At 42.4% G+C, this 72,089-nt stretch overlaps 1 protein-coding gene across 1 annotated transcript; it reads left to right on the top strand.

Annotated features, from left to right (window-relative positions):
* The first annotated feature begins 27,068 nt into the window (after positions 1-27,068).
* Positions 27,069-51,340, top strand: TNFSF11 (TNF superfamily member 11). Its single transcript, XM_075139835.1, has 5 exons — positions 27,069-27,290; positions 34,814-34,981; positions 42,286-42,331; positions 42,414-42,512; positions 50,074-51,340. Exons 1-5 carry the CDS (start codon positions 27,069-27,071, stop codon positions 50,493-50,495), a joined length of 957 nt encoding a protein of 318 aa, XP_074995936.1. The 3' UTR covers positions 50,496-51,340.
* Positions 51,341-72,089: the final 20,749 nt, after the last annotated feature.

Raw genomic sequence — 72,089 nt, forward strand, 5'->3', positions numbered from 1 at the left:
CAGTCTGGAGCATGCCAAGTTAAATATCTAAAAATAGATAGTATGAATTCTCCTTGTTTAGAGCATCATGTCATAGACGCAGCTAACTGCTGAGAAAACCAAAACCCCATCAAGGCACCTGGGCACCCAGGTCTCAGTACCCAAAGCTCATGCTTGGCTTTGAACCCAGTTTCCCGCTTCTTAGGATACACTCTGGCAGGTAAAGGAGCGGGGAAGCCAACAACCCTTCTGCCTGTCTTTGTGCTGAAAGGACACGGCTTCACCCCCGCCTGGCCGAAACTATGCTGTCCTACAAAACCGTGTCTTTCACCGTACCCCATCCCCTGCCTATGGTGCACCCAAGGCTCAGTAGGATGGGCCAGTCCCTTGCTTGTAGGGACACCCACAAGGTTAGCCATGCAGTTGGTACATCTGATGCCTTTGTCATGGTCAGTGTGAAGCCATCAAGGGACCACAGCACCCTCTTCTGAAGGGAATGGGACCATATTTTTGGAAAAAAAAACCCAAAAAAACAACAACAAAAAAGCTATGTATAATGGTTACAGGTACTCAGAAATTTCTGCCTGCTGTAGGGGAAAAAAGGTGGCAAAAACATATGACAAGGTCCCAAAAGGGACCCGAGTCCCCTGAGTGAACATGCTCAGGTGTGTGTGGGCATCCTCACCCTTTAGAAGGGTAGAGGGCAAGGTATTCCTGGGCCCCCAGGATACTTCCAGAGACATGAAACATCTAGCTACTTGATGACGCCTTCCCTTAACTGAAACGCAGTACTGGGAAGTGGGAAAATGACCTTCTCCAGTGTCATCCCTCCCCTCACAGCAGTTCCCACCCGGCAATGGGCTGCAGCCAGCAGGGCATCTTCACCTGGCAGTGAGCTACTGCCCCCAAAGCCACCGGCTTTTTCTGGCCTTTTCCTCCTGGCAGCAAGCCACCGCTTTCAATGTTCAGGGGGACATGGTAGCCAGACCTCCTCACAGGCAGAGCCTGCTGCCCTCAGCCCCATCCCTGCGGGGTGAAAATGCCCCCTCTGCCTGTGGCAGCCTCTGCTCAGCGCCAGGGCAGAGTTGGGACACGTGTTGAGCCAGCATCCTGGTGGAGGGTCTCTCCAAACGATTTAACTTCTGTGCTACCTGGCTTTGCAACAAATCCCAGCTTTCCACAGGTGCAGAAAGAAGCCTGAAATGTGCTGTTCCTCTTTGCTGCACAACAGTTTGGAACTAGGAGTAGACAGACACCCATCTGATACCCTGGGAGCTGGATCGAGATCCAAAACCTTGCATCTTTTGGTGATTAAAATAATCCTTCTTTATGCTGGAGCAGGACAAATGGTGCATCTGGAATAACAGGAAAATATTTGTTTGTCCTTTTTATTTTTGCTGTGCTAACTAAAATGGTTAAAATAAAAATAGCTCTTATAACAAAAATATATTGTTTAAAAACCTACCAGACCTTTAACTTGTTTTTAAGTTTTATTAAATAAATTTTCCTCACATTATATGTAGATATTTCTTGTTCCATTCATCTGCATTCAGAAGTATCGTGTTATTTTACTTTATCAAAACAAAAAAAAAAGAAGAAAAAAAAAAAAAGAGAATTGAGTCACCTGACATACCTACAGAACATTGGCAAAGTGGTAACATATTCTAAAAATGAAAAGACAACTGTTCCAAAGTCAGCACCTGCTGCTTTGAGTTTGGCATTATTGTTTTTGCTAGTACTTCCATATCTCATGGTTTGTAGAAGCAGATGTTGCCATTTGGGAATGTCTCTAGTTAACAAGACCACTCGTAATCAATCACAGCATTTTTCCAACAGATTTATTCCTTATGGTAAGGTATGCACTTGCACAGAAAATTTACTATGCGCAGGTTCTGAGCTGAATGAGTGTAACACAGTTCCCCAACGCTTCAAGCAATAATAGCAAATGACACAGTTAATGGAGTTCCTCATTAAGGGAATGCAATGACTGATTAACACTTCACTCCTTCACATCTGAGACCAAGACATTCACATTCCCACAGGACATCAGAATATTTTCTTTTATCCTTTCAAAACCGTACAGTCAGAAGGTAATATGGCAGTCTCCCACAGGCTATTCGGCTACGTTGGCAATGTTTTTACAACAGAAGCCGTGCTACGATGACTCAGTCTGCAGTAGTTTTCTGTTCGTACCGTGGGATTATGCTGCTCGTTTTTGCATGGGCAAAGCCAGCCGGAGTACTCAGCTTACTGTTTACAAACAACACACCAAATCAATGTTGGTACAAATGGAAGCTGAATTTGAGGGAGCTCACAATGTCAATCACTGCTGTGGGATTTTAGGACTGCTTGAATGGGCTGCAGACAAAGGTGCTGAGCTTGTCTGGAAAATCCATGACCACACAGACGAAATGAAACCCAGAGAGTTATTTGTGGTTCTTACCACTGTAGCTAAGCGTGGCATGAAATTAATTGCTTAAAAATTGCGCCTTGCCTTAATAATTGCTATTCAGGCATGACATTCATCAGACTAGATTCATGGCCAGATAATGTACTTGGAGATGGCGATGCAGGTGTGTGCCTTGCTCTAAGCCTTCTCCCATAGCCACAGCTCTTACACTGTGGTTTTGTAACAGCTGAAGCTCACGTAAGTTGAAGATTATGTGGTCCAGCTCTCCTTCCCCTGTCCCTGAATGTCCGTTCCCATCCATTTCCACCGCTGTTACTAGTGAGTGTGAACATGTGGCAAGTCAGTTCAGGAAGCTGATATAGCTAAAATCTGTGCCGTCAAAAGAAAACCCCAAATTTATTTGTCTCAGCTGGATACGTCTCATGAACTAGCACACCCTGTGATCACAGAGTTCCCAGCCTGGGACACAGCAGGGAAAGCTGGTGGGGAGTCAGTCCCAGAATGTAATCACAAAAATGAGATGGAGAGGCCCATGAGTGTATTCAATGAGAACAGTTGGGATATGCTGCTTTATTCCTGTTGTGATTCCAACTATTTCCAGTATGGCAAGATGGGCCTGATTTTAGATGTAGGCAGAGAAGACAACTGCCTGGGCCAATTTTCTCCCTACTTTTGTCTCTGATAGAGTCCTGGAAAGGTAGACATGCTGCTAAGGCACGTTGTGCAGCAACTTCTGCTCGTGCTTAACCCCCTACAAGTCATTACTTTATGACTTGTTTCTCCTAAGCAGTAGCACAAGCCACAAACATGGCTATGCAAGACTTTGCCCATCTCTGCCCCTTTATTACCAGTGCTCCTTGCTGTTGGGGTGACCAGACTGTCATGACACTGACCTGGTCCTAGTTTTAGCCTTACTATCAGCTCACAACTCCCCAAACTTGATTTTCCCTACTCTGCTGAAATTAAAGTAAATCTGTGGTCATCCTAAAAAGGAGCATAAAAAGAAGAAAATAAAAATGATCTTAGAATCATAGAATCATAGAATCATTAAGGTTGGAAAAGACCTCAAAGATCATCGAGTCCAACCGTCAACCCAACACCACCATGCCCATTACACCATGTCCCTAAGTGCCTCATCTACACGTCTTTTAAATACTTCCAGGGATGGTGACTCAACCACTTCCCTGGGCAGCCTGTTCCAAGGCCTGACCACTCTTTCAGTAAAGAAATTCTTCCTAATGTCCAATCTAAACCTCCCTTGGCACAACTTGAGGCCATTTCCTCTTGTCCTATCGCTAGTTACTTGGGAGAAGAGACCAACACCCACCTCACTACAACCTCCTTTCAGGCAGTTGTAGAGCGCGATGAGGTCTCCCCTCAGCCTCCTCTTCTCCAGACTAAACAGTCCCAGTTCCCTCAGCCGCTCCTCATAAGACTTGTGCTCCAGGCCCTTCACCAGCTTTGTTGCCCTTCTCTGGACACGCTCCAGCACCTCCATGTCCTTCTTGTAGTGAGGGGCCCAGAACTGAACACAGGATTCGAGGTGTGGCCTCACCAGTGCCGAGTACAGGGGCACGATCACCTCCCTAGTCCTGCTGGCCACACTATTCCTAATACAGGCCAGGATGCCATTGGCCTTCTTGGCCGCCCGGGCACACTGCCGGCTCATGTTCAGCCGGCTGTCAACCAGCACCCCCAGGTCCTTTTCCTCCAGGCAGCTTTCCAGCCACTCTTCCCCAAGCCTGTAGCGTTGCCTGGGGTTGTTGTGGCCGAAGTGCAGGACCCGGCACTTGGCCTTGTTGAACCTCATACAAGTGGTCTCGGCCCATCGATCCAGCCTGTCCAGGTCCCTCTGCAGAGCCTTCCTACCCTCCAGCAGATCAACACTGCCGCCCAACTTGGTGTCGTCTGCAAACTTACTGAGGGAGCACTCGATCCCCTCATCCAGATCATTGATAAAGATATTGAACAAGAACAACCTCAAAACTGAGCCCTGGGGAACACCGCTCATGACCGGCCGCCACCTGGATTTAACTCCATTCACCACAACTCTCTGGGCTCGGCTGTCCAGCCAGTTTTTTACCCAGTGGTAAAAATTCTTGATGAATTAATTCTTAATGAATGCAAGGACATGTGAGACAGTAGTAAGTTGTTTGTCTAGGGATGTGCTAACTTTTTATATCAAATGAGTTTGTTCTTACTGAAGCCATCCATTTCAAATTACTCTTCTCTGTATGGTGGTAGGAAATCCCCACTTTTCCCATTAATCCTAACTTTTGACAGCCATTCTCCTGTTCTTTTTTTAAATGTCATTTTATTCAAGACAACACTGCTCATCCTAAACCTGAAGTTAAAATCAAATGCTCTAAACCAGTTTGCTACCTTTGGCCATGCTTCAGCAGAATTTAATATGGCCTAATTGTAGGACAGGGAATAACTCTTCACTGAGAGGGTGTTTGGTCACTGGAACAGGCTCCCCAGGGAAGTGGTGAGGGCACCAAACCTGTCAGAGTTCAAGGAGCATCTGGACAATGCTCTTAGTCATATGGTTTAGTTTTAGGTAGTCCTGCGAGGAGCAGGGAGTTGGACTGGACGATACTTATGGGTCCCTCCCAACTACAGATATTCTATCATTCTATGAACTCTTGTTCAGGCTTTTGTGGACAAAGTTGGAAAGTAGAAAAAAAACAGACAATCAAGTCGAGTTTTAAATAACTAAGGGATGGCCAGATATTATGCTGATGGGGATCAAATAGTCCCCATGGCCAGAGACAGACTGAGAAAAAGCACTCTGCCAACCTGTACTGACAGGACTGCTGGGCTGGATCAACATTTTTTCTGTTGAAAGGATGCGTTCTTCCCCCCCATTTTGTTACCTGACAACTTTGCAACCTCAGCCCTAGATAAAAAAAGTCAGACTTTGTCCTTTTCTAGCTTCTGCATTCCCATCAAGACTGAAGATTGCATGCCTGGGACTTGGCAATAACAGTATCCACCAAGAGGAGAAGCAATAAACTTATTATGTGTGTCAATAAAGTCAGCAAGTAAGACTTGGAACACACACGGAGCAAAACCGCTGAGTAAGGGAGAGTGACTTTTCCAATTATAACAACACATTAACATGCAGGTCAGAGGTTGAAATATTAAAAAGCAGTTAACGGGTCTCTTGAGAAGCACTGGTAATGCACAGCAGCTCTGCATACTTGCAGACAATGTAAAAAGCCACAACATTATCCCTTAAAACCAAACACTTATGTGCAGAGCTCAATTAGTAAAAGCTGTTCAGGAACTGAAATGTTAGTTCTGCTGGGAGATGCCAGGCCTGGGAGCAGAAGTAACAGTGGTGTGATATCCTCCAGGACGCAAAGGTGCACTGCAAGGCAAGGAGTCTGCTGAAGGCTGAAGTAAAAGCTGCCACAAAGCCATCAGCTGGAGAAAAAATTAATGGTGCTGGCACCTTTTAACACAGATAAACGACCTTTCTCATGACTGACCTTGGGTTTTTTATTGCCACAACTACTTGAAGTAGCAACACTTTGGTCTTGATAATCTTGAACCCAATTTCAAGCATGTTGTGCATCTCCAATTAGAGCTAGATTTTTTCATAGAGAGCTCTACTCCCATTTTGTTATTAAAACTGAGTATCTCTTATGGCTCTTAAGCAATCCATTACTCTCTTCCAACCTACAGACCGTTGGACTGAGTGTCATTGGGAAACACTGTATGTGTCCTTCACAATCTCTAGCTGAAGGGTTCTTATCAAATATATTTTCCAACATGGATGGTTTGGTGTAACGGGTTCCAGGAGCTGTCAAAAGTACCCCAGGCTCCATGCATGACCACCCTGATCTCAGGTGTCCCACCTATCTCACAGCCCCATGCTATGGGTGAGCCCATAGCCAGCTTCTCTGCCCTGTATTGTTTTATGATTTTGACATCTGCCCTATAGGACATATGCTGGTGGACTAAGATTAGTATGGAAGTCCATGATTGTTACCAGCTTATCCGAACTGCTCTACACATAGAGGAAGAGAGAGTTCAAATTTTCTGTGTTGTGCTCTGAAGTTGTTTGAGCAGGAGCTTAATTTCAGTCAGTTTGAACATATACTGAATTTGAGATCACTATTCTCCTGCATCCATGCTTGGCCATGTTAGGGACACATGTGAAATGACAGTCTTCCTGGCTATTCCCTGATTTAGGGGAGAAATTAAGTCCCTGATAAACCATATTTGCTTGCTTGGTATTATACTGCAACTACATCTAAGTCACCGAAGAAGAGACTTTAGTTTGTCTGTAAACTCCATGGCTTTTGCGGTTTTGTTACAACGATTTCATGCCCTGAATTTAAATAAATTGCAAAATAAGGGTCTGTTCCAGAGCCCACCCGAAAGATTGGTGGTCTTCCCAGTGCACTGATCAGGCAATATGAAGGGAATGCAAAACCTACATCTGACCAAAACAATATGTAACCAAAGTTTCTGCATTCTCCTTGCCAATCAAACAAATGCTGAGCCTAGCAATTTTTACAGTCAATATGCTCCATCATCTATATGGTAACTTGGTAGATGCAGTTAGATCAAAGGTTTCCTTTCAGTCCCAAAGCAGAGGATGTTCTACTGTGAAACCATGACAGTTGTTTCTGCTAAGCAAAGTGCCGCCTGCCCCTGTCTGAGATAAAGCTCTGTCTGCTGGAAGGAAAATCTCAGTCACTCTGTGGCTATGTCATCCTTGCTCTGGGTGGAAGCTGTTTTGATGGGTAACATCTGTTATTTTCATTGAAATCTGAAAGACCTGTCTACATGTTTTGGTGTTTTTTTGCTTCCTCGGTATAGGATGTGAGGGAGGGAAAAATAACTTAATTGACCTTTTAGTTGACTGAGATGCAGTGTAAAAAGACTCAAAGAAATGAATATCCTTACAATTATGCATAGTAAGACATTCTTACTCAGTTTTTCTCATGTAAAGAAAACCAAGAAAAACAGAGCTATTATGACTTTACCCACCTACAGACAAAGCCTGAGAAGATCTTATTTCTCAGACCTTTGTCAAATTCTCAGTCTATCTAGTGGGAATTCTTTTCCCTCCCTTAAAAGATAAATACGTTAAGTAGTCTCAAAGGGCAATAGCTTTTCATCTGAGAAAACAAATGTCATCACTCTCTCTTGTTCTCCAATCTTGTCTTCCTTCCGCCGCTCCATCTTTTATCCCTATCCCTCTGGCCACAGGAATACATATTCTCCTTTGCCATTAATCTCTCTTTTCCTGGGATCTTATAATATTTGGGGACAACATACAGAGATAAAAATTGCACTTTAGAAAAATTGGTAGAACTATAACCTATCTTTCTATCTGATTTTAAATAAAATGTAGTAGAAAACATAAAAAGAATGAGAGGCTTGCAGCTATTTAAATAAAGAAGTAAGCCACTGATAATGAAAAAATATTTAAACCTGTCATTGCAGCCTCCTGAATCTGCCAACAAATTCACATTTGACCCTGAACTGCTCAAGGAAAGGAAGGAAAGGAAAGGGAAAAAAGGTGAATTACATTTCAAAAGTGATGTTGAAAATTATGAAAATTCATATTGCAAAAACAAATTTCTGCTCATGGAAATTGTACAGCAGGTAGTTAGTATATTCAGTCCCTGGCATGGGAGCTGGTGCTGGCTTTAAGACTCTGCTATTAGTACCAGAAACCATCTTACAGTCTTTTACACATAAGCATTCCCATCTATTTGATTGCTACCTCTTGCTTTTTGATGACCCATGGCAGGGCTGGATCATGAGTCTTGTGCTGGGGTTTTAGGCCATGAGATCAGCACGTGTTGTTATTGTGTTTTCTGCTGGTAATCCAAATCCCCACCTATGGGGGAAAAAACAAGCTGGTAGGGGCTGGTATTGATTGATGGTCATCCTGTTTCAAGGGTGCAGCCCCAGCCATTTACAATTCATACGTTGTGGCTCTTGTGCATATGGAGACGTTGGTGTATGGCAGATAAAGTCAGAGACATTGGCCAGTTTGCTTGCTTCTGTGCACCATATGAATGGCTCCTCCAGCTCATTTGCAAGCTGACGAGCTTGCCATCTACACAAGCAGATACTGGGGCAACAGCATAAAAGTGTGAAAGTTTCTACTGTAACCAGCTGTGTTGCAAAACTGTGGCAGCGGGTTGTCCTTGACTGCTCCACTGCTGTAGCCACACGAGCACTACGACAGGAATTGCTAATGCTCCTGACGAGCCACACAGCAAAATCTTCATCAGGCTGATAGCCACAGGAGGTTCACCACAGACCTTGGAGCGACAGATAGAACAGGACCTCTAGGAGTTCACAGCCAGGAGATTTTCAGGGATCTCCCATTTCACTATGAAATGGGCTGGGTGCACAGCTGATTCCCAGAGGACCCCACTGGTTTTGGGCTAAAAAAATCCGTGGAAGCACAATTCTGCCCACTTCCATGGGGTCACATAAGACACTTTCACTGTGGGAGCCGGTCTTGAATTGCTTGAGGCTTTAGAGAGAGAGTCTGGCCAGTTCTGCACAACGCTCTATCTTTTGATGCTTTCCCCGAAACATTTGTATCTCCAAATAAGGCTTGCCAGAAAATAAACAAACAAACAAACAAAATAAATAAATAAACAAAACTGTAATGATGAAAATTGTATATGATTCTGATATATACAGGAAGTACTATAATGTATATAACGTTGCATGTTTCCTAACTTCCTTAGCAATCTTTTTGATGCTCTTAACAATTTTGTGTGTCTCCTTCCTAGATCTTTAAAAAAGGAAACTGAGAGGATAGAAGTCCCAGTGCTCAGCAGCATTGTGCAATGTGAATTTGAGGGACTGGAACATTTCGATCCAGCACATGGGCTTCTGCCATTTGAACTAAGGGAGAAATTGAGTTTGTGGGCGATTTAACATAATTGCAGGGAAAATCCCTTTAAAGCCAGATACTAAAACATCTGTAGTGCAGCTGCTAATATATCACTAACCATGTCCAAAATAAATAGTTTTGTCTAAATTTTTTTTTAAAGTTACCCTTAAGTTGGGGTATCCAACATCAAGAATTTCAACCTGGAGAATGAAAGATCTACTGACTCATAAGAAGCTAAATCAGAATGCTATAACAAAAAGTGTTGAGCAAGACTGGAAATAGGTAAAACCACCTTCGGCATCCACCTAGGTGAGAAAACAAACCCAAATACACTTCCAAATTCAGGATTAAGTCACAAGGATGTTGCTTTATGCAAAATCTCAATGAGCCTGTTTATTTTTTCTCTCTTGACTTTTCTCACTTCTGTTCTCTTGAATTCTTTGATATTCATTGCAACATATCTAAAACTAGATTCCAAAGCTGGTGCTGGTGAGGCTGAATCATATTCAGACCTCTTGGTGTAGCTGCCTTACTTCAGTGTTGCAACTACCATAGCTTATGAGTTCAAGAGAGTGAATTGAAGACAATTCAGGCTACCTGTTACCTAAGAAAGCCAAACTATGACCTCACATTCAAGAAACAGAGAGAAGCTGTTGAAGATGCACAGACCCCTACTGCAGGTACCTAACTTGGCATTGACTTCACATCGAGAGCCAAAACATTACAGCCTAGACTTCATGTATTACTCTTTGGATATTTGTCTGTGCTTGCATGGTCTACTGTCGACAAAGCTGATTTCTCCTTGTTGCCTTATAAACCAGCAAGCGCAAGATGTGATTTAGAAGAAAAGCTATGTATGAGCATTTTAGGTAATCAGCTGTCTTCCCGCCAACTCCTCTTTGCCCTCTGGCTTGTGCTTGGAAAATGGGAGCTTTCCTCCACACAATTCCTCCCTGCTGTTAGCTACCTTTAAACTGACTCCTGCAGCTGTATTGCAAGACATGCTGGGTTGTAGGCTCATCGATACCATGCAAATTTACCCTGCAAGTAATTACCTGTTGCTGTGGGAACAGACTAACCTGCATCTGCCACATTGCTTTCACTTTTACTGGACAAGGTTAATGATGAAAATAAGGCTAATCTAGTAAAAGGTTAAGCAATTGATTACAAAACAGGAAATGGAGTTACAAAGAACTAAAACAATAAAACATGATGCTAACATCTTTATTTTAAGTGGTTCCTTCAGGTTTTTCTTTCAGCATTTTGAATTTGGTTACCATTTGGGGTTCAGGAAAGTAATCTTTCCTCAAATTTAAGTAATATTTCCTCATATTGGCAGATGGATATTCGATACTAGCAAAAAAGGTTGGGTTCATTTCTATGATAAATGTCATTATTTTTAACATGGAAAAATAAAGATTTTTAAAAGCAAGCATTTGGTGTCTGACCCTACGTATTCTTGGCCAGATTCATTGACTCTTTTTTTTTTTTTTAATTGGAACTGAATTGGACCTTTAGCTGTACCAGTATTATCTTCAAGACTAACAAAAGGGTGAAGAGCACACACTCATTTCACACTGCAAACTAGCTATACATACAAGATTACAAATATCAGAAGGCACATCCTGCAACAAAGGTATTTTTCTTTTTAGCTTTCAAACTTGTCTGGCTTGAAGAGTTCTAAAATGTCTGCTGGGGACTACCAATTATCTGCACCCTGGTGATTAAAAATGTATCAGAGAATATGAGTTGCCCACTCTTTCTTGTTTGGTTCTTTTATATGTTGACTGTACCTTGCAGAACTACTTTCAGGTTAATTTTAGGCTTAATCCACATCTTCCCCCCAAAAATTCAACCAATAGTGACACCCATACACACCATATAATGCAGCCTCTAAAAACCATACCTGAAACTTAAATTTTAACACAGTTTTAGAGTGAACAACACTTGACCTTTGGGAAACTCTTGCCAGAATGGAGAGCTACACTTGTTTTGTGATAACTAACTCCCCAGGTATTGAGGTCTAATACTGAAAATGGTGTATTGCAAGCAAGCGAAAAGAGCAAATGGAAACTGCACAAACCAATTTGCTGTTTTCACTTATGCTTCAGAGCTCTGAATGTCATCTTGGGTGGAAAATGTCTTAGCAGTTTTCTCTAGCCATCTGAAACCATTCTAATATATTGAAAAATGGCAGTGACATTTCCCCAAGATATTTTTATGTGCAGTACTTGGTCAACCTAAGTGAGAAGAGAAAAAATGGCTCTGATTACAAACAACTGAAACAGTGTCCTCAGTAGAACCGCTCTTTTTTTTCCCCCCAATATATAGATTTTTTTGTAGAAGAATCTTCATTTTCATAAAAATGCTGTATTTTTAATTCAGAAATATATCTCTGAAGTAATATAATCTCTCCTCTCCTCTCCTCTCCTCTCCTCTCCTCTCCTCTCCTCTCCTCTCCTATTTTTTGTTATAAAATGTAGATAAAACAGCAGCCGCAGTTATAATCCATTCAATTGCCATTCTCTGGTCAGGCTGAGCAGAGCCTCCGAGTACAAGCTCTTCAATATCGGCAAAGGCATTTGGACTGGCAGGTAAAGAGTCTAATGACTTTTAAATGGATATTTCCTCTCTCCCCACATGGTGGTGACTGAGCTGCAAACAAACTAGTGCACTTCAGGTGAATTATAAACTTTATGTGCATATAGAAACTGGGAAATAGATCCAAACCAGCCTTGGAGTAGCAGTTTCCACATATGCCAGGTTTTATAATATCTTAGGGGTGTTGCTTTGTGGGAAGTGTGGAAGAATTTTTTACCCAATGCCAGATTGACTAAGGAAAGCTCCTTTTCAAGTTTTGGCTTCTCCTGGAGTAGCTGGAGCAGTGCTGGATATATCAGGATATGCTGTTCATGTTGTCATAGTTAAAAAGGCAACAGATAGCGACACAAGGTGCTATAAATATTCTTCAAGCTATAAAGATCCACACATGTCCCCTAGCATCAAGGTGGATTTAGAGTAAAACATATCCTGGAGAAGCTGGAGGCGTACATGCACCTCTTCTGGTAGAGCAAGATGAATCCACAGTCCCACTGGCATCAGGTGCCAAGTCCCTTATTTCTGAAGACAGAAATGATTTAGGATGAGACCTTGGCTTGCTCTGTAAGAATTACTGTCACTACTTCTCAGGTGCTGTAAGCTAATACATTTCTTGCTGAATTAAAGTACAACCCTTGTGCCTTTTTCTGTGCATATATTCTAAGACAATAAAGGAATAATTTCTACTGTCAAAAAGAGTCTTGAACGATTATCTTCCAAGTGATATTTTATTTTGGACTGGGACCAAGTAGGAATTACTATTATTTGTGCATTTCTCCCATAAAATCAGAGATAGGCTTGGACCTTTACTGAACAAGCCAGAGGATTTATTACATAGCCAGGAAAGCCTGTGATCTAAAACCAGTGGTGCTGCTCATGGATGTATAATTTTTCATGTGTGCTTATGAGTTCCATTCTCAGGGCAGAAAAGCAGCTGTGAGAGGAGTGGGATGAGGACAAAGCTGCTGTGTATCACTTCAGAGTGTGAATTAGTGTCTTGATGCTTTATTAATATTTGTTTACATAGTCTTGATGCATTGTATTGAGGTAGCATTGGCTTGGCTCTCAGTTACATGGGCTGAAAGCAGACTGCAGTACCAAATGGGGTATCTATGGGATTTGGCAGTGGAAACCTCTTTTCATTTCATTTCCCAGCTTTTTGATAGAGTTGAACTGGTCTCCAGACCACCCCCAAGTAACCATGCCTCAATTTCCCTGTCTGTTAGTTGAGTACAATGATACTGATGTGTTTAGAAACGTACTTGGGGATTCATGGGGGAGAGACGAGTGCCGGCTGGGAAATGGGCACCAACATCTTTAGTGTTGTTACTAGCTGTATTACCTTATATACATAATGTCCTGGCACCTGAATGTCTGTAGTGTGAAGTGATCATGGATAGAAAGTGAGGTCAGCAGGAGGGAGAACGTATCCACACCTGTAAAAAAAACAGTTCCGGCACAGAAGTGCCTGAACGTAAGTGATGTGCAGCCTTGTCTGAAAGTAGCAGTGAGAGCTGTGAGGCCAAGTAGCCCACTTTGAAAATCTCAGATGAAAGGTTGTTGCTTGTTTGTTGTTTGTTTTTTTTTTTTCCTTCAGGGATGTGCATGATGACTGGTATTTATTCAGATAATCAGCTTCACAAACAAGATTGGGAATGTGAGCTGGATTTTATCCCGGCCAGCATGTTTTCAAGAGAATCACTAAAGTGATTGTAAGAAAGCACTGGAAACACAATTCCTGGAAGTAATTCCCAGCTGTCATGTTGAATTATAGAGAGACTTAGAGCTGCTAAGTTTTCCACGTCTCTGTTTAATCCTCTGTAAAGTGAGTAAAGTAAAACATATCTCAGAAGGATGTAGTGAGTTACCAAAATGATATTGTGAAAGATTTCCTGTCTCTTCGGAAGAGGTGAGCTGTCTAGTTCAAGATATTAGTGTTCTGCTGTGATGAAGCAATTCTCTCTCCTAGATAAAACAAGGCAAAATCCTGTAACTTGGTGCTTCACTACTGATGACTGACAGCTCACTTTGAGTTCATAATTATAGTCAAAAGCCACATCCATTTCTTCATAATAAGTGTTTGGATTTGTGTAATTGTGATGTAAGAAGAAAATGTTTAGACCACTTCTTTAATTTCTGTAAAGCGGAATAAGAGAATAACATGAGATAATGCTCCGATTTCAAATAAGCACCATCAAAAAAAAATGTTCGTATTTTGCTTTCCTATATGTTACACATTTTCCAGGTTATGTTAGAAATACATATTCACTTCATATGTAACGTATTTGTTATTTTCTGGTTTTCCTCCAAGACATTTTGCCATTATCCTGCCAGGACTGTATGTTGTCTGACCACTTCCCCATTGCAATTAAGGATTGAAACCACTTGCTTACGCACAACGGAGACCATCATACCTAACCCCAAAGGAGGCCAGAAACTCCTAGCACACTGCATTTCCCAGACCAACCAGGAGGCCCAGGGCACAGAAGGACAGCGTGCTATTTGCAACAAGGGCTGGCACACTGACAATCCACATGAGTGGAGCACTTCAAAATAAAGAAAAAAAAAAAAGATGGGGGGGATTTAACGCATCTCACAGAGAGGTACTGCCTGAACTTTCATAATAAAATGAGATAAACTACTTCAAAATCAGTTGTTAAGAACATGCTACCAAAGAGCCAGCTTCAAGGAGTGATGTTTAACCAGAAGCTTTTCTCCAAATCATGCAGTATATATTTGGCAGTTAGTGTGCAGAATCTGAACAGACATCAGAACGTGAAGCTTGCACAAGCGACACAGCCCTCCCCGGGAATTTCACTTTGTCCCTCCTCCCCCTTCCCCACTTTTCCTCCCTTCTTTCTCCGGTGCCAAAGCCAAAGAGGAGGAGGAGAGATGATGCCTTGGGGTGCCGGAGGTGGGGTGTAAAGGAGAAGGAGGCAGTCTCTGACTCTCAGTGGAAATATTTCATCGACTTCAGTGTGTTTTGAATCAGGTCCGTTGTACTCAACAAACTTAAAAGTGACCAGCATGCAATAAAGTAAGATTCAGAATCATACGATTGGGAAGATGAAAGTGATTGCTGAGTCCAGACTACAGTTTTCATGTGTGTGTGTGTGCATGTGTTTGGGGGCTGGGAAAAGCACTAATCAATCATGTTTATCAATCCATTGAGTTAATCTTTAGTTTCTCATAAGGCAAATCTTGTCATATTATAGAGCTGCGGTGACATGTGTGTGAATCTGGTAATCTGCGCTGAAAATAATCTTTGCAGCCATTTGTTCCATCTCTTCCTTGAGGCTGATATTTAAGGACTTTAAAATGAAAATCGGTTGGGATCGCCAGAGAATACAAAAAAGCTGAGCAGGATCAAATTGTACTGGATATCTAAATCCACGTGGCAACATTTTTGAAATGCTCTTACACAGTTATAGCGTGAGGACATGGTGTTTTCTTAGGATGAGGAAACACTGGGAGAGGAAGAAGCCTCTCAAATGACATACTGGCACAGACATGCATACATATCTACAGAGAGCTTAGGTGTGGGGAGTGCTCTGTCTACGTGCATATTTAGTTTGAAAGTGGTTCTGTCAGAAAGATCCAATTCAATAGCTAAGAGGAAAGAAATTACTAGGTTACCTTTTTTTCCCTCTAAACTTTCATATTAGTCTGAAGCGAGCCACGGTTTGAAAATAAGAAGCCGTTCGATTTATTGTGTTCTGGAGCCATTAATTACAGTGTCTCCCATTTCTGTTTATTTGTCTTAGTTCTTCTTGGTGTTGAAAGACTGACCCTCATGGACATAAAAAAGATTATCTAGCTTCATCTGTCTCACCATTCTCTGCGGCTCAAGTCCTTGTGGTAGGGCACTTCCCCAGAATACATGACACAGCCAGATGTAGCAATTGGACACCGGGCTATGAAATAGCACTAATTTCAGATGTCAGCCTTCACACTTCATAAAACAGAGAACATATTACAGTGTAGGTTCAATTCTAGAGCAAATAATACCAAACGTCTATGTGGATGTATTGTAGATTTGAATAATCTGGCAGACTGTATTTTGAAATATTCTCTACATTTCCTCTGTCCCTGCCCTGAGACTGTGGTAAGTAGCACAGAGACCAGCTGTCCAACCTTGTTTTTCTAAGCCATTGACTAAACAGTGAGTTCATGTTCAAGATAACTGTGGGGTACCAGTTCATGAACTTCTTGAACTCTGCTGTCCATAAGTGCAGTGATGGGATTGAAAAACTGCCATTTAATTAATGGTGAGTCTTGTAACTAGAAATGAACCTTGGACCAAGTGGGTTTTTTTCATTAAAAGATGTCTGGAGAGCAAAAATAAGTAAAAGTGCTAAGCTGGCTAAACTGTTGACTTCTTGCCAGGGAAAGACATGGCTTTGTAAAAGAGGGAGGTAGAACCATCACCTGCATATACAGTCCACGGACTTGCAGTGCATGTTGGCTCCAATGCCAGAGCATTTGCATGGAGCAGAATTCCCCCTGTGCTCCTTTCCAGATTCACTTCCCAATTTGCATTTTGCAAATTAACCTGGATGTCTTTCCACCAGTGGTGTCTATTTTACTGCAAGAGTTTGAAACTTCCCCTTTCCTTTGTGGGGTTCAGTTCTGTGCCAATTACAGGCAGAATAGGGATTGGTCTCTGAGGGAAGAAAGCTGCGTAGAGCTTAAAGTTGCCATCTTGTATTGCAGTTTCAGCCTCTAAACCTCTCCATTCATGTTGACAACAATGCCTAGATTTTGAGCCTTTGTCCAATACAAACTCTTTCCTACTATACTTTTTAAAATTGCATGAAACGCAGACTTATTTTATAGATCCACATACTCTGCTCTCCTAAGCTAGAAACCACATAATTCCACTGTGCTTCAAGGTCCATGCACCTTGCACTAGCAGAGCAGCAATAACATACTTTCTTAGTATTAGAAAGCGCTTGACATCCATAAGCAGAAGTCAACACAGAAGAAGGGCTGGAAAAGACCTTCTGAGATAGACCCCTGCTATTGCAAGACTTACAAAATACTTAAGTAATTCCTTTCACAGATAAAGTCAAGTCTGTCTAGCGAGGTTTCTAGAGAGGTTCCCTGCCCCCTCTACTCTAACTGGTAGGTTATTCCAGAACATCACTCCTTAAATGGAGAAAAGAAGAGCAATGAAGCTAGTGAAGGGTCTAGAGAATAAGTCTTATGAGGAGCAGCTGAGGGAACTCGGGTTGTAAGGAGGCTGAGGGGAGATCTTAGCATTCTCTACAACTACTTGAAAGGAGGGGGAGGGGAGGTTTAGATTGTATATCAGGAAAACTTTCTTCACCAAAGCATTGGAACAGGCTGCCCAGGAAAGTGGTTGAGTCACCATCCCTGGAGGTATTTAAAAGACGTGTAGCTGTGGTGCTTAGGAACATGGTTTAGTGGTGGACTTGGTAGTGTTAGGTTAATGGTTGGACTCAATGATCTTAAGGGTCTTTTGCAACCTAAATGATTCTATGATTCTATGAAAGCCGCCTTCTGTTTTCCTGCTTAAATATCTTCCTTGACAGTTTATATTCATTTGTTTGTCTGTAGACCTTTAGTTTAAACAAGGTCGTCTTCCTCTCTCATATCCCTAATGTATTTATGACTAGCAGTTATACCCCTTTAGCCTTGACTTTGAAAGCTCTCCACTCCTCTGATATTCTCATAGCACTTCTCTGTTCTGCTTCCAGTTTGAAATCATCTTTCTTGAATGTGGGTACCAGACTGGGACAGATTGTGCAATTTCACTGGGGCCTTAACCCTGTCCCCTGTGGAAACAGAACTGGAACAAGAGCATTGTATTTGGAGTCTCACCCAACTTCACCAGCTTGCTGATAATTGCCTTTGAGTAAATAAAGCAAATGCAAACATTTCAAACTATAATTAGTAGGAAGTTCTCAACTAGCACAGTATTATTTTCACACTTTGCCTTTATATGAGGCATCAAAGTATTTTATGATATGTAATTAGGATCCAGATCTTCAAAAGTGTGGCAGAATAAACAGCAGTGTTCCCTGTTTCAGTTCATTCTTTTATTGTGCTTTTGCATGATGAAGCAGAATAGGGTGTAATTGTCTGCAAGTAGTTACTCGTGAAGAAACTATTCTATTTCTTCAGGCTCCAAGCTAAATGATGCTGAGGGAGTTAGTTTCTACTTCCATTGTACCTGAAACCATTGCTGATTCCGTGCAATCTCGGTGCATTTGTTGAAGAGGTTATACAAGTTTTAGCACTACTGACCTACCGATAACTGATTATTACAAATAAAAGGTAACAAGTACAAGTGCCTTTCTTTGCTATTGACTACGCTACAGTGTTAGGTGGCCTCATTCTGTAAACCCTGCCTCTGCTTTGTAACGCTCCTGGGCAGCTTTTACCATGGTCTTTATTTGAACTATTAAGTAGCACTGGCTGCAGGATCAAATGAGGTGATAAAGGAGGAAGAAAATAGTGGATGTGTGTTTGTTTCAGCAGGTTACTCTGGCTACCGTGTAGGCTTTGATCATCCGCAGTGCACTGTGGCTATCATGTTGAGCACTGTGACACCAAACTTCATGTGATCCTTGCCAAAGCACTGGCCGACACTGTCCTGAACTGGGTCTGTAGTCTATGTTCTCCATAGGAGGTACTTGGAATGAAGCTCTTGGGGACCGGTGCTGAGCAGTGAGTTCCCTTGTGTTGTGGGGGAAAAGCAGAAAAAAGAGAGAGAGAGGCTGATAATTAGGGCAGGCATCTGCAAAGAGAGATACCTCAGCCCTGCATCCCTGCTTTCAGGATATACATTCAACATCACATCATAATTTACATTAAACCCTTCTCCAAATCATGCTATCTCCTTTTTGCACGGAGCATTCTACTAAGTCGGAAAACCTCAAATTGCTTTCCTTCTAATTATTCCAAACTATGTGGAACAGCTCTGACAGGTGGGCTTACGCAAACGCCTTTGCTTCCACGTCAGAAGAGCAGATGATTGTACCACTTTCCAGGGAAGTGGGACATGCTCCTGTGCCTTCCTTCATGGAGGCAGAATTGAATCCAGATGCTCTTGTCCCATGCTTTAACCACTGAAATATGTGGAGAAAAGAGGAAGTGAGAGATGAAGACAGATGTTCCAAATAGATATTATCTCTAAGGAAGATTGTGCTTTTTATGTGAACACACCCATACACACACACACACACACACACACATTCTCCTTCTTCCTGTTCCCTTCCTCTTCTAAATCCCTAAAACTGCCGTGCAAACTGGGAGAGCCCATCCTTCAGCCAGCACACAGATATGTGGTTAGGATTTCTTCTTGGGGATCCTGGAATATGTGTGGGCTTGAATCCCACTGGCAAAAGAGGAATGTGAAGGCAAGTCTCCCACATCCTGTGGAGTCCTCTAATCCATGATCTAGTAGATAAAACTGTGTGCCTGTGGGAGAGCCCAGCATCTCCTCCCCAAGGACTGTTCTATGCCAAGCCCAGTCCTGTGCTCTGAGAGCACCTACCGACATGACTGCTGCCAGTGAGATGAATGGAAAAAAAGTAGTTTGTGAAATTTGATGGGATTAGATGAGAGCACTGTCAAAACTTAAATGGGAAGAGTAGAAGCATACAGCCTTTTCTCTGCCAAAAGGGGATCCTTTTTCCTCGTCCCATATGCCCTGGGAATACCATGTCCCCTTTTTAAGACAGAGATTTGTCTACATCGAGTGAACAGTTAATTTATCTCAATCAATTTCCTTTCAAATATCTCTTTGCACTTAGTACTAACAATGGCAGTCATATTTAGGGACGTTACTTTTCAAGAAGCAGCTTCTCTCTTGTGTTGTTGACCTCCAGTGTTTCAGTCTTGCTCTGTTCCCATGGGTCTTCATCCACTACTTAATGTTTCCAGGTCTTCCCTGTTCAGTCTCCTCTCTAAGGGATCTTTGCTACATCATCTGGTACTCTGTGTCCCCTCTTGTGAGCCACAAGCACTGCTGGGTATGTCTGACAGCTTCTGACTCATATTCTCTGCTGTAATCGCTGCTGTGTTGTGTCTTTTCTTTTTGTCACATCCACTTGTCTGTGCCCCATCCAAGACTCAGCTCCCACTGAGGCTCCATCACATGTACACACACCATCAGAATCCTCAGGCATCTTCAGGCACAGTCTTAAACACAAAAAATACCACCGCTGGCTTAGGACAGCTCTGAGCCACAAGTTGCTGGAGTGTACTGGGAAGTCTAATTACATGCTTGCCCTGTTCCTTTATTTTTTTCCTGGGCATAGACTATTGGCCACTGCTACTTCTGAAATCAGAACGTTATTCTCTTGTCTTAGTTGGGTTTACTCATTATTGATTTTGCGGCTATTGGTTTCTTGGGCAGCAAGAGAGTCTGGATATTGAATGAGCATGCAACTGTTCTACTCCCTGTTACTGTTGATGGTGAACTGCAGGTGCTAGCGCATGATCCTGGATTTGGGTTTTTTTTGGCCTGAACCACTTTTCCAGACAGTTCGAGAGTCTCAGACCCAGAAATTCCAGCGTGGTGACTGGAGCTCCAGACTCCACTTGATTAACAAAGCCATCCCTGTAAAGGACAGACCCCAGGGAACTGCAGTCTGGTTTCCAAAGAGCAGGGCTTGGGCTAGCCGCACTGCTTTCCACAGCTGGGCATGGCTACTCCTATTCTGCAGCAGCTGCCACCCACACAGGCGAATGTGAGCTAGATGGATCTCCGTCTGACTCAGTATACTGCTCTTCTTATCCTCCTGTGTGAGAAAACTCTCCTTCAGCACAAATGCTATCAACTAATGATTTGTTTTCAATTGTATGTATCTTAACCAAATCTGATTAGTAATAGCAGCAACAGGTTCTTCCCGGGCATCAGAGCAATTCTACCATTTCTAGGCAGAGCTGAAAGCAGTAGATGTGTAGTAGTGGCTTGGAAGATGGCCACAAGAAGGTAAAGTTATACAGTTCCTAATTGCATTGTAAATTGGAACCTTAAATTTTAGGCAGATAGTCTTAATAAAAACTTAGGGCTGCATGTATTTCATCATAAAGTCATGGAGAAGGAAAGGCTGCTCAGTGAAACTAGACAGAAAATGTTCAACTAATTCTGACAACACCATTTAATGAAAAATACTATTTCTGCAATACTTTGATCTAATCAATTTACTGTATTGTATGGTGTTTTGTTTTGTTTTGTTTTATTTGGAAAAATAAAATTGAAACACTTTGAATTTATAGTTTGACCGGAGTGACTTTATCCAATATCAAACTCTTCTGACCAAAGTGCTTCACTGCCTGTGCTCCTGGGATGGATTGTAATCACTGGGAGGGACTCCCATCTGTCTTTTGACTCCATCTCATGAGGCATCACAGGACTCTCGCAGCCCTTCATGTCACCTGTAACTCAGTCATGGACCTTGACTAGCTGAGGATACTTGAAACTTTGGCAGTATAAAGAGATGTGCTATCACAGTCAAGTGACACTAAAGGAATCTTTTCTATTCAGAAATGTTTCAGTATATCTGACTTAAAGAAATACCCAGAAAGTCCCTCTTCTGCAAAAGAGGCCTTGCGGTGAGGTAATCCCAATGTGTGAAGCCTGTACAATGCAGAAATAAATTGTGCAAATTCCTATAAGGTGACTTTGAGTCTCCTGACTGGAGAAACCTGATCCAAAACCTATTAAAGTTCCGAAAAATATATTCGCCAATTTCTTTGAGCTTTTTAACAGGCTCTGAGGACTCCAACTACTGACAAGCAATGTGGGTTTTTTTTCGGTTTTACCAAATGTAGGCAGACATTAACTGTTCTCTTACTTATTGCCCTGTATTTTCCCCAACACCCTGTTGCTGACTTCAGTTCTAAAACAACGTAAGAACATTCCTACAATTTCATTTCAAGTAATTTTTTCCTGAACAGGGAAAAAAGCTATTTCTACTACCTTAATTTAAGAGTTTTTACATAACCATAAAAGCCTTTAATATACTAATTATTTCTGTTGAGATTTCAAAATCAGCTTCATTTTTTTGACCTTTGTTGTACTCACTAGACTAGAAATAAGCAGAATGGCAATTCACTGGGAAATTTAAATGACATTTTAATGCATTTTTCCACTGTTTTCAAATATAGCAATTATTTCCTGGTATATCAATTGCTGTTTCCCAGCCTTTTCTAGAATACTATTTTAAATAAAAGCATAAGTTTTCAGTGAGGCATTCTGTGTTATTGGCCGTATTTTGCCACCCTTCTTTTTACACGTACACATTTACTTATATTAATCACTGTACGGCATGTGGAAAAGTGAAAAAATGGCTAAGTCCATTTAATGACAATTTCAGAGGTTGTAGAATTTTGTTTCCTCCTAACATGCATGGAAAACACCTCTCTGCATCTTTTCACTACTTGCATCAAAATGTCCCTATTCACACTCAGTAGATCAGAGTTTCAGTACAGGATTCTCTTTACATCCCCTAAAGAGTCTGTTCTGTTCCTTGGAAACCTTACCGTCCCAAACATACTCAGAACAGATACATCTCAATTACACGTTTGTGCCAGGTCCAAAACAACCTTTTGCTGATGAAATAATTTTGCCAACAGTGTTCCAACCAATAGTAATAGAAGTTAATTACGAACATCTCTTCACAGAATAAAATCTTGCTGGTGTAAGAATATAACACTTGTTTACAATGCTTGTTAAAAAAATGATGCAGTTGGATGGATGCATTTACTGCTTTACCGAAATGGTTCAGCTGCATAATCTCTCTTGAGTTAATAAATGCTGCCTCATTTGAAGTGTGGGTCAGGAGAAGAACTTTTAGTGATTCTCCCTATTTTGAAGGAGAACAAACTAAAGTAAAAAAAAGGACTTTTTTTTTCCTAATGTTTTACTTTGACCTGCAGGCTTGCTGCTCTTTGACATTTTCAGATTTTTCAAGACTTTCGACTTTGCAATGAGAATGAACTTTGCAATGAGAACCTACTTTCAACACAGCTTTTTATGTAAACACTGTTTCCTGTTTTGCTTCAAAGCAAAATGATGAAAAAATCCTAGCAGTTATGCCGTCTTATCACAACAGATAGTATATACATGATCGTCTCCTGCAACACAAATATTTTGTGGACAATAGCAAAGAGCTGTATTCTGCTCAGGGACCAAGAGCTCGCCTTATAGAGCCAGGGCTTTGTCCACAGGAACTGTTACCTATGTCATTAGTCCTCACACAATCCAAAGAAAGCCACATTTTTTAGGAAGAGAGTATCTTTTATTAGGCCAACAGATACAGTTAGGTAAAGCAGGTATTAGATAAAGCAGATTCATTTTCAGGTAGATGAACTACTCTGGGTCCAAAACAGAGAGAGAATATGAAGGGAAGTGTAGTTAATTTGCTCTGAATCGCACTTAATTGTTTTAATCAGTCAGACATTTGAGAGAAATGCTATTTTGGAAGGAGAGGGTGATCCTGACCCTGCTAAGAGTATAAGAGGTGCCAGAAGCTAAATGATCAGAGGAAGTGGTAATTCCTATCAAAGATCTGCAAGACTTGATATGTGAGGAAATTCAGAGGTCTGTCTCGAATCCATCTGATACAGTGTCTGGTATCTGATAAAATTTTATCATTTTAGTTCTCTGACCCATCTTTGATCTTGCAGTGTCAGGAGTGCAAGGTTAGAGATGAAGTAGTTGTTTTGGGGATATAATTTTCCAACTGGTAACTGGGTGTTCTTTCCTAATTAGGTAGCACATGGTGGTTGTTTGCTTTGACCCACTGAGTTCCCTAAGAGCACTGAATGCATCGTGCAATGCCTATGACATCCTATGACACAGGATGCGCATGTGTAAGGTCTGTGGATTTTGGTGGTTCTGGTGTAGCAAGCATTTATCACGAGGGTTGTGGCAAGACTTGGATCCCATTTTCTTGAGCTATCTGGTTCTATCTGCCGGAAATTTGCTTTCAGTGATGGAGCTAATGATGATGAGTGTTGTTCGAAGGGAAGGAGAGGTATTTCTAGGAAAAATAATTTCAAGTTATGATTTTCTTCCAACATAAGTTGCAACTGGTTAACATTTTTCGGTATAGATTTCTTGCATATTGTGGTATGTGATACCCAGTGGGGGATTTTCTCTCTCTATTGTAGTAAGTTTGTACAAGGTTTAGGTGGCTTCTTCAAATATGCGATCCTAGAGGAGTGTCACTGTTGGATGAACATCATCTGTAGCTTTGTGAGGGCGTGTCACGAATGTTCTCCTCAGAGCAAATGAGGAGATGTCTGTGGGCTGGTTGTATATCAGTTTTTCTAGTGTGTTTTGGATAGCTGATGGTTTGTGGAAGGAGGTGTATTGGTCTGTGGATTTTCTGCATATGGTAGTTTGAAGGTTGCTATTTTTTATGTTGACCTTGGTGTCTAGAAAGTTGATGCTGATGTAAGTTTTCCAGAGATAGCTTGATGGACAATTCTGGTTGCTGAATTTGTGGCAGAAATCAATAAGGGAATCAAAGTTTTCAGTCCAGATGCCATCTATGTATCCTAATGTGTCCTAGGAACCCATGCTAGTTTGGTGAGAAGGTTAAAGTCTTTTTCTTGAGGTGACTCCTGAAGAGCCTGATATCCTGGTGCTTGGATACAAGTACCTGGGTGCATCTGTGCTTTGGTGAGGATGAAATTGTTGTGAATGAAGATGAAATAGATGGGCTTGATATACATAAGATGCCATTTAGAAGGCTGGTATCACTTAGGCATGCAGGTCAGGTGTAATGCTTCCTTGGTGTGGCATAGTGATGATAATACGAAAGATGGTGCCAGTAAGAAGATAGTTTATGAAGCAGTGATCCTGGAGGAAGCATGTTTTTCTGAAGAAAGCTGCTTTCATGTATAACAAAGTGTTTAAAGATGGTGTCTGCAGATCCTCATAGCTCTTCAGTGAAAGTCTCCTTGGGTTTCCTTCTGTAAGAATCTAGAAGAGCACACTGAAGTCTTAAGGTGGCCAAAGAGGAGTTTACACAATTTTTTCCTTCTTCATTAGGAAGGGATTTGAGCTCCAAGGTGAAAAAAGCAGAGGTCTTTCTTGAGTTTCTTCTCATACGCAAGCATCAAAAATCATCTGCTAGCATCACTGATGTTATCCTAACTTCTCCTTTATCAATTGTGTAATAACTAATTGATGACTGGATTTTAAAAACTACATAAACTCTTAAAAAAACCACTTGTATCTCTAAAAAAATTATTTCACTGTTATTCCTGTCCTGAAAAAATTGTTATTGTAGACCATTCAGGGATGTCCAGCTCAGTATAATGTGAGATTACTTTCATGGTTATTTTACAGGGGATGGTGGCTAGCTTACCTTCATTTTGTTTTCAGAAAAGTTGAGACACGCTTAGAGAAACAATTCCTCAAATTCTCTACAGACCACAATGCTACCAATGTTTCCGAGCATAAATGTAAGCATTTGGAAAGAAGAGATAGGGGTAGCCATTCAAGGTTGGGGTATTGCTCCATGACTTCCTGGTGGGTGATGTTGGGAAACAGGTGCTCTCACCGTCATTTCTCAGATGTGTCTCATTGTTGGTGAAGTAATTGTTATTGCACTATTTGGGTCCAGTGTTAAATGATATCAGCTTATTTTGATAGTAATTTGTTGCATGGTGGTTTGGTGTATTTCAGACAGTTTCCTTTAGTTTGTTGGAGCATGTAATCATGTCTGGTTCAGTCAACCTCTTTGGGAGGTAAACTTTCTCAGTTTCTTAGCTTAGGCAGACCTAAACAGGATATTCTGTCATGTGTCAGGAGTCAAAAATTAGACTATTTTTCTACAGTCAAAACGACCTACTTGGATCTGTGTCATTCTCCCATGTTCTTCAAAGCCTGAGCAGGACTTAAACTCGCTTGCTTTTATGTCTGGACCGTTTCTCCACTGAATTTCACAGGGCTGCAGACCTAATATACCTGCACTGCCTTTGCAACAAGCACTTTCACAGGATTTAGGAGAACGCTTTCCACAAAGTGGACTAGTCAGGCACATAAGATGGATCTACCGAAGACAGTCACATCTCCAAAAGCGGAGATAAACTGATGAGTGGAAGTCCGGAGGGAGGAAAGAGTACACAGAGGCAGGAAAGACTATAAATACACAAACTCTAAATGTGCAAGTATATGAAGGGGAGAGTTGACCTAAACGGGACCCCCCCAGAGGACCATGAGAAAGAAAGTGCCTACAAACTGTAGCATGACTTTATGAGGAAGAGGTTTCGGTATTGAATGCAAGCCGAGGCATGAGAGGCGCAGAAAGATGTTTTTCCCAACCAAGCATTTGGAAACGCCTCTGTAGCAGACCGGCTGCGTGAGGGGAGATGGGGAAGCTCCGATCTGGTTTCAGTGGCAGCCAATTGCCAGCACAGCTTTCTGCCACTTCTTTACCCCAGTCCTTTAGAAGGACTCTGAACTATGTTGCCTGTTTTGGACAGCGCAGGTCAACACCATTTGTGCTCATTTTAGCCTGGCCTGAGCGAGGAGTGAGTTAAGACACAGACGGGTTGACAGGCCTTTGGTCCCTGAGGACCTGGACCCACAAAAGGGGCCAGGGGATGACCGAGAGGGCCCACCCGGGCTGCGCACCGCTCCGCGATTTGGGGAAAAGGACCCTCCAGATGCGACCACGGGCTAAGGGAGGCCTCGGCTGCCGGGTGCATCACAAACCTGAGCGGGGGCAAGGGTGAGGAGGGGCAAGGGGACGGCGGCCGGCAGGAGCCGGCCGAGGCAGGGCTTGCCTGTACTTCGGTGTGTGTAGTCATGGCTGCATGTACTCATGGTGGAGGGGAGGCGAAGAGTTTCGCTCCGCGAGGAGCAGCAGCGCTGACCGCGATCGCTGGGCGACCGGCCCGGCGGTGGAGGCCGGGGCTCCGGGGGCAGAGGCGGGCCCGACCCGACCCGACCCGACCCTCCCGCCGCGGGCCGGCGGGGGCCGGTCTCTGCCCGGGGAGGGGAGGCGAGGAGGGGGCGGTGGTGATGTGTGTGGCGGCGGCGGGGAGGGGGGGCAGAGGCACGCCGCCTGGGGCTGATTGGCCGCCCAGTTTATAAGAGGTGCCCGGCCGGAGCGGTGGGGTTGTTTGCCGAGGCTGGGGAGCTTTGGGGAGCCGCTGGCCGCCTGTGGAGCCGTCCGAGCGGAGCGGTGCGGAGCTGCCCGCGGCGCGATGCGGCGCGCCAGCCGAGACTACACCAAGTACTTGCGCGGCTCCGAGGAGCTGGGCAGCGGCGCCGCCCACGAGAGCGCCCCGCCGCCGCCGCCACCGCCGCCGCTGCCGGCCCACCCGCACCCGCCGCCCGCCTCCCGCTCCCTCCTCGCCGCCCTCGTCCTCCTGGGGCTGGGGCAGGTGGTCTGCAGCGTCGCCCTCTTCCTCTACTTCCGAGCTCAGGTAAGCGGCGCCTCTGCTGGCGCCCGGAGATCGCGGCGGGGGGAGGGTGAGGGGGTCGGCGCGGCCCCTTCCCGCTTTCGCGGCGACGTTGGGCGCTGGCAGCCGCGCCTTTGGGGAGCGGCCGGGCAGGGCGGGAGCGTCTTCCTCGCACCCCCACCCCTTTCGGAAGAGGGGAAGGTGCTCGCGTCGGTGGGATTGAGGAGATTAGTTAAAAAAAGAGCAGAGAACAACTTTATCTGGCTCTGAAGTTGGCCCAGGTTTGAGAGGGGGTCAGGCTGGAGGGCTCCCGGGACCCTGCCCGGCCTGCGCTATCGCCTGGTCGCGGATCTGCTCAGCCTGAGGTGTTCTAGGTCGTGCTGCGGCCTAATGGTGCGTACTGACGTACAGGGTTTCTCAGCGAGGTCGGACGTGAGGGGTCCCCGACTCGGGAAGCAGCTTAATGATCCTTCACCTGGAGACTTGCAGGGCTTTGGTTTTTTAACGATCAGCTTTCAGTTACTCACTGGAGAGTGGTTTGGCATGGCTGAGGTCTGGCTGCCATACATGTTTCACCAGCAGGAGACATGTCTTTGAGGAAAAAAAAGCCACCACACAACATCACTTGGGATCGTTTGTCCTTCAGACTGCACAGGGGCACTGCGGAGCGGGGTCTGCGCGTTAGCGGGCATCGGCCGGAGGTGCCCACTGTAGCTCAGGAGTTCCTTTCTGAGAGAGAGCTGCCCCTCGCCCGCTGGGCCCCAAGCCTGCCAGGGGATGCTTCAGAAGAGGCAGAGGTGTGCGCAGAAAGGAGCACAGGGAGGTATCGCTGTGGGAGAGTTGAGGTGACGAGCGGTTAGGCTTTCGGAGAGAAGAGGAGCCTGCTTCTTGGAAACGGCTCGGCTGGCTGGCTGGATTCACTTGCTGCTGGGTCTCTTACCCCATGCGGCTGAGCCTTCTCAGAGGAAGTGGGGGGCTGCCGGCTGGTTGCTTCTCGGGGCTAGGTGTTAGCTTTCTGCTCGGCTTTTTTGTCGGATGCTAATTAGTTCTGTTAATACAGGTCTCACTGCCTTCATGGAAGTGGTACTTCTGTTGTGTGTACTTTTCATTTGAAGTCAGCGGGGAGTGGAAACCTGTTTCTTTCGGTTTACTTTCTAGGTAGATGTGCTTGATCTTGATGTAGCAGACTGGATTTCTTAACAAAGTGCACCCCGAAACCAGATGTTGCACAAATGTATACCCACTTAAAGAGATTAATTGCTATCAAATAGACAGTAACGCTGCTGACCATTTATTATGCAGACCAATGCGTATTTTCTTACAGACAATGGCTTTGCGTTCGCCATTTTTACAAAAATAAAATGGAACAGCAATACAGTACTTAGTTAATCATATCCTGTATGCTTCAGAAGAGTGACATTTAATTTCTGGGACTCATTGTAAAGTAGCTTAAAGCTGCTTGTTTGCTTGACAGTGAAATAAATTAATGCCTACTTCAGCTTGTGGCAGAGAAGTTTTTCACTGCAGATCTGCATGAACTTGAAAAGACAGCTTTGTCAAAACATAGCTCATAGAAATGCACAGCTATACATTGATTAGTAGGCTAGAGAGCCATTGCAATCAAAACAACTAATCAAAGTATACTTTTTGAAAACCCTTTTTTTCCATTCTCTTTACCCTCCCCCCATTATTAAGGACTCTTTCTGGTAGGTTCATGTCAGGGCTTCACACATGCCTAACAAAGGGTAAAAAGAGCTTTCTTACCATAATGACTGTTTTTCTTCTGCTTCCTTGATTTAAAAAATTACATAGTCCGGGTGTAATTCTGCGTTTGGCACCTTAATTCTTTTGCCAGTTTCTTGTTGCTGTAGATTTGGAATAATGCTGTTGGATGGAATCCTTTGCAAACTTGAACTTCCAAAACATCTAAAAGAGATGAGGTAGCTAGATGTAGACTGGACTGAAACCATTGCCTGAAAAATTTCTAAAGGAGAAAATGTCTTCTTTGCCATCACTGAAAAATAGAATAATAAGTATACTTTTGAAGTAAGTACATAATTCACAATAATAAGATATGGTAATCCATATTTGTTCACCGATTTCTTATTGTGAAATAAGATAGATGGAAAAATACAGTAGGTCCTGCAGAAGTTAAGTCTTATTTAACTGTCTTGCAGATTCTTTTATTTATATGGGACATGATCCGACCTCTTTCTTTTGAAAAGATTGCTGTCAGATTTAGTTGTATTAAGCTATCTCAATTTGTACTTTTCAGTACAAATTTCAGCTATCTAAATTTGTACATTAATAACAGAAGTATTATGGTGTATTTTGTTAAAATAATGAGAAGTTGGTAGTAGAAGCTGTGCATCAAAAGATTTGAATTCTTTGGTTGGTGAATTAACCAAATGTGAATTAGCAAGATTTGACTGTATAGGCTGTTATTAAGAAATTACATGTTTTACAAGCTCTTTAAAAGTCTACCTAAGAGGCTGAGTAAACTCTGACTCAGTTTTACCATACACATTTTATCTGTATTTGCATAAAATCATTTGGGCTGGATCATGACACAATATGAGCTGAGACAATAGTTGAGGTTTTGGTTTGTCCTTAGTTTTGTTTATTTTGTGGCTTGAGCATTTGGAATTTCACAAGACACATAACTAAGTCTGACACTGGATTTTCACGGGTAAACACATGTTTGTGGCCAAGAAATAATGCAGCGCAATGCAAATGAGACAATGAGCTGGTATATCTAAAAAGAAAGAAAAAGCTAAGAATTGAATTTTACCAATATTCTGGTAATAGTGTTCTGAAATGTAAAAAAATCAAGATGTTCTGGCTTTTCCTTTTGGACCGTCTTGTGCAATATGCTGAATCCAAGAAATTAAATACTAATGAAATGTGTTGGTCTTAAGTGTTTATTTTGCTTATAATTCATGAGGAGTATTTGTTCATGATGAATGAAAATGCCATGAAAATTTAGTTAGATACTTGGAGCAGCTGGAGATCATCATGTAATAGAGACTCATGCACAGCACAAGGTGAGAGAGCAAAGTATTTTATTTAACTTTCACTGTTAATTGCTAAAGTATAGTCTCCAAAAGCTTTGCTTTTAAACTTTTCTTTCTGGCCCATTTCCTTAATGTACTCAGATCATAAAAAAGTAGGAATTTGGTCGAATGCTGACTGAACTGGAGGGCAGTGGAACAAGCTGGAAGTGCTACAATCCAAATGTGGGGGCTGGATGTCTAACTCCCATAGTGTGACCTGGAGCTCCAAGCTTATCCATTTTTCCCATTAAAAAAAAAGTCTGCAACATGCAAATGTTAAGTATTCTACCACACTGAAGAATTCACACTTGGGTAAATGGGGACATGGAAGACAGATTTTTATTGTCATTTCATGCATCTGTGGAACTCTGACTTTAATGAAAGTATGTTTTTAAACAGTCGCCTTTCAGACTTCATTTAAAGTTTCGTGAACATGCTAGAAAACAGCTTGCTTTTTGGAAGCCTGGAAGAAGCCCTTCTTGGTGGTTAAGAAAGATCGTGGAGTGCAAAGTGGTATTTGATAATCTGGAAGTTGGATTAGTTTTGAAAATAAGTAGTATTTGAAAATACTACTCTAAGGAGTAAGTACAGAATATGATACTGCAACATTGCATAAATGAGGCAGCATTTAATAGGTAAAGTGGGCTGGAATGTATTGTATCTTTTAAAATCAAAATGAATCTTTTTAACATCAGAAAATTGGTTCTTAATTCTGTAAATTCATCTGGTCTCACCCACAATGCTGGAGTTCATTTTGGCTGCCCTGATTTAGGTGAAAGGAGTCCAGAGATGCAACGATTAGAGATGCTGAAAATCAAGGGGCACTGAAAGATTTGATCTGATTCCAAGGTCAGACACAATGGATGTATGCACAATACTAACAGGAAAAATAAGCTAGACACTCATCTATTTAAATAGGTTAATTCCTGTAGGATATTTAGCTTACTTAACGTGTTATAAAGCTTTCTCCAGTATTTTTGATTGCATCTTGATGTTTCTTTCAGGTATTAAATATTTAGGACTTCATGCTGAAGGTCTCTATTCACCTTCTGTGCCTTGCAAGTTAGCAAGCTGATTCCTGTAGACCATTCTGGTATTTCATCTGACTCTTTAGAAGTTCTTCTCAAAACACTTGAACTTGAAAGTTTTGCTGTGCATCACTTCTTGCCCACAGTTTTGGTCTCAGTGCTCAGTAATACTGGTTTACAGCCATGGTAGTTCAGTACATGTTCTTTATAAAGATATAAGATGCAGGATTTCTGAGAATGCCTTTTCAGCCAAGCAAGCTAATTTCCATGGTTAAATGTGGTGAAGACCAGGTATTCTTTGAAAAAGGTAAGGGCGATCAGGTAGGTTAGCTAGTCCCAAGATGAGCGCTTCACCTTATCAAACACTAAATCTCCAGAGACTTGCAGTTTGTCAGGATGGGCTGCACAGCTTTAAGTTGCTGAAGCTATCGGTTACAGTGTTTCCATTAAGCTTTCAATCTTTTAACTGTAGGTGCAGAGATGTTGTTTTTCTGTCTTAAGCCTTCAGCAGATAAACTATAATCTGAGTAAGTGCTTCTGTACAATCTGCTGTTACTGTTGTAGCACAGTGTTGTGTGACACATTTGACTGACTGCTGATGGGTGATAGCTGTAAGTCTACGCTATGCCTGATTTGTCATGCTGGACACTCAGGCCTTTACAAATTTCATGATCTTTGTGTTGTAAAACCTAGTTTTCTTGTCTACTTTTCAGAAGATGTGTTTAAATCCAAAACTAGGGTAATAGTCTCTCACTAGTGGAATTACTGATAAAAATGAGTATCTACTGGCAGTTATTTGCTGTGGCTTTCTATCTTCTATCCTGTGGTGTGTGTGTAGGGGGGAAGAGACATCCAGATCTTGTTGAAGACCCTAATTCCCTCAGGTCTCTAACAATCCCAACATAAGAGGCCCTTAGAATAAGGGGTCCTGTTTTGGGTCTCTCAGTACCAGAGGCGAGTCAACAAACTGGAGAGAGTCCAGCAGAAGTCCACTGTGATAGGTAGGGACCATAGTGTTTCAGAAATGGAGAACTGGATTCTTTGAACCTAAAGAAGAACAGACTAAGGTGAGGGAAGCTACCTAAAGATGGAACCAGGCTCTTCAGAAGTGCCCAGCAAAAACAAGAGACACAGTCATAAATTGCAGCAAGAACAACTGTAGCTGGACATTAAAACCAGTGTTTTTACTCACAATAAAAATTGTTAAATTATATAACAGTTTGCCCAGAGAGGTTGAAAGTCTCCATTGATGGAAATTCCACAAAGCTTGTCTAGACAAGGCCTTGACCAACCTGACCAAAGTTACAAATTGGCCCTTCTTCAAGCAGGGGGCTGGACTAGAGACCTCCAGAGGTACCTTCCAACCCAGGTCATTCTGTATTAACTGCCTTTTAGCAGCTGTTGGTAAACATTTTGCACTTCATTTTTTTTCCTTTCAGTTTACAGTTGATTTTCTGAGTTCTGGATACTAGTGGAACATACTGGGAGAGATGCTTTTAGGGTGCAGTTTTACAGTCATTAAAGCTAGTGCTGTCTTCCTGCTCTTCCATTCTTATGCCTGTCCCTGTACTGGCTCTGATGCTTGTCTGATACCTGAAGTGAGTTGGTTCCAGGGTGCTAATCTTTCAGGAAATTAGATCAGCAAAAATTCCTCACAGGTTATTTATTTAGAAGAGGAGATTGAGAACCAGGAATGAATTTTTGTGATGAAGAAGGTGAATGCACAGAGGTGCTGGTTTAGATCAGCTTAAACAGTTAATGAGGCTGCACTGCACTAGCTGACTTCAGAAGTCATTAGTGTAGTTTTTAGTGCTTAATTCATAAAGCTGTAATGGCTATACACAGATTTTCTTTTGGATTCAGTTGTGTCAGGCCACCCCAGGAAGATGTTATGCCTCCAAGCCATTCTGTAACTCATCTCTACACCTCTGCTCAAAGCCATGGCATCTTCTGATCTTCAGGTGAACCTTTTCTAACCTGTTTCATTCCAAATCTGCAGGGATAACTGAGACAGCTAAACCAGGTCACAGGGGCTGATGTTGGTCTGAATGAATCAGGCAAACAGCTGTCACCTGGAGACTTCAGCAGAAGGATGGACAAGGCAGCATTTGGTGTGAAACAAAGGTTTCTCTGCAGTGTGTGCCTGTTGGATGGCTGCCTGGCTGGTGTAGACTTAAATTCACTTCTGTAATCCTAACCTTATGCTTTTTTGGGGTTAGGGAGTTGAATTTATGTTCGTGTGAACAAATGATATAACATATTTGATTCACTCTGACTGTTTTGTATTCTGCAAAACTTCCTTTTGATGATCTGTTTTGTTCAGTGCTATGTTAAAGGAAACTGAACGTTGGCCAGGCACTATCCATAATGTCTTGGCATTCCCTCATCGTGATTACAAATAATGTATTACCTTTTGTAATTCTCAGATAAAATTGTTTCTTCCACCTTATGCAGAAAGATAGACGTAAATGTTCTTTGTTGGACCAGATGATACGGTTAGAGAACTTAGACAAGGTTTTGAGTGCACAAACCCTTCTTCAAGCCTGAAGTAAAGCGGAATAAATGCCAGTTGAGAACAATTGCTGAGAGTCTTAGGCCATCTCTGAAAGATAGTGGTGAACATCTCCTGAATGTAAAGTATATGGAGTGTGGGGAGAGAGAGTGAAATGGTTTAAATAATGTTTATGCAATTAAACTCTGCCAAGGCACAATCCTAATCCTTGGAATATCCTTCCAATTTATCTAACTGATAGAATTTAGGAGTATTCTAAACTTACAGTTTAAGAGTATATTTGATTCAATCACAAAGACTGACTGCTAAAAATACCTTGCAGATATTCTAGATTTACCAGTCTGTCCCATGAAGCAGAGATGTTTTGTGGTACAGTTTTATCATCTTTTGGTATTTCTGAATTTGTGCTGTCTTACTTGGTGACTGTTTCATGCAGCAATATCTCTTGCCTACAAAATAGTTTCTGTTCTTCTGCTTCGCTTCTTGAAAATGATGTGGTTGATGTTGTACATGCTTTCCCCAAGTTCCTCTACTTGGCATTTGCGTGTCATCTTGCAAACTATAGTTTTTACAGGTAGGATGGCTGTCTATGTTGCCTGCTAAACTAATTGTGATATTGTGCTGAGTGGTCAAAAAATGGAATTCGGGATTATTGATTTTACTGGAAGAGTGGGATTTGTCTTTAACTTTTGGAAGTCAGGTATCCAGTCTAAGCTAATGAACTAGGAAGCTCCAGAAGATAATTCATTCTCCTATCTCTCATGCTTGTTGGATGAAATAACCCTACATGTGGGAACTTTTTCTCTCTTAATTGTTTACAGTGGAAATTTAGATGATAAACTTAGCCAGGTGCCAAACCTTTTAGGTGGTTGAAAATTCTCCCTGACTTAAATGCTCTTAATGTCTCTTGGACAGACACTTAAAACTGTGCTTGTGCTTATATTTTTGTTTCAGATGGACCCTACTAGAATTTCAAAAGAACACGCACACTGTGTCAGAACACTTTTTGGACATCAAGAAAATACAGATTTGCATGATACATCCTTTGAAAATCAAGAAACGAAGTTAATGCCAGAATCATGTAGAAGCATGAAACAGGCTCTCCAAAGAGCTGTGAAGAAGGTAAGTGGCAGACAGACTGTGTGTTCCGTTATTTCATGCTCCTGTTGAACTTACAACAATTTTTCCAACATCTGTGTTCAGAGGTAAGTTCTAGAATAATCGAATGGTGTTCGAATAATCCCTGAAGTTGCATCCAAGATCATATTGCGTTTGTACATGAACCTGGTAGTGGTTAACCAATTCTGTATTCAAACACTTTTTTTTAAGAAAGGAAGACTTGAAGTTGCACTGAGAAAACTATGATTGCAGTTAGCTGATTGGCAATTCAGACATTTGGATGGGCCTGAATGGTAGTCATTTATCCTAATATTTGTATAGGTTTGCTAACACTTTGGATGTTCATAAGAAAGGACAGTTCCACATTGTTTTCAAAGCAATCTTCCTGACTCTGTTTCTGACAAGATTCTCTCAAGTCAAGATCATCAACAAGCAAAATATTGCCTGAAATATAGAGGAGATAACATTTGCTCGTTTCTTACTCTTTCTGCAACCCAAAATGAGGGATAGTATCTCCTTTTTCTTTTTTTTGCTCACTTTGCCAGTTGTCTGTTCTGTGCAGACTATTCCCACACTGGCAGAAGAATGACTTTGCCATACACGATAACTCGGCAGTCTTTGCCCAGCAGTTGAGAATGACAGCTTGTTCCCAAACACAAATGTGATGGTTTTGGCTGGGATAGAGTTAATTTTCTTCATAGTAGCTGGTATGGGGCTATATTTTGGATTTGTGCTGGAAACAGTGTTGATAACACAGGGATGTTTTAGTTACTGCTGAGCAGTGCTTACACAGAATCAAGGCCTTTTCTGCTTCTCACCCCACCCCACCAGCGAGCAGGCTGGGGGTGCACAAGAAGCTGGGAGGGGACACGGCTGGGACAGCTGACCCCAACTGACCAAAGGGATATTCCATACCATGTGACGTCATGCTCAGCATATAAGGCTGGGCGAAGGAGGAGGAAGGGGGGGACGTTCGGAGTGATGGCGTTTGTCTTCCCAAGTAACTGTTATGCGTGATGGAGCCCTGCTTCCCTGGAGATGGCTGAACACCTGCCTGCCGATGGGAAGGAGTGAATGAATTCCTTGTTTTGCTTTGCTTGCATGTGCGGCTTTTGCTTTACCTATTAAACTGTCTTTATTTCAACCCAGGAGTTTTCTCACTTTTACTCTTCCGATTCTCTCCCCTATCCCACCTGGGGGGAGTGAGTGAGCGGCTGGGTGGGGCTTAGTTGCCGGCTGGGGTTAAACCATGACAACAAATAACAAAAGTAGTCAGCTAAAGAAGTCAGCCCTAATGAAGAAGCCTAGGCAAGCTGGATATATGTCACAATCACCTCTTACTGCAGTTACTGCCTCTGATCTCTTTGTGTGTTCATGATAGTGTTTAGTGCTAATTATGGGCTATTTAAAAGTTGAATATGTGCTATGGTATTTGGTTTTCCTGGCTTACCAGGTCCATTACTACTTCTTCACATCTGCATAAGACTCTCAGTTTTTCATAAAGGATATTACATTAGATTTGAGCTGAACTCATGTATACTTTACAGAGTGAATTGTACTTGAGTTAATTATATGCTACTTTAATTCTGCTAATTCTTGCTTTTAACGGAGTACCCTGAGTGGCAGATCTTTTTGTGAACAAAACTTAAAGAAACGTAGGAGTTCATATCTTGTCCCATTTGCTAGCCACTTCTTTGAAAAGCTTAAGGAAAAAAAAAGGGTTAACTCTGTAGGATTAGTTGTATCTTCCAGCATTTTATAGACTCTCACACTACACCTACTTCTGTGTGCTGATATTAGGCTGCTTGTTCATGCAGCTCCCATGACAGAGTAAGGAGTTTGTTACAGTAAGTGAATGGGAAGCCCTGTATTCTGGTCATTCGTTGCTGGTTACTCAACAAAGGCATTGGCTTTACTTGAGGCTGCGTATCCTGCCGTTCTGGATGGAGGTTAAATGCTGCAATGTCCGTGGCCAAGATAAGTAGTGAGTAGGGATAACTTTTTTGGCTGATGATCATTAGTTTGAGAACAATAAAATTTCCCTTGCCAAAGTAATCAAACTCTGAATTTCCTTTGAATATAACAGAATGTATTAAGCAGCTGGGTCAGTGTTCTGGCTGCTTTGTCATCATATATTGATGACACAGAGAAAAATAGGAAAATGCTTGCCTGGGGCTGCATTTGCATCTTTTCAGTATATCAGAGAAGTGAAAGAAACAGTGTTAAGGCAAAATTACACTTTATCATGTTCAGTAAGCTCTGCCTTTCATTGGCTCTGCTACAATGAAGGGCAGAGATGCAGCTCAATCTTACTTCCAGTTGTGCTAGTCCTTTATGTGTGGGAATGCAGCTAATGTGACTTGAAAGAGGTTTCCTATTGTCTGTGCTTTCTTCACTTTCCTGAAGGAGAATCTAATCTGTGTGTGTTTTAAGAACCAGTATCCTTATTTGAATTGGCAGCATGTTAAGTGACTGAAATGGAACACTTTAAAATACCATTTAAGTTTTGTGATTTTTCAATATTTTGTCTTTTGCAATTCAAGCTGTTCAGGAAATGAAAATAGACAACTTGCTTTTTGCTCAGGTTTATGGTCTGGTTACAGCTTTTAGCTTACTGCACTGGTTCTCATCTGTTTTCTTTGCACACCTGTAGACTTAGTGCTTAAATCTAAAGCAGGGATTGATGTTGAAAATGAAAGTGCTCTTATGAAAACCAGTGTAGTAGGGCTGCAAGGTTGGGTCTAGAAACATTTGTCTCCTGAAAAAATAATAATTAAAGATTTTCTTTTAATCAAAATCTAATGGTAAATTCCTTAACATATTCCAGGATAAAAATACTGCTTAGGGAGCAGCTTAGTCAGTAAAAAGCACATTTTCAATATTGCGTATAAACTTTCAAGCGGACGAATAATATACTTTCCTAGCCTGTCTGTTTGCTTAATTTTTTTTGCATGTAACCCTAAAAACCTTTTGGCAGTCCAGATGCACTAACCACAGTTCTTATGAAGTCTGTTATGAGCCTGAAGTAGAAAGGACTACAAACATATCTTGGGTCAATTCATAAGTAACTTTTCTTGGCAATACTCCCAGCTGCTAGCAGCTTGGGGAGTTCAGGCGTAAACTAGTCTCCCACATGGCAACAGAGTATTGCTAGAACTCCAGGACAGCACTTACAAAAAGATCTATATACTTAGCAGACATTTAAAGTGCACATAGTTATGGACAAAGTCAAGGTTTCACGAGTGATTGCTGTAAGTTGTTAAAATGTCACAGTTTCCATCCTACAACCTTACAAGCCTTTTTTTTTTTTCTGCAGGCAATAGACTACTCATTTGGATAGAGATTGTAGTGCTGATCTCTAAACTATCTTCTGATGAATATTGGTTCATGTACTTTCTATTTCACTTCCTTCCTGATTAGCATTCTTCAGATTGTTGAATTTCTGGCAAGATAATCAGATACTTCTTCCTGGTATTAGCTGGACTGAAAGCACTCAGGTAGTAGAAGAAACAACTGCATAAAGGAGCTTTAAGATCACAGCTGAAGTAATACATGAACGTCCAGAGGGCTTCTTTTCTGATTGGTCTCAAAAGGCTACTTACAGCTGCTCGAAGTTGATACTGAGATACTGTAAAAGCCAAAGGAGAGGGACAACCTTTCATAAATGTCACATGTTCAAATGTAGCCTTGTCTCTGCATCCTCAACGTTGGACATAACTTGAAGAGCAAGAGTTGTTTCTGTCTTGAAGATGCTGAGATACTAAGAGTTAAAACCTGCAGCCTGCTGTGGATAAGGAAAGAGCAGTTCCCAGCTTTCCAGGCACTTAAAGCATGACTTTAGCTTTTAAAATGTGAAAGTTTTGCAGCTTCCCAATGGCCTCTTAAACTTTTTGGTCGAAGGAAGACGCATTTTTCATTTTTGTGACTGGCTGCTTGTCTGTTGTTTAAACAGTGACTGTATGAAGGAGATTGGAATGTGGGAAGCAGTCCAGTAGAGCTGACTTGGTGGGCAGTGAGCAAGTGACGCAAAGGCGTACAAGTGCAGCCTATCGAAAGACTAACAGAGTGGTGTGATTTTTTGTGTACAGTTTTTCTAAAAATAACAGCTTGGTAGTGCACATGGTTCTGTGGGTGGCAGTCTTAAGGGAAGTCACTAGTAATATTTTGTCAGCAGTTCTCATGCCATTATAGCAATGCCTTAGTGGCAGGTTCTGTTGAGCTTTTTCTGCTTTCTTAATGGTAGTGTACATCGTGATTAGGTATAAGATGCTTAAAGACATTAAGGTGCCAAAGAATGCAGTTGATACTTTAAAGATTTGGAAAATCCTAGCTCTTAATTCCTTGCAGTAAGGATAGGAAAGCAGTAACGATACCAGGGGATTTTTATATTCCCACTAAGAGGCCATCTTTAGACCTCTGGATACCTTCAGACATCCACTGAACAATGTGGTCCTTGAGTCCTTCAGGGTCAGAAGCAAGTACATGCTAAAATGCTTCTGTAAGGTAGGTTGTGTATCAGCACCTTGGAACTGTAGAAAAAACTGTTGAAGTAAAAAAAAAAATCAAGAGAAGTGTTGAACTACTTATTCTTCAGGAGGGAACCCACAGCTCCATCTCTGTTACATAGGGACTAGTTCATGTATTTCAGCTTCCTTTTGGAAGTCTGGGCAACAGAACACAAAGGAATGTCAAAATTTTGTGGGGCTGGTCAGAATCAAGTAAAGAACTAGACACTAGAGAACTCGGCTGATGGAGGATTTCTGTTTTCTGGCCATGGGCTAGCCACTTCTAATCCAATGACAAGCACACAGAAGAGTCAATGAATATGAGCCAGTCTCCAGCTGTTCGCAGTGTGTTAGTGTTGGGCTCACACTTATAATCTCCCTTTTGTTGTAATGACACTTGCATTCCTAATTGCATAGTAGCATAGCTTCAAGAGGAGTACAGGAGAGTGTTCCTGTCAGAGGGGGATGCTCCTGGGAAACAGGAAAGTAGGCTCAAGACTGTCAGGACAAGGAGAGTTGTGGACCCAAGTCTTCCTGGGTAGCTGTTCTGCTTACCAAGTGGTGATGTTGCAGATGAACAGTACTACCAACAGTTAGAATGAAAGCAGCTCAGGCTGCATTTCATGAGCCTTTCCACATGGAAGATGAGCTGAGTCAGGCTGCTAGATCTCAGAAGGTGAGGTACCCAGCTGCTCAAGCTAGAGCATCTTTGGAAATATGCAGAAGCAGAACTCTATACTCCCAAGAAAAATGTAGGTTAAGAGGAGGATGGCAATTGGCCAGTTCAGGGACTTCAAGGGCTATGCAATTACCAACCATGGGATTTTTTTTAGTATCGGTTTAGATAATAGGAGATTAAAATGTACATAGCTCTTTTTGGATCTGCCTAGTAGCCTGTCCAGGATTATCACATCCCCCAGAACGAAAGGATACGAAAGCAGACTTGACATCTGAGAAGTTTCCGTTAAGAAGGCAAGAAAACAAAGCAGTCCCCCCTTTCTAGGGAAAGGGTTAGGAGTACGTGTGGTGCAGTACTGTCTGAGAATGTAGTCTATCTCCCAGTCTCTTTTACCTCTTTTACCTCCTGTTCTCTTCAGAGGCTTTTGCTGCTTTTCGCAGTATCTAGTACTTGCAATTTTTTGTTGTCTTCCTACTTCTGAGGAAGTTAAAGAGCTCAAGTGTGGCTAGAGGCTGATGCTGGTGTGCAGCTCCTAGAATTGAGCTTCATTTTCATGCTCCTAGAATTGACATTGAAGTAGGAAGATCAGAGAGGGGAAGTGAATGTAAATGGGGGAGGTGGACATGAGTTTTGCTTCTTTTGAAGTTGCAATTCTGCTTTTCTTCTCGTCTCTACAGCAGAAAGCATCTCAATGATTCTTATCTACAAAATCAGCATATCTCTGCTGAAGTGTTATGCTTTGATAGTCATTCTACAACTTCCATACTGCTGTGGCTTTTCATTTTGGTTTAACATTTAAGCACCTACTGAAAGGGGAAAGTGAGAGTAATAAGTGTACTGGCTAAGGCGTTACTGTGGCTGCAAAATTTCATAAAAGCAGGACTTTAGGTGTTTTCAAAGCAGGATTTCAAATTCTAAAACACCGCAGTGATTGAGAGCACAGTGGAACATTGCTGATCTGGCCAAATCTGAGGCGTATTGCATATACAGGTATTGAATCAGACGAACAGCAGTATGTGTCACATAAAGACAAAACAAAGGACCACTTTTAGGTTTCAAAGATGAGATATGATTTGGTATATTCAGCAAAATGTTTCCTTTTACTAAACAACGTCTTGATGGCTCCATAGTTGAGGTATTCGGAATAGCAAGTAGAATGTTACCCCTGCTTTTTAGAAAACGGAGATGAAGAGAGTCATGGGGGAACAGGGGACAGAACTGAGGATTGAACCTAATATTACCAAGACTTGGTCCAGCCTTGTAACAAGAACAGGCTGTTTAGATTTTTGAAAACTGCTGTTTGTATGTTTTCTCAAGAGGAAAACAGGTGTGGATTATTAAAAGCAAGGCTTTTTGTGGTGCCCGATGTCTGTTACTTGTGCTGTTCTTGGTTTTGGGTAACATGGGTTTCATTCATATTAAAATTCATCTGCAGTTTTGAAGAATGCATACTTCCAAACTCTGGCACCCAGTCCACTTGGCCCAGTACAGATATGGAAGATGCTTAATCCTTCAGTTCCTGCATACCTTGTTAGAAGTGAGCCTTGATTATAAAGCCTTGTAGTCTTGCAACCTTCCCTATTAGTAGTCAAGTGTGAGGGGTGGAGGTTTTCATTTACCTTGTCACAAATGAAATTCAGAGCTTAGCTTTCCTTAGTTGTTAGTGTGATTACACTCCAGTCCCTATGTAGAACTGTCTCTTTCATTACCTTTTGACCCCAAGTAGTTAAATCGGTTCATAAACTCCATTGTTTTATGTGATGCATTCTTAGCAGTCATTGTTCCATTATACTTAGAGAAATATTCCAAATGCAATAAGTAGGAAAGGTTGTAAATGTCCTGTTGCCCCTACTTCAATAAATAGTGCAGTGATCATACACACCCATACATCATTCCTATCCACCTTTATCAGATGTATTGGACAGAGGAAGTAATTTGATTGTGGCAGCTAAACTGTGTGTTCATATTATACATCATGTAAATATGAGAATATGTATCCCAGGCATCTGAATATACTGTAGGTAGAACTACCCCCACATATACGTACACACAGAGTGATGTAATTGTGCAAACTACCTGCAATACACAGACAACATCAAAGCAATGGCTCTTTCTCATTTTAGGAAGTCCAGCATGTCATGGGAAGAGCACCACCAAGACCAGAAAAAGGTAGGTGCCAATTTATGAATAAGAAATATTTTAGTTCTCCTAAACTTGTCTTTCTGAGGTAATGCAATTCTTTTATCTCTAGCTGCAATGGAGGCATTAGGAATGGATCTGTACAAGAGAAACAAACCTGAGAAGCAGCCTTTTGCCCATCTCATTATTGATGATAAGAATATTCCATCTGGTAAGTTCAGTTTTAAGTGAATACATCCAATGCTACTATAAATGTATTAAACAGTGAAGTATATGAAAATAGTTCAGCAATACCAGCAACAAACTGGGATTTCAGAAATGGCTTTTGACAATGAGAAGAAATTGGATGGGTTAAAGGATTTCAGAGGCAGCAGGGGTAGTGTTAAGAGGAGGATAGCTCGCCTTTGCCTCAGCTATCTTACATCAGTCTGTTATGTGCTGAATGGCCTCCATTTCAAATGACCAGTTTTCATGATCAAGCTCTGAGGGCTTGGCCTGCCTCTTTGTACTGTCTTCAGGTGAGGAATGGAGATACGCATTGAAGTCTCCTCTGAAGTTTCTTATTTTCTTTGACTAGTAGGGCTCATCTGGAGTTCTTCGCTCACTGGACGTCAGCTATAGGTACACATACACACAGATGTGTACATACATACATACAAAGATATACCAGCACAAAAATTGGCCAGAATCCAGATCTTGCAGGTTGGAAGATGTTCTGCTTCCATTGAGTCTAAGATTTTTTGGTCCTGTTGTCAGATGAAGAAATGTGTTGTTTTCTGTTGTAAAATTCAAGAATGTCTTACATCCACCTATTCAGCCCTTCACAGCAACACTCCTTTTGTGTGCTGAAGTGTAATCAGGTCTGTACTGGGTGACCCAGCATTTGTCTTCCGGGTGGATCTGGAGGCTGAGAATCTTACATGAATACACAACACACATGCACGTCAGGTGCCCATCAGTGTAAGAACTAGCCATAAAAGAAGCACACCTTTCATTTTGAGGTGTTGAAAACCTAGAACTGCAATCCCAATGTCATTATTATAACTTGCCTGCTAGTTCCCTGCCCTCTGTGGGTACGTTGCACTCTCATAGCATACGGCTGAATTTATAGCAAGTGTTTCCTTCTGCTAATGGCATGTTGAGAAGGTTTTGTCATATTCCATTCATTATTATGTTGCAGGGCTGGTCTAGACTTTTTCACATCAAGACTCCCAGGGCCTTCCTGATGTTCAGACATGCCAAAGCTTCACAAGGATCTGTCTGCATCCATCTAGTCCAGTAGCAGGAAGATCAAAGATCGTAGCATTGTACTCTGAGCAACAGGGTTTCTGGTCAGTGTGTTGGCTTGGGTGCAGTATGTTTCTGAGCTATCAAATAGGGGGAAAAAATGTTCCTGTGGTTTTATCTGCCCCTATGGTAAGAGGATGGCATTCTTCTGTCTTGCCAGAGCTCTTATTCCCTACCCACAGGTATCTTTGGATGGCTTTGGGAATATCCTCGCTAGTACAATATGAGGGAACGAGACATGAGTCTGCCTTGGAACACTCTCCAGAGGAAAAGATTAATTCCTACAATTTTAAGATATTTTAGTACTGTTTCCTTTTTTTGCCCTGGGGCACTGTCAGTTGAGATTTTTCTCTCTGTATTCTCAACACAACAATCAGTATTGGTGCGGTAGAAGTAAACCAGAGTTTATTCTGAAGCTATCAGACAGAGGATCTCGAGATAGAAGGGGGCATTAATCACCGCTGAAGATGTTAATTAAGCTATGCGCATTGCTTTTCTGTTTTATATAACCAAACCGAAGGGGAATGCTGTGTTGAGGCTTGAAATCTGAGATTTCAGCAGCCTGCATACCTTGCTCTTGCTCTGTTTAAAGACAAAGCACTTCTGCTCACAAGGAGTTAGCTTCTTGCCTGGAGGGATAGGATTCTTTCTCCCTTCAAGTGCTTTGGCATTGCCAAGATCCAGAGCTTTATAAGCAGAGAGCATAAGCAGCTTGTCAGATGGCAGTCAGAACTTCTACAAGCTTTCTTATTAGCTCAAATGCCTCCTGACAAGCTTCTATTTCAGTCAGATTTTGGCTTTTGACATAGGTCAATAGTAGAAGATGCAGTATCAGTAAACTTGTCTTAGCATTTTGCCTTTTGAAGGATTCAATTAATTTACTAGTCATAGAGACAGATCACTTACATCTACAGAAGTAGAGTGTGTCAGTGTCACACTTTGTGAAATCTGCCTTTTCCTGTAGGGAACGTATTTGCTGTCTACCTGGATGTTGCTGTAAACTGTATTTTTATCAGGGCTAGCAGCTGATAATTTTTACTGTTGTGCATCACTGCATTAACCTTGTAGGGAGTGACTTAGCACATCTGTGGGTAATGGCAACGGAGGCATTGCTTTTGCTTGCTCTCTTCGCTTTTTTTTTTTAATAGCACAGGCTGCAGGAACTCTCAGAAATACAGTGCCCGTGACAACAAGCTGCTTTGTTTCTCCTTGGAGCAGATCAACCCCTTACCAATGTGATGAGTTGGACATACTCCCTCCTGATCTGGCACGTGTGGCTTCTGCCTCTTTTGGAAGAGCATTGCCAGGATGTTAATCATGAGCACAGCTTCTGCGGTCCTTGTGGACATTGCAGCAATGAGGTGCTGCATCCTTATGGATAGCTGGAACCCTGAACCTACTGGTTGTGAGGCACTTCAGTATCATGCTCACTGGTATGAGGCAGTACCCACTTTGCTGGGTGGAATAGAGGTTAATGACAGGCATAAAGCATGAAGAATTTGCCTGAGGGTCACAAGGAGTTTTTCTCTCCCATCCTGTTTCCTGTGACTGCAAATGGCAATTTCTGTTTTCTTCCCCTGATTCCTTACTGTACATGTCTGAAATCCTTCTAAATTGTTTTATGCCATCCGTGAGTCTGGACAGATCTGTTCTTAGTATTTTAAGGTTCTCTACTGTTATCACTCTGATCCACAGTAAAGTCAGGAAAAAAAAAATCAGTCTTCATCACTGTCAAACAGGATTTTATTTTAAGTAGTTTGCCACTGAATACCCTTCATGAAGGGGCACTGAGCAGTGCCTGTGAGGGAACATTTTCTTTTACCTGGTTCACAATAATATCAAGCCTTTTGCAGCTGCGGGAGTGTGAGGGAGGGGGGAAAATAACCCTTCCCAGGTCTTGGTGTCCCCACCCATCATTTGGCTGCAGAAGCCATAGTGGTTTGGCTTGCTGTGTGTATTTTCTAGGTTTGCTGCTTAGGTTAAAGCTGGATGCTTGCTGGTTGCTTTTTACCAGAGCTCACTATAAATGCTACCTAGGTTTTAAATGAAAACAGTGAGTTTTGGTTTATAAATTGATTACAGAAATTAGTCACAGTTTGAAGGAGAAAATCACAAACAGAAATAAATGTAAATGTTAAATATATCATTTGGGATGTGAATGGATACCTTTAGCTGTCTAAAGAAATGGTGTAGTATTCCGAGCTATTTACAGCTACAGGTTCGGCTTAGCTGCCCTTTGCCTCCAAAACAGTTTTTCAGAGTAAACAGTGCTTTGGTCCTTCCCTCAGGCTTTATTTATACCTGAAAGCTACTAGGATGCAAACAAATTATCAATACAGGGGGATACTTTCTCCTCTGTTCCCCTCCCATCATCTTTCTTCTTACTAATTAATTTTATTGAAACTCATTTCTATTAGTCTTAGTTCATGCTCACAAATATCCAAGACATTGATTTGTCTTCAGTTAACAGAAAAACTGTGTATTATCTTGACTTTTTTTTAAATGCTTTTTACCATGTCTGGAAGGTTATCTTACTCATTATCTCTCTGACCTCCTCCTTCTCTGTCAACATGACTTACCTTGTGCTATGTTTTTCATGGCTCTGTAGTAAATTTTATCACAAGATACTGTATTGCAGCACTTTTGACTGTCCCATGGCTTGGGTTCTGTTTCAGAATTTCTGATATATGGACAGCTGATTTGGCACTTGTATGTTCCAGTTTTCTCCTCTGCCTGTGTTTTGGGGTACTGATTGTTTTGTTGTCTCCAGATTTGGCTGTATTACCACCAGAAGTGCTGAGAGCCTGCTCGCTCCTTCCATTAAAGGTTGCATGGCATAACTCCTACCAATGCAACTTTGTGCTGGGCTGCTGGCTATGGCATGCCTCTTCTGAAGCTCTGAATTGCGGCAAAATGCCCATCCGTCTCGGTTAATACAATCATAGCATTATAATTTAGATTGGAAGGGACTTCCAGAAGTTATCTAGGCTAATCCCCTGCTCAAAACAGATATGGTTATCTTCCGTCATCTCTTGACCTGTCCCTCCACCTAACCATGGATGAATGATGCATATTCCCCTCAACACCAAAACAACGTGAACAAACTTTACCCAGAGCCCCTCTCAGCATCTCAATTACAAGCGACTGTGGCACCTATTTTCTCTCTTCCCCCTTCTTCAGCAGAGAATCATGCATTCCCACTAAGCATTTCTTCAAAATTGCTACTTGATTAAGACTGGCAACTAAAAAGTTTACTTGCCAGGTAAATAAAATCTGCCTAGCAACTACCCAGTGTGCCACCAGTCAGTCACAGCATGCCAGCATGCCTTTCTGTTCCATCGTATGTATACATTCCTGTCCTGTATCTCTGATGTGCCTCTCCTTTGATCCAAGTAGTGATTTCTTGCCTATCCTCCTCATTGTGAAGGTGGCCCAACCTCCTTGGGGCAGTATTTCTGGCAGACTTAACACTGTGCACAAGAAGTTCTACAACTTCCTCAGCTATGCCCAGTGCTTGCAGGTGAAAAATTCCAGGCTAAGAGACTTAAGATCTTAGTGTCGCTTCCAATTAATTAATGGTTTTCAGAAGGTTTTTTTGAGGCACTGCAAAGAAGATGGCTTCTCTGTATGATTTTGCTTGTATAATTTCTACCTGGTTGTACTGGAGCCATAGGTGAGCAACTATTTATGATCTGCCTTTGACAGCCTGTGCTTTGCTCAAGTCTTTCTGGAAGAATGCCAGAAGTTTTTTGTTCTGGACTACTATTAAAGTACTCCTCTCACACGCAGAAGTTGCTTGCCCTTGGCAGTTAGGGAAGACTCATAGCTCTTAAATTCCTCTGTCCCTACTTCCCCTCATGTCTTTCTGCACAAACAAATCCAAGAGACATCTTTTTAAGTAATCAAATACACTTGGGGCTTTTCCCCAGCATGCTTGTGAGTGCTTATGGTTCTGGGGCATGCCTTGATACATGCTTGGAGGAGAGGGCACTGAGCCCTGCCATATGTCATGGAAATCTTGGTGGGAATAGATTGGTTTGGTTTGATGTTGGGAGAATAAGGTACTGAATATTCCAAGCAGGCATTTAGATGCACTGGGAGCCTAAGGTGTAAGGTCTTCTGGTGCCTGTGTGGGTGGACCCACTGCTGTGGGTGGACCCACTGCTGTGGGTGCCTCAGGGGGAGCAAATGGAGTTAGTCTTGTGTGCTGAAAACTGCTAGTGGTTAGGAGGACGTTGGCCAACTCTCATCTGTTGTGTAATATCCTGCGTATTACACTGAACAAATGTTAGTGGCTTGTGCGTATCAGGAAGGGTCAGGGCCTGTGTGGCTTTCTCAGGACAGTGCTGTTTTCTCTGTGGGCCTGCCCGTGAGCCTTGGCTGGATCTTCTCCTCCCACTGTTGCCTATTCCTCTGTTTTTGCAGGTAGAGGCTGTGAGATGAGGTGGGTGCTATAATGGGATGGTGGTGAAGCTGGAGAGGTGGAGAGGACTGAGGGATGTGTGCTGCAGGGCATGCTCCTCAACAGAAAATACTGTGATAAACCTCTACAAAATACATGAGCTGCAGTAGCAATGCTATCTGGGCTGGTGTTGCAGGCTGCTTGTTAACACTGTGCCACCAAAACCAAACCGAAGTGTCAAATGTGACCAGGTTTGGAAGGAAGACTCAAATGCTCTCTCTCAGTGCCTATCTGACCTCCTGCCAGGCCATCTCTTAGCACAGCCTCAATAGTAGAATCAAGAATATCTTGAGTTGGAAAGGACCCGTAAGGATCATCAAATCCAACTCCCTCCTCCTTGCAGGACTACCTAAAACTAAATCATGTGACTAAGAGCATTGTCCAGATGCTGCTTGAACTCTGACAGGTGTGGTGCCGTGACCGCTTCCCTGGGGAGCCTGTTCCAGTGGTTGACCACCCTCTCAGTGAAGAACCTTTTCCTAATGTCCAAAGAACGTGTTCCTAATGTCCAGGATCTACATGAAAGGACATCTGAGATTTGACCAGCTTGAAACCTCCAAGCAATGATACAATGTGGATATGTGATGATAGCACCCACGAGGTGCCTTTCAGGCCGGAGTTCCTGGGGAACATCTGTACATGTATATGTGAAGTTAGCTTTCAGTAACAGTGCTGAGCTGACAAACGAATCAAAACATCTCCAGTCTCTCAGCTCCTTTTCGTTCTCTTCACAGAGCATTTAGTCACCTTAACAGATAAGGGACAGCTTCCTGTTTACCAGGCCACCATCACACAGGCAGAGCTGAAAAGGCTTATGTGTATTTGTTAGAAGGAATTCAATAATGCCTGTTTACATATGTTAATTCTATAAATCTGTCCTTTTTGGTAGTCCGACTTGGTAACTGCTATACGTGTACTTTGATTCCCGCATGCATGATGTTCTATGGAGAGACAGAGAATATTATCATAATTTTCTTTCCTAATTTGTGGATTTCCAGCTTAAGACAACTTGAAGGGGACTGTTCTCCTCCAAGGCAAGCTCATTGTTTCTAGTTTGAAGCTTAAGATACTTTAAAATAAATAAAAATAAGAAAAGAAAAGAAAAAAGCAATGCATCCAGAATCACATCTGTTTTCCTAAAGCTCTTTTTCCACGACCTTCCACTAGTTATTAGACAAAGAAACTGAGTTTACCTTCTGAATAGCTATAATTGCCCACCTTATAAGTATTTGTACAATTATCAAAGAATTAGGATTGTGCTGTGGGCCACTATCCTCGATATCTAGGATGTGACTAAACCAGATTGTGGAGCCTTATTCTGGTATATGCAAGCACTGGGTTAAGTCTAAACATTGTTTTTGCATAAAAAGATTTGTTATGTCATAAATACTTAAAGTGCTATCTAAAGTCTGGGCAACTTATTGTGTAGTACTGAAGATGCACAATTGTATTGATTTTTTTCCCCATTTTTTTTATGTTCTCAAATGAAAATATTTAACTTTGTACCACTACAGCCACAAGAACATAAAATATGGGAAGGTTTCATAAGCTTTCTCTTTGGGCAATTAGCAGTTTAACTTGTTTTCAGATTTTGTGTAGTTATTCCTTGCAAACACTTACAGGTTAAAAACTGATAACAAGATTTGTTGATTAGTAACTTTTCTTTTCAAATTCCTCTCAAGTATGTGTTACTTTAATAGAGTTTTAGGTGGAACGCTATTTCTATACAGAGCTTGTTGCATGTTTGCTTAGCATAATCAAACTGTTGGCCAAGTAAATGTTTTGTACCATGGTCCACCAGCTGTTCTGGTGGAGGGCAGACAGTTATAAATAGCAAGCAAAATATGGCAGTACATGATGAGAAAAGGAAATTTCTTATGAATTTTTATCACAATTGTCTAATATTCACTTTAGCCTATATAACTGTAGTTGCTATTGATTCAAAAACCCGGGGATTGCTTTCTAAATGTTGAGTTTTGTTCAATGTTTATAAATAATTATTTTTTTTCTCCCCTCTCTTCAGGAACTCGCAAAGTGAACCTCACATCCTGGCACCATGACAAAGGCCAGGCAAACTTATCAAATATGACATTCAGTGATGGGAAGCTAATTGTTAATCAAGATGGATTTTACTACCTTTATGCCAACATTTGTTTTAGACATCATGAAACTTCAGGAAACCTGACTAAAAGAGGGCTTCAGCTGATGGTGTATATGACTAAGACAAACCTTAAAATAAGGCGCTCTGATGTGTTGATGAAGGGAGGAAGCACCAAATACTGGTCAGGGAATTCAGAATTTCATTTTTATTCTGTCAATGTAGGAGGGTTTTTTAAATTAAAATCTGGTGAAATGATAAGTATCCAGGTATCAAACCCATTGCTACTGGATTCATCACAAGAAGCAACTTATTTTGGGGCATTTAAAGTAAGGGATTTAGACTGAATCTTTCGTTAGTGTGCTGAAAATTGTTTGGGTTTTTAGTGGTCCAGAAACAACTTGAACACAGAACTGAAAATCTTTTGCAACCCAATTGCATCTGTATAAGCCATATATCTGTAAAGACACGTTTTTGCCCTGTGCTGACTCCAGTGGGAGTCCCACAAATGCACAGAAGGGCAAAATTACATAGTTCTGATTCAGTCTTATAGCAGTTTTACTTCATATGTCTCCACTGGCTTCAGTAGAGTCATTATGACTTTTACATTGTTGTAGTTGAAATCAGAGCAATTAATATTATTCAACTTCTGTTTCCAAGTTCTGCCCTGACTTTTTAACCTGTGCTACTCTTACTAGTTTTGGCGCGAATACAGGCAGGACAGAACTTGGGTCCCAACTTGCATTTAGGGCTCAATTTTGCTTGGGCTTGAGCGTTCTGACCCTGAGACGGCAAAGATTGTGAAAGTATGACTAATCCCATTGCATTTGATGTGGCTTTTCACATGCTTAGTTAAGCCTGTTCTTGTTTTGCTGGATTAGTGTTGGAGAGCTCAGGCCATGGCAGAAATGAGTTGCGGAACACCTAAACGGTTCAATTTAAGTTTTTACCTGATTAAAAGGGCTATTCCAGGAAGAAGGGAGATCATCCGGCCTTGCAGTTCTAAAAGGTTAATTACAGATAATTTTTATTATTGTTGCACAGTTAATTGCAAATATAGACTGCCAAAATACGGTGTGCCTTTAAAATATTACATTGTGCCAGAACCTGCAAAGACATTTTTTAGACAAAAAGTATGTATTTTTATATTATGTAATATCTAAAGTTATATTTCAGGTGTAATGTTTTGTGTAAAAGAAAAAAAAATGTAAATTATATTGTCCTATAGTATTTGATACAAAATATTTAAAATCTCTTGCTGTTTGTATATTTAATGTTTTAAACTGTTCTTAATGTACAGACATGTTAAACTGGTGCACTTTTTAATCCCAATGGGAAAAATTGCAGCTAAAAGAGGTTGTTTGCAATTAGCAAATGTAATATATATCTTTGTTCTTTTTAACTTAATAGATTTCTGTTAAACTTGTCAGTATTATTGGGAGGGGGGGAATCACACCAATGTCATGAATAATTACACCAGAATGTTGGTCACTGGGTGCCTTTCAAACCTGGAGGGTAATTGACATTACAAAGCTGGCATTACCTTAAAAAAAAAAAATTAATACATAATAAGCCACAGAAGTGTATTAGGGGTATTTATAGCTACTGAACAGGCATATTTTCCTACAACAAAATCTGCAAGTTGTAAATTCTGCAATTGAGTAATGAATTTTTTAGCTTAGTTTCCTGAAAAAGTGAAGCTTATGTCATTGCATTGCCTGTCCTCGTCTCCCCTTCTAGCTTTTAAAACTCTGCACACTTCTGCCAGATTTGGCAGATGAATGGCAGTGTTAAGAGAGATTCTTACAGGGTTTGTGAGAACAGGCAGCTGAGAACAACTCAGCCATTATACATTATTTGTCAGTGGCTGGCCACTGTTCATATTAGCCAACAAAATAATGTGGGTAGACTCCTAGCTAGCTGCAACATGTGTTGTCGCTTGTATAGTTGCTTGGCCAAAAGAGGTAGGTGGATGGAATCTGAGGGTGGGTATGGGGGACATGGGAGAGAGCTGCAAATACCATGGGTGATGTTTAGAGCACATCTGGGCAGGGAACAGCAACTTGTTGGGGAAGGGATGAGGGAGATTTTAGGAGTGTTTGTCTGGGTGCTCTAAGTAAGGATGATGCGGGGAAAACCTGCTCTTCAATGCGGTAGGAATCACAGAAGGCAGAAGATGCAAATCTGTAGGAATTGAGGCTTCATACAAATCCTCAGGCTTTTTTTTTTATAAGGAACTGAGTTGAATTCAAGCCATTATTTTATACTGTATAATAAACATTTCTTTTTAATGTTAATATTGTTTTCTTACAAAATATATTTCTAAGAAAAAAATCAACTTTGTAATTTCTTTATTTCCCTGCGTCCCTGTATTTCCTGTGCAGCTTTGATCATTTTGTTCAGATTTCAGAACATGCAGGTTGGGTATGGTATAACTCAAGAAAACTGAGGCACAAATTGACTATTTTGAGACAATTACAATGGATTTTATGGAGTTTTGATTTGGCTCCAAACATGCATCCGCCACTTTCAAGTAGGGTTACATCATCAGGGTTGGAAATTTAGCTGGAAATGAGGGCTTCCCATTTATGTTTTACACCGAACAGTTGTCAGTTCAAAACCAGAAATGACTGAAGAATCTGGGGCTTTTCTTTCAAAATTTCAAGAGCTACAGGTCATGCTCAAAGAATCATATTTTTCCACTACAGAGATGTCCCTTGGCAGGCTGGGAGAAAAATGTCTGCTGTTTGTCTTGTTCTGGGGATTAAGTCACCCTCTGGGGAGGTAGAGGTGGGGGTTTGAATGATTTGAAAGTTGAGTTAGGCTTAGCACATAGTAGTTGATCTTACCAAATGGACGTGTGGTATTATATGAAGGAGGGGAACCACCAGCACTAGATGTCATCTGCATGACAGTGTCTGTGGGCTGTGAGTGTGTGCTAGAGAAGGTCACAGCACCTGCGGTGTGTGTTGAGCCCCTGTGAAGACACTTGTTGGTTACCTATGCATCCTAAGCCACCAGAGCTTAGAAGAAGGCTTCTGAGGCTCAGCTTAGTAGTACATCTGTGCTCATTAGGAGTGCTGTAGGCATCTGAATTTCACAATGCAATATAGGGCTTTACATTTCTCATGTACGATGACTTTGGGGCCTAAATGATTTTGTTTCTTTTTTTTTTTTTTGCCTTAGTGTCCTCTGGATGCAAATTGTTCAGCTGTGTGATGAACTAGGTGGGAGGGATGTGATAAAATTGTCCTCATGGGGCTATATAGGCTACCCTGGGCGTTATAATTAGGAGCCAAGCTCTGGCTATTCTCTCTACAAAATAGAAAGCGAATAGGAGGTCCTATTCTGCCTGTCTTGCCCTGGCCCTTGCCCCTTCTTACCCTTACATGCACTTAGACGGAAGCGGGAAACTCCACGTGGAGCTGTTAGTACAGTTTGATTTTGCTCTTTATATCAGAGCAGCCACAGATTGAAAAGTTCCAGTAGTGTCATTTGAGGCAGCCTGGGCACATATGCCAAGATCATAAAGTAAAACCACCTGCTCTAGCACTGACCTTCCTAAAACCAAGTCTTCCCCTAGAAGCGTCCGTTCTTTTCTGTCTGCTCCATTTATTTGATTGCTTCATCAGGACACAATTAATGAAAAAAGTAGACTAGTCGATTAATGAGGAGAGTTACCTTGAGAAGAAGGTAAAGCTTTCTTGGTTAAGAAAGGTACATGTGACTCTTATTTTATAATCATCAAAAGGTAATTTTGGTCTGTGGATAGAGGATGATTATTTGCTGAAACCTGAAGGTAAAAAAACCTTACTTGGAAATAGTTTATTTGAAATTCAGTGTATTTGTGTGCATGTAAACCTCTGTATATTCTTATTGTGTTCTTGCTAAAAAAGTAGATTTTCATACATGGGGTTACGACTGCATATTTTGGCACCTGGGTACTCCTCCCCCCGCCTTCCCAAGCTCTTTCCAGCCAGTGAATGTTTCTTTTTCTGTCTATCCCACTTCCTTTTCTCTGCCTCCTTCCAGCTACCAGAGTCTCCTGCTCGCCCCACTCTCACTGGCGTACAGCTCTTTTTCCTGGTGGTAGTAACAGCCTTGGGTTAGATCTAGGCATACTTCCCCTTATTTGGCCCGCTTTCAGGTGGCTTTGCCATGTCTTTGGATGGAAAGCAACAAGAATTATGTTTGTCAAGAAGATTTTTGAAGCGTTGGTGCAAGGGCTGAGCTGGATAGGAACGAAGAAAAGTAGTTGGGGAATAAGGAACCAGGAGATTGGACACATGAAGCAGTCGATACTGCCCTTTGGCCTGATGTACCAGCTTTGGAGGGCTCCAAACGATTATCGCATGCTTATACTTTTGCTGTTACAAAATTAATCTCCAGCAAAACTTCACAAACATGACCGTACGCAGCATTTGCTGTGGTGATTTGAGAAAACTCACATCTAAAGCAGAAAGTGTTCTTACACGTATAAGCAGGCAATTTCTTGTTCTTTCTCCCTCTCTGTATTGGTTTCTTGTCCAGTATTTCATGGTTGCTGGTATTTGGGATCGCAACCTGGGGACTTTGCCAACTCTTGTGGTTTTTTTTTTTTAACTCACTGGGATCTGACCCTGTAGATTCTGTACCTTTGCCTAATGTTATCATTTGTGACTAGCTCCAAAGCAAAGCTTGGTCATGAAAAGCTGAGAAACCTGTGTCAGCTTGAGGTTGTTTAAATTTCTAGGCAACTTCGGATGTTTTGGTTTTTTCTGCTTTTTTTAGCCTGAATGTGCTGGGGTTTCTAGCAGTGTTTCCAAGGAAGTATTTGTGCTGGGGTGAAGGTGAGGGGGTGGGTATTTTTGATTTACTGCTATCTGTTCACAATTCATTTTATGAAGTATAGGGAGGGCATATTTTCCTGCCATTCGTTCAGCGTTTGAGCCATGTGCTCTCTACCGCCTGCCCTCTTGCGTGAGACACATTGCTTTTCCCCAGACCGCACATCACCAAATCCCAATCAATTTATGTTTGGCTATGACAGAAGACAAGCAGGAACTCCAATTGCTTTCAGCTCCTTACATGCTGCAAGTCACAGAATGATAGATTCATTTTTCCAGCCTTCTGGTTCTTGATTCATTCACCGCCTGAGAGATCCCTGGTTGGTCTTTTAGCAGAGGATGCCAGAATCCTTCTTGGACCACCGAGCTCACATTTGAGGTGCTATCATGTCTTCATAACCATGATGTAGCTGCTGCCTCATCCTGTAGGTCCCAAACTCCCCCAGTCCCTAAGTCTATGCTACCAGGTGTGAGTAAGGCTGCCTGCTGGGCGGTTTTGGGGATCCCGACTCCATAAGGGGAGGATTCACAAACAGGATCTCCTCTCCCTGTCCCCTTCCCAGCAGGTCACAGATTCTGGAGCACTGAAACATGACCACATGGAAGGTAACTGTTTGGGATGTTGAGACACTCTCTTGTACACAATGTTTTTACCTCATATCCCGGTGGTTTGAAGGATTTTAACCTACTCTTCACTATTAATTGGACTGACTGAGTGAAATGCTTGGAATGATTTTTTCCTTACTGTGTCACAAAAACCTGCCATATGCCAGAATCACAACTTTCTGTGGACACAGATAAAATCAGTTCATCGCAGATGTTGGCTGTGAATGCACAGAGTGGAGCAGATCTTCATTGCTGGTCCATAGCTTACTGCTGGCCTGGTACAGGTTCACGTGCCTGCTCTGACCCCAGCGTGGGTTCTCCACCCTGCTGACATCCCGGAGAACTGATGTCCGGCAAATGGTGTAACCTGTCCATACTTATTCTGCCCTCTGGGAACTAATAACTGATGTCACTGCTTTAGTTAGCAACCACTTGCAGATTGTCTACTCTTTTTTGTATAAACATCTCCCAAACAGAATGCTTTCTGTGTTACACAGAAGTTTGACCAGCTCCCTGGTTACCTGCAGCGTTTTGCAATGTGAGCTTCACCAATTATTTTTTCTGCAGTACAGTATCACATGCAGTAACACAGCTTAAACAAAACAAAGTCCATCTGGTTTAATGGTTTATCACTCATCACGGCTCCAGATCTTTGCTCTGGAAAAACAACTGCAGTTCTGGAAATGGATAGTTAGGTTATTTCTGTCCTGCTAACTGGAAGAGGGCTGGAGTTACGAGGCACTGAGTGGCATACAGCCTTGCAGCTTAAGCCAGCCTCCCTCTTCTGCAGAAGATACCACCAAGTTGCAACCCACTAAGTTGTGTTTTTATCACATGAAACTGAGCGCGTGTGTGCTGCACGCCCTGGGGCTCGGCAGGGAGGGCTCCTCCAAGCAGGTCGAAACAGAGCCAGCAAGAGAGCTAAAATAAACCCATGTGGGCAACAAAGGTCCAGGCCCAAGCTTCTGCCTTTTTCTTCTTTGATCTGTCACTGTCGATAGAGAGTAATACATTAGAGAATAATCTGGCAGCACAAAACATTTTTAATTTGTTTACTGTTTCCTGAAAGCAGCTATTTTACTGTCTATTGTCACCTGTAAATGTATAGTTGAATTACTACTGATGTGAATCTGCATTTTCTCTCAAATCTAACAGTCCTGTTATAGCACTATGAATAAGAAGAGATAATTTTATTTAAACCTCATTAGCCGTATTATAAATAAAAAAAGTAATATTATAAATTAGTATCAAGTGTGTTGGACTGCAGTCCAGCACTCTGCTGCCTGTGGATTAGTAGCACTTTATTCTATTTCTGCTTTGTTATCTGGCTGTTTTTCTTTTTTTCAATGTGGCTGAAAATTACATTTTAAAAACATTTTTTTTTCCAAAAAGACGAGCCAAATAGAAATGCTCCCATGATTTATTTGAAAACATCCAAACAATTTCCTCAAGTTTGCTCTTGTTCTCTGGAATATGCCATCTGTACACTTGCAGAATTTTGCTGATGTGTGAGATTGTGAAACAAAGCAGCTCACATAAAAAAGATAATTGAGAACTCTATTGGCCCAGCTGTGCTGTGAGACTTGCTGAATGCAAAAAATTCCCCCCAAATACATAAATTTCTTGTTACAATTCATTCAGTTTTATTAATCTTGGTTAATATTGTACTGGTAAGAAAGGGCCACTTTGAAATCAGGACGTTTTCCTGCTGACATCAATAAGATTAGTATTATAAATAGTTTTATATGAGACAGTTTCTTTTTAAGCCTTTTTTAAGGAGGTGGCTATTTTAGTGTATGTTGGTATTTGTCACTCTGTGCAGTATAAACTACTGTAAAACATAGCAACAATGCAAGTAGTGTTTCTTCTACATAAGATCCATTAGTTGTATCTATTTCAAATATAGCATATATAGTCTACATGTAACTGAGAATAATATAGCCCTGGGAATAGTATTTGCTCGTTGGTGACATACCTTATCTATGTATCTCTTGGTGAGATCTGCTATGAAGGAAGATTATAACTTGTTTTGGCATTTCTGTGCCTATATTAAAAGGATGATCCCGAATGACTTTGGCAGCACCAGAGCAAATGAATAGGTGATGGGAATGCTGTCTTTGCTCACCAAATGTCCAGAATGACCCATCTCTTGTCAGCATCCCAGCCAGGAACAGGAACAAGAGCTCATAGTTGCTCTGTCCTAACTCTTGAGGCCATAATCCAGTGAGGGAGAAGAGAGATGACACACCTGACTTACCAGAGATTTTCACATTGCCTTATTAAATGTGCTTGTGCAATGCCTGTAAAACATGACTCAAGCAGAAATTCTGCCTTAGTGGTAGGGCAGCTTTTTTTGTTTTGTTTTTGTTGGTTTTGCACAGGTATCGATGACACTCATGAAACTGAAAGGCGGACAGCAGAGGAGGCTCCAGTCAGCATCCGCTGTCATCCGCTTGCGAGCCAGATGCCCGGGAGCACAGATGGCCTTTATGACCATTATGGGCTGGAGACACATTCAATGAAAAGTAATTTAAGTTCTTACAGAAAAAAAAAAGTATACGAATGTGGGTTTGCTCCCAACACGAGACAGTCTGAATCAACAATGGGAATGGGCCAGTTACCAAAGAGTCTGCTGGAGCAAGTTCCCGCTGCCAGGGCAGGATCTCCTCTCCCTCTTGGCCATTAGAGGGAGGAAAAAATAACAGACTATAAGAGCCACTAAAATAAGGACCAACACCAAGAATGTACCATGGGTTTAATACCAGCTCCTCCTCTTGAAGTAATTATAGCTGATGTTGCCCAATGGTTACCGATGAACTATCTCTCATCGTGGTCTTTTGTTTGGAGTCAGTAGTTTGGGTTGAACGTCAAGACCAGCACATGCCAGTCAGCTTCTCACGGAGAGTAAAATAGGACTGAAGGTGACAGTGAGTGTCGTGCTGCTGCAGCCATGAAAACAGGCAGCCGAGTTTGGGCTAGACCAAAGCCCTTCCTACACGTTTGTTTCACATTATATAACCTTTACCCAAAAGTTCACCACAGCACTAATTTTAAAGTGAGAAAAAGCCAGGCTAAACGAAATACTGGTATTTCTCATATTATCAACTCCTGTGTACTCGGAAATGTGGTACTTGCTAAAAATGTATTGGTAAACTCAGAAGTTTTCTTTGAATTTCTTGATGTGACCTAGATTTAGGTGGTGCAAATAACCCTTGCAATACCACGTTCACCTAACCCATTCCTATTTATGTGCTAAGGAGATGACATATAACCATCACCATGACTCCCCCATACTCGTGTTTGTAGGGCAATTATTTTTTGTTAAGAGGAAAATTAACTCAGTATATGCCTCTGAAGGCTCAAGTTCTGCATCGCTCCTAAATTTCAGTGCCAGACATTTTGGTGTTTCTTCTGCTATGGAAGTAGGCCGTTCGTTAGATGCCTGCCTCATCGCTCCAAAGCCACTGATGTGATGGATATGATCATATATAGCTTTCCACATAGAGAAACCTCCATTTTAATTACAGCAGCGCTTCCTTGGTTAATCAATACAAACTTTTCTCTCTGATATTATTCCCCTTCTTGTTCATCTGTTTCGATGTGACAATGAACAGTGCTCTCAGTTATTTCCAGTGTTTAAGGCAGAACCTTATTTAATGCAGTGAAAAGTTTGAAAAAGTAGTAGGAGACCACATGGAGATCTCTGCAAATGGTAGTTAACAGTTAGGACTGACTTATTAAGGTTTTGATGCCTTTGCTAGAGCTGTGACGTGCTCCGCTAGAATCAAAGCATTTAAGAGGAAAACTGCTTCCAGAAAACTCGCCAGACCATTTCTGTGTAGAAGGACCTACCATCACCACCTGTCTTTGCTTTTAAGGTTGCAAATTCTTCTGATTTTGCACATGGTCAGAACTGCCCCTGTGTGAGCAACTCCTGCCTGATCTAGGTAGAGATGTAGAGAGAAAGCACACTGGTGCTCTCTGCCCCAGAGGAAATAAGCCCACTGCTGTACTAAGATAACATCAAAGCCATGAATAAGTCCAGGCTCTTTATAAGACATTGCATTTGCTCAATGTTTAGAGGTACTTGAACACTCAGCCGTGATATAGGGAGACCAGACAAGCAAGGAGTGTTTTCCTCCGTAATTGCATACTGTTTGTATGAGAAGGAAAAAAGTGGCAGCTGTGCTCTCCCCATGCTCCTCCGTGTTTCTCCCAGGTTGTTCTTTTGTCAGCAGTGCCAGCCGTTCATCGTGCCTGAGCTTCTCAACCACTGGGCAACCCAGCCGTGTCTCCAGCGCCGAGGTGCTCTTAAACTGCAGTCCTCAGATGACCATCCTTTGCAGGGATTTACAGAAGAGCCCCCAGGCCTTTTTGATCATTAAGGCTGTGCAGCAAAGTATTTCTGAGGACCTGAATCTAGGAGATCAAGTGCCTCTAAAAATTTTTTGTCCCAAGCTTTCTAAATTAGGCAATGCTGTTAACTTTTCAGGGGCCAGATAAAAAGGAGCAAAGATTCGAGATGACAGTCCAGCTCACTTTTCTTGAAGAGATGTTTTCCAAATTTTACAACACTGAGCTGAGCACAGTGGGTGCAGGCTACCTGTAAAACTAGGTCACATCTTCAAGCTATAACTTAAACTAGGTCATACTTTCTGACTAGTGAAGAGGGGGAGTATTAGTTTCAAAAGCTTGTAAATTATCATTTCCTGAAAAAGACCCAACATGATTAAGTGCTATCCAAAAAAATCAACCAAGCCAGCTTGACACATAAGAGGAAGTTCATAAAACATCACTTTATCTTCCTCCGCTTCATGAAAATGGAAATGTATTTCCCTTTCAAAATAATTGGTAGTGCAAACATTGATGCTGTTTGTGGTTTAAGCTGCTACTGAGTCATTTAAAATTTTGTGAGCAGGAACATTCAACACAGACTTTTCTGGGTCCGTTCCTATAAATTACATAAATAACGGGGAGGTTTGCTCTGCCAAACTCAAAAGTCACCTGGGTTTGCAGGGGTCAGAGAAGAAATTTAGAACTTCACTTCCTAAAATCATCAACAAATTTTAACATTAATAATCCTCACAATACCCTGCAAAGTAGGTAGCTCTTGGAAATTATACATCAAAAACTAGAGTACTCAATAGGTTGTTTAGACTCACTAATGCAAAAAGCAGCCTCAGATGCCCTCCACGTCCGTGGAATCAATTGACCAAAACTAACTCTTCTGACACGTTGACATCTCTGTGCTGATTCCTGCAAGCATTGATTTCTGTGCAAGAAAGGGTTGATATCTGCAGGTTCTTCTGAACATTCCCATTGTGTCCTAATTCGGTGTTAGCAAACAATAACTGGGACATTGTTCAGGATCATAAATAATACGCCTGGCTAAAAGTATCTGAATACAGAATACCAACAGCAGTGAATAATCTGGCTGAGATTTTTGAAGCTGAACTCAAGGGTTTAGCTGCTAATTTTGCTGAGGGCTGAGCACTGAAATTCTTTCACTGGCTCAGAAAAACCCAGGCTAAGCTTTTCTCCTCTGAATCCTCCTGCCTGCTGTGTGGGAAGTCCAGACTAATGTCTGCAAGGGAGAACAAGCAACGCTGGGATGGCTGTTGGGGAGAGATAATAGTGCCTTCCCCCCAGCCCCAGGCTGATGGTGAGGGGACCTCTCTTGACTTGAAATCCTCTCTGACTTGCATGGCAACACACGTCTTGCCTCCGCTCAGGATCCTGGGGGAACCTGTGGCCAGCAGACTTGAGAAAGGGACTTTTGCTGCCTTCATTTTCTCTGCCTGCACTGACTTGCTCACATCCTGCTCCTTGTGGTGTTTCTGCTGCCCCATTGCTTCACCTCTGCTCAGCTTGGGTCCTCTTCTCCTCCATACCCTGTATTGTGGTTTAACCCTAGCCAGCAACCAAACACCACAGAGCCGCTTGCTCACTCCTCCTGATGGGATGGGGGAGAGAATCGGGAGAGTAAAAGTGAAAAAACTCATGGGTTGAGATAAAGACAGTTTAATAATTGAAATAAAATAAAGTAAAATAATAGTAATAATAATAATAATAGAATATACAAAGCAAGTGATGCATGATGCAATTGCTCACTACCTGCCAACCGATGCCCAGCCCATCCCCGAGCAGTGATTGCTGCCCCCTGGCCAACTCCCTCCAGTTTGTATACTGAGCATGATGGTATGGAATACCCCTTTGGCCAGTTGGGTCAGCTGTCCTGGCTATGCCATCTCCCAGCTTCTTGTGCACCTGGCAGAGCATGGGAAGCTGAGAAGTCCTTGACCAGTGTAAGCACTGCTTAGCAACAACTAAAACATCAGTGTGTTATGAACATCATTCTCATACTAAATCCAAAACACAGCACTATACCAGCTAGTAGGAAGAAAATTAACTCTATCCCAGCCAAAACCTAGACACCCTGTCCTTCTCCCTCACTCTTTCTTAGCTTGCCTGTCCCGCAGCACCCCCTTTCTCACCCTGCTGAAGCCCTGCACCCATTTGGCACTGATATGGTCTTTGCCACGATGACTTGTTCTGCATCTGCTGTGAGTCCTACCTGCCCCCACCAATGCCCATTTTGGGTGCAGGCTTTAAGGACAGAGACTGCTTCCCTGTGTCTGTGCAGCCCCTAGTTTGATGGGGTCCGTGGTTAATCCTTAGGCATCGCCGTAATAATTGTGATTAAAGCTAAACTGTGTTTTACATGGAGCTGAAGTAACTTACCCCAGTGGGTCAGTAGATGAGAAAAGTGGGGGTTTTTTTGACTCCTATATCTATGCACCGGAAAGCTTTCCCTCTTTGCAGCACAGACAGGACAGCATATATCCCTCCAAGCAAGGTGGGGGGTCCTCATTGTCCCTTCTTCTCCTCCAGCATTAGTGCACTGGCTTAGATGACTAAGAAAGAACGTGTGTCCTCCCTGCCTCCTTCTGTTGTTTCGTGTCCAAATTCTAAATACCTCCAAGATTCAAGCAGACTCCTATTTCCTACCAATCTCTTCCTCACCCCAAAACCCACAAAGTTCCCCAAACATCATGTGCCATAAAGGGCCCAGATTTAGGGACCTTCTTTTGTGTAGTGCATTGGCAGCTGCTTCTCAGCAAGCAAGGAGTAGATATTGAGATATTTGCAGTATCTGATCTGGCACCAGCTGCAGAACTAAAGGAAGTATCTGTATTAACCAGGACCTATGCTGCTTATCGCACTCTGAGCCAGCATTCACAGCGCTGAAACTGCACCAGAAATCAGCCATTGGCAGGCCAGAGTCATCTAACACAGCAAGGCAGCTGCACTACGTAGAATTTCCTCTTCGTTTGAAATACATAATAAAAATCTGAAGCAGGAAACGGGTTATCTGGTAAAATTTCAGGTGATGCTGTTATGTGGTATAACCTCAGCACATGCTAGAATTCATCACCTGCCTTCCAGTCCTTGAAATCAGCTCAATTGTGATGAGCTGTTATTCATTTAAATTCTCTTAGTAAAGGTAGACGTGCACCTCTACTTTATTATTTGTGGCTTATTTCTCAAAAATGCCACTTTCAGCTTTCATCTAGGAGCTGAAATTCACAGGTGTCAATATAAATTAGGCAGTAGGGTTATGATGAAACACACATATATACATGTACGTCCTTACATATTTTCTAGATAAACACTCACAAATGAAAATTTTCACTTCTGAACTAAATGTTCATTTTTTTTCCCTGGAATGACAGCAGCACGAATGGGTCCAAGAAAGTTCTTGTGCTGTCTGATAAAAAACATCCCTTAATAAGTGTTTAAACATTATGGATGTCAGAGAAACACTGCCAAAAACCGACTAAATAAAATGGACTGCCATCAGTAGGACACAGTGGTCTTTGGCCTTTCAAGTGCTATGAGGATTAGGTTTCTGAGACATCCTTTAAATCCCATGTAAAGGCATAAACAAGACGAGAAGATGTAAGAGAAGGTGTGGGTGAGACAGTAGAGGTAAATAGGCCTTGGGTTGTCCCTCTAAAAGGTGGTGAATTTTAACACAAATCAGAGTAAAGAGCATTATATGATGCCAGCTTAGTATTGAAGCCACCTCAGTTTCAGCCATGTAAATGAGGCTTGTATCCAGGCTCTCCAAACAGTCAGTGGAGACAGCAAATGCCCTAGATGGGGACCAAATCTGCTGTAAAAGAGGAGGTGGGAAAGTTGGGAGAGTGCTTCTTGTGGAGGTATCTGTCTCATTGACTCATGGAGGCTCCACGTTTAGTTCGGAATTAACTGTTATATACCAAATTTTTAGACACTTGCAAGAGACTTGAATACCCCACCAGAGCTATCCAGATGGACCTGTTTACTCCTGCTGAGCACAACTTTTGGTATCACTGGCAAATCCCAGATCTCTGGGCCACCCCACAGAAGCCTTCCAGCACAACCAAATAGTTCCCTGAGCAGGGGGACGAGTTGCCGAGGGTAGGAGAAAACAGGCTACTGCTGAACTCCCCAGAAGACGAGAGCCCGGAGGGAGAGATCACCTCTGCCGGTGGCAAAAGGAGAAAGGAGGGCTCAGAAGATGCTGTAAGATCCCCCCGGTCAGGCAACATATCCTGGAGCGGTCCGCAGCAAGGTCCTGGTCTGTGCCAAAGGATATGGCTGTGCTGCTAAATAAAAGAGGAGCAGGGAGCAAGTTTGAGCACAGGCTCCCTTGTTTTGTGCTGTGTAGCTGTGGCTCTGTTCTGTGCTGCTGCAGCTACTGCCTCCCACCAAGCAGCCCTGCTCTGCACAGGGCATGGCTCTCTGCAGGATGGCCAGGAGCCCGTCTGCGGGCTTGGCCTCAGACTTGTCCATGGGCCTCTTTTCTGAAGCAGTGTAGATGTGGCCTGAAGGACTCGGCAGAAGCAACTTGTGGTCATTCTGGCCTGGAGGCTGGTGGTTCCTTAGAAGGAAAGCCCTTGCATTTAAAAAGAAAAACCAACAAAACTTGCTAAGTAGAAGTGAAAATTGCAAAAGGGCTGTCAAGAACCAAAGCAACCTCAGGGGGAAGGTTTCTGGCCGCTCACCTGAAGGCTCTTGGTAGTGGGTGCCAGGTGAAATCAGCTGGCGGTTTGCACAGGGCTTGGGTGGAAGAGGGAGCAAGGGCTTGGTCCCCACAGCTCCAGCAGCCACAGCGGGGGCTGCCCATCGTCTCCTCCTGCCCTGCTGGTTGGAGATGTGCTGAGCAGGAGCCGGCGAGGCAGAGGGCTGAGGAACTCACCCTTCCCTGCTGGACACTTGTAAATGAGGGAGATGAGCAGACTGAAAACCAAAGAGGATTGAATGTGGCCTTTAGCTTCCCCCTTGCCAGGCTTTGGCCAATTTGACTTTTTGCCACTATGAAACACAGCTGAAAGAGCTTTCCAAGTCAGCAGCTGGGCTGCTGTCTGCTCAATTTGCTTGACAGAAAATCAAAATATTTTTGAGCAAAATTGAAAATTTTCTCATGGAAAATTGCCTTTTTGTGAGGATGGTGTTATTTTCCCACTGAAATAATTCCAGCTATCTCTGTGTTATTGGTGCAAGGCTGACGCAATAAACTGTGAAGCAACAACTCTGTGTGGGGTGAATCTCTCAAGGATGTAGGAGTCCAGTGAGTCATGACCGTCCAAGCTGCTTTGCTCCTTTTTGCCTTTCACATCCCTCACCAGTTTCAACTGTACTTCCCTCTGGGGGAAGTGCTCTGGCCGTGTCTTTATATTCTTTCCTGATAGCCTATCTCCGGTCCCCCCTTCCCTATATACCCTTTTGTCATGTGCGTTCACTCAGGATTTCCCTATTCAACCAGGCTGGCCTCTTGCTGTATCTCCTGCTCTGTCTTGCACATTGGGGTGGACTATTCTTGTGCAATGAGGCGGTTGCTCAGCCAGCTCTCCCGGGCTTTTTAAACAACCTCCCATGGGATCTTGCCTACTACTGCTCTGAGAAAAATGAATTCCACCCTCCTGAAATTCATAATAATTTTTGCACTAGTGGCCTTCCTCACTTCCCTCAGGATCTTAGGCTCTACCATCTCATGGTCCCCACAGCCAAGGCTGCCACCAGCTATCACGTCCTTGATTAGCCTTTCATTATCCGTGAGCAACTGAATTGGCCAAGCACTTCCCTAGTTGTCCTGTCCAGTACCTGTCTAAAAAATTGCCCTCAACACATCCCAGAAATCTCCTGGCTTGCCTAAGCCCCACATGCTGCCCTGCCAGCAGATGCTGGAGTGAGTAAACCCCCACCTTGAGAACCAGGGCCTGAGATTAGGAGGCTTCATCCAGTTGTTTAAAGAAGGCATCACCCACTCCCTCTTCTTGACCAGACAATCTGTAGCAGATGCCTATTGTGGAATCCCTCTTGCTGATCCTGCGCCTTCAACGTAACAATAATATAGATGAGAACAACCTGAAAATATATCCAAGCCATACAGTGTCAAACAACGTCTTGTCACGAGAAAGTAACTGGATACAGCGTTTCTTATTGAGGATCAATTCAAATAAAAGACTCTGCACACAGAAACAATGCATGTAAGACAGTGAAGAGTCTGGAGATGAAAAAGATAATGATTTATTCTTGAGTATACACTTCAGTTCTAATGAGATTTTGATTCCACTGACTATGACCTCAAGCCAGGTTGGCGAACACACAAAACCTGAATTTAATCAAGCCTTTCATTGTTTGCAAAGCAGCAAACGATATGCTTGGTAAGCAGAGTAGACATATATGTATGCTGATCTCTCTGCAATGTGCAATGTGTGCCATGCACAACTGGGCTGTGGCTACTGCTGCCAAACCCCTCTGAGTAAAGGAATGGAGCATATCAATTTACAGCAATAAAGAGAGCACATCAGACTTCAAAATTCTCTGTGTTCTTGGGAAAATATTAACAAATTTGGCATCTGGGGATGGTAAGAAGAAAAATCCAGAGCAGAACAGTGTTAGCTGGAGAAAGCTAACCTGAAGAGAGAAGCATCACCCAGATCAGAGCTCAGGTAAAGAATTGCAGTGGGAATCTGGAGATGTCAAAATTAAATGGGTTAGTTTTGGACCCCTGTCCAAGTCATGGTGCTTTATAGTCTAATTCTCCCTTCTCCAAAATATCACTTTCTGTGTAGGCCTTCCTGAGAGAGATGTTAAGGAATCATATCTTTAGCTGGAAATGCAATGGAGCACAACTGCCTTGCCATCACAGGGCTGTGCAGGAGGAAGAAAGGAGAGAGAGCACAGAGACAGGAGATGAACAGGAACGTGTCTGTCAAAGAGTCCTGGATGTCATACAGCTGAACCTCAGAGACAGCAAACCCCCCACTGATTTGTCAAGATTTAGGAGCCTAAACATCTTTAAAAATCTGTGCCTCAGAAGAAGTTACTTTGTTTCCCCCTGCACCTTGAGCTCAGCCTTTGTCTGCCTATCTGTATTTCTGCAGTTCCTAACGGCAACATTTACTCTTTCAAGTGTCGGGACTTCTGCCTCTGAATATTCTGCCTTACTGTCCACGTTTACCCTGGTGGAGCTGGGGGCAGGACGCCAGTGCCTGCCAGTGCTGCACAACACTGTGGGATTTAGTGCCGTGTCTCCAGGGAGTGAGGTCAGGGAAGGAGCTGCCAGGGCTTTACCTTCTGGTCTTCATAGTGTGCTCGATTCACGCAGAATCACTGAATATGAAAGGTTATGTTATTCAGGACTAAACACAACCTTGATCAAAGCTGGAGAAGAGGGGAGATGTACACACTTCCTAAGTCAGGTACAAATTAGGGATGGTGGTACTTATGGTTTGGGAGACTCATTTTGATGGGGTTGGAGCTTGTTCAAGGCCCACCTTCTGCTCACAGCTGCAATGTGTTGTAATAGTCAATCCCGGCAGAGGTGGCAGTGTGGGTCACAGTGGGAAAGACTCTATCGGTCAGGGGGACAGTTACCCACACAGCTTCAGTTGGCAAAACTATCCCAGAGATTAACAGTCTGATATTACATGTAATCCATTTGGCCTTCATGTTGGTAAAATATGAAGCTGTTCTTGCCCCATACAGAAATGAAAACACTACATTTCCACCTTACTTTCATATTCCTTGTGTTTCAATACACAAAAATTCTCAAGGGATACTCAGTCATCCATCTGCTTCTTGATAGGACTTACATCCACCGGGGAGGTGCACGGGCAACCTCAGAAACAGGCATTGCTCTGCACCCCGCGCTGCAGGAGCTGGGATGCCACAGCAGAAAAGTGGTCAGCTGTAGAGACCTGGGTGGAGACTTTCAGGCTTTGAGTCCCTATCACTATCTCTCAAAAGACAATAAAGCTAATACCCTAAAGTCACCTGCTGCATAGATAAATGTGTATGTGCATTCCTGTATAGCGTTCATACATTACATGTATCTGGAATTTAATAAATGTGGAGTTTAAGCGGTGCCCAAAAGATGGCACTGTTTATTTGTACTTTTTTCATTCTTAATTGCATACCCTCTTCTGGGCTGGCATATCATCTGACAAAATTAAGACAGGACTTATATACTCTATAGAGAAATGCAGTACAAATCAAACTATTGCTGCAGCGTGGCCTTTCCTATAACCTTTACCGTGCAATATTTTAATGGAAATGGGCATATTGATGCTGCTTAATATTATAGCTACAAAGTAGTTGCCCTTTTATTTCCGTCTAGTATTTTCACCGTAGATGTTTCAATCTCATACATTTGATTTAATGCCTGGTGATTGAAGAATGTGCTTCAGTTACTTAAAAGGAGAAAGAATTATTGAAAGAGGTGGATCAGAATCATAGTTCTGTCTTGAGGGTCCCTGAAAGTTAGCATAAACATCTCTGCCTGTGCAGTAATCATTATCCGTATGTGCTGAAAAAACCGAACAAATGCCAAATAGCATGACAGCCAAATTACAATGAATCAGTTGCCCACGTTTCTGTTTGAACAGCCAAATCCCAAGTCCTACCTTAACAGCTTGCTTCAGCCATAGAACAAGAGTGAATGTGGAAATACAGTTTACCTTGCAGCAATGAATTTAATGAAAGGTTTGCTGGTAACCATAGCAAATGACAATATTAATCCCCATATCAGCTGTCAGGTTTCTCCAGGCCTTTAAAACGAGAAGGTGTGCCAAACAAACAAACATAATAATAATAATAAGAATAAAATAATAATAACAACAACAATGATAATGCCTTATTTTATTAAATAAAAGCTCTTCACAATCTCAACATAGGAATCGCTTCACCTAGCACTGGCATCCAGCCATTTCCAAGGCAACAAACTTCAGGTATCAGAATACCTAACAGGTGGCTTTTGACTCCACATTTTCCCCATCCAACTCTACATTATGTTACTTGTGGCTGCTACACGAAACCAGAGGATACCAACCAGTGAGAGCCTGATGGGAAGACAAACTCCATTGTCTCTGTCCCTTGCCAGAGCCTCCCCTAGGCCTGGTACCTCCTGCACTGGATATAGCTGGTCAATGAAGGTAAGGGCAGAGAAAATCTGTGTTGCTGTTGCTCTCCAGGCTGCACAGCACCAGTCCAGGAGGCAGCTGAACAAATACCCCTGAGACATAAAGCTCGAGACTTGACAGGTCTAAGTGGGTAATAGCACAAACATCTTTCTGGTCCCTCACACCTCCATGGGGTTTCACTGCTAGCAGCAACCTCCCTGTCCTAAACATATTTCTCCTTCATCTGCATCCTCTTCTGCCCTCCTCCTGTCCATAATATTTCCTGCTTGCTTTCCCTCCTGACTCAGCACTACCTGGATGTGGATCTGAAATAAGTGTGGTGGGCTCAGATGTGCAGGACTAAGACACTCTGCTGCTTAAAACCAGTCACCTCTGAAGCGGTGTGTGAACATAGTGCTGGGTTATGCCCTTGCTTCATTGGGGTGGGCCTTGCTTTTCAACACGAGGTGCCCATGAGGCTGTGTATGAAGGCGAAGAGGATAGAGAAGCCGGGCAGGTAACAGAGGCGGATGACTCTTAAACCTCACCTTCCTTCTGACTGTGGGTACTGGTTAGCAGCTCTGAGATAAGGGAAATGGGGATACAGTTTGACTGCCTGAGGGAGACTTGCTTCTGGGTCCATTCTCAGCATGAGGAAGTTCAAGGCTGTCTTTCCTCAGGAAGAGTCCTAACCACCAGGCAAGGGGTTGGAAAAAACCATGCTGCTGAAAAGCCTTTAAAAAAGAGAAGATACATTCAAGTCCCAGGATTTTAGCCCTCATCCCCAGTGAACTGTGGCAGCTCATAGCTCAATAAGTCCCAAAACACCAATCTCTGGGTCCTACATGCCACGTGAGGAGCCGGGACATACAAATCCGATGCTTCAGGCTTTAGTTCCTAGGGTCCTTGTATTGCATGCATTTGGTTTTGAAAACTTGTTTTGTTTTGTTTGTTTGTTTTAACCAGGTCTTTTTTAACCAGATATTTGCTAGGCTGTCCCACATTGCTTCCACTCATTGTGAGGGTGCCTGGCTTTTGCAAAGAACAGTTGTGGTCACGTTTATTTGTACTTTCAATTAAATACATAAAGGATGCCTAAAGAGATCGAGTATGGGTTATGTCAGGATGTTCAGTTATTAACTGCCTACAATAATGGGTGCCAAAATTTGTGCTCACGATACTGACAGTTGTTTTTGAGAATTTAGTTCCACATGGAGTTAAAGTAAAAAATGACCTATTGGTTCTTCCTTATCTAATTTATTCTTGTGTTTAGATGCTCATTTACTGTTCAGGAAAAATATGTTCCTTTTTTTGGGGTGGTGGGGGTGGGTAGTTTTTGTTTTAATGGCAGTTTCAAGAATCAGATGGGTATCTGGAAATGAAACCTTTTTTTTTTTTTGCTCCATACATCTTCATTGCAATAATAAGGCATCAGAAATCAAAATTTAGCTGGCAATTTTGATGATGCTGCAAGAAGTAGATATAGCTTGCTGTTCAGCTATATTGGCTCTGCAGCACTGAAAGCAGTAAACATTTGATTGTGTCAGTAAACCAAGCTGATAGATCTTGGAAGATACATACGGGCAAATTTTCAAAGTAATACACGGAGCTGGAACCACAAGATTCAGTACTAACGGGAAGTGAATGACAGTACTGAAAACTTCAGCCACAGAGAGCAGATCTGTGCAGCAGCGCAGTGGCATTTTAAAATCACCCAAATCACCACTATTTAAGGAGGTGTTTTTCTTGGAATGATTTTTTTAAGGGTTAGCGTAGCTAGGTTGCTGTGAGCTGGCTGCGTACAGAGCAGGATGTACAAAAGTGGTGGGCTCCCATCCCCATGCCTGCAAGGGGGTAAGTCTCCCTTCCCGGTGGCAGCCTCCCCAAGGCAGACCTGGGAGGTCAGGGTGGGGAAAACCTCTGGAGGTGGCTGATTTTGGAGCAACATACATGCACGGGCAGACTGGCTCGCTGCTGGTGGGTAGCAGCAGAGGAAAAACAAGCAGGGATGTTGGCCTCAGGAAATGCAAGCCCCAGGAGTTGGCATCTGCCTGCTCCTGCCCCTGCAGCAGGGCTTCCTCGGCTCTCCCAGCTGCTGCCATCTCCTCTCTGAGGCTCCTCTCTTGTCACCCCAGGGCCTGAAGCTGGAAGCAGGGCTTGAACAGCAGCGGGGGGGGGTGTCTTTGACCTTGCTGTTTCACGACAAGCGCCTCGATTCTCGTTTAAACACCCCCAACCGAGGAGCACTCTTGCTTGACAAGCTAAATTACATTTAAACACAGATTCTCAGCTGGTCTCTTTTCCTCACTCAACTGACAAAAGCACACAGTGCAAATAGCTTGATATATATTAGCTGAATCTAAGCTAAAATCTTGTCAAAGGCATTGCCAAGCCTGAGAGGGGGTTGGCTCTCTCTGGGATAGGTTTGGTGCATAGGCTGGACACAGGAGCATGGCCAGCATGGGATGAATTTGAGGCAGGGCTGGCGTGTGGTTTGCCACATGTAGTCAATTTTTACTGGGCACTGCCTTCTTTTAGAGTATGTGCTTCAGTGACTCACCTTGTAAATCAGCTGTGGTCATAAACTGCTTTCCGATTAAATCCATCTTTTTTTGGGTTACCACACCATAGGGGCATATAAGGTGCCCTCTGTTAAATCTATGCTTCACTTCCAGACAAGTCTTCTCTGTTTCTTTCTTTTAAGACTATCTTTCTTTGTTGATACCAGATGCTAAAAAGATCGTTTTGTGCCCCGTCTACCCGCTCCAAGTAAGCAGCGTACTCACAGTGCTGCTCAGCTTGAGACAGATAGCACAACCATCCCCTCCTGCATTCCCTCTCAGCGAAGGGAAGAGTAAGGCGTAAGACCTGCATAAAGACCTCCACCAATGTCCTAGTGGCTGTTTGGCAGTAAGAAGTTACAAAACTGCTTCACCTGACCCCATTCCTGTTGAGGAAATTAATCTCATGAAAATGCATCCAATTTTCACACACCAGGGCATCAGACATCCGAAAATTGCTGCTAAATCTGGATTACAAAGAAAAAGAAAAAAAAAAA

The sequence above is a fragment of the Calonectris borealis genome, chromosome 1, assembly GCF_964195595.1.
Source record: "Calonectris borealis chromosome 1, bCalBor7.hap1.2, whole genome shotgun sequence".
In the NCBI taxonomy this organism is placed as follows: domain Eukaryota; kingdom Metazoa; phylum Chordata; class Aves; order Procellariiformes; family Procellariidae; genus Calonectris; species Calonectris borealis.

Excerpts from the sequence above, each read along its gene's own strand:
- TNFSF11 (XM_075139835.1), top strand. The coding sequence starts at position 27,069 with ATGCGGCGCGCCAGCCGAGACTACACCAAGTACTTGCGCGGCTCCGAG. Across the intron at positions 27,291-34,813 it reads TCCTCTACTTCCGAGCTCAG|ATGGACCCTACTAGAATTTC; the intron begins GTAAGCGGCGCC and ends TTTTTGTTTCAG. Across the intron at positions 34,982-42,285 it reads TCCAAAGAGCTGTGAAGAAG|GAAGTCCAGCATGTCATGGG; the intron begins GTAAGTGGCAGA and ends TTCTCATTTTAG.